This window comes from Primulina eburnea, chromosome 14 (genome assembly GCF_022965805.1).
Source record: "Primulina eburnea isolate SZY01 chromosome 14, ASM2296580v1, whole genome shotgun sequence".
Lineage (NCBI taxonomy): Eukaryota > Viridiplantae > Streptophyta > Magnoliopsida > Lamiales > Gesneriaceae > Primulina > Primulina eburnea.
This window is the reverse complement of record NC_133114.1, coordinates 17,001,901-17,073,989: the sequence shown is the minus strand read 5'-3', so window position 1 is coordinate 17,073,989 and position 72,089 is coordinate 17,001,901. Positions and strand designations below refer to the sequence as shown.

The 72,089-nt window shown below is 35.6% G+C and overlaps 2 protein-coding genes and 1 long non-coding RNA gene across 6 annotated transcripts; 2 read left to right on the top strand and 1 right to left on the bottom strand.

The window, feature by feature from the left end:
* Positions 1-13,007: 13,007 nt before the first annotated feature.
* Positions 13,008-16,214, bottom strand: LOC140812898 (histone-lysine N-methyltransferase ATXR4). The gene is made up of 7 exons (XM_073171278.1): positions 15,684-16,214; positions 15,269-15,324; positions 15,076-15,202; positions 14,439-14,508; positions 14,145-14,324; positions 13,605-13,676; positions 13,008-13,338 (listed from the first exon to the last, which is right to left on the bottom strand). Exons 1-7 carry the CDS (start codon positions 16,011-16,013, stop codon positions 13,220-13,222), a joined length of 954 nt encoding a protein of 317 aa, XP_073027379.1. The 5' UTR covers positions 16,014-16,214; the 3' UTR covers positions 13,008-13,219.
* Positions 16,215-19,439: 3,225 nt separating this feature from the next.
* On the top strand, positions 19,440-21,143 carry LOC140812789 (uncharacterized). Of its 2 annotated transcripts, none has more exons than XR_012113751.1 (2): positions 19,440-19,798; positions 20,797-21,143. It is a non-coding gene; the product is annotated as an uncharacterized lncRNA (long non-coding RNA). The 2 variants fall into 2 exon arrangements; XR_012113750.1 differs by having other exon boundaries at positions 20,483-21,143.
* A 15,425-nt stretch (positions 21,144-36,568) lies between these two features.
* LOC140811666 (putative L-ascorbate peroxidase 6) lies at positions 36,569-40,764 on the top strand. Of its 3 annotated transcripts, XM_073169698.1 has the most exons (10): positions 36,571-36,764; positions 36,828-36,924; positions 37,033-37,148; positions 37,822-37,892; positions 38,112-38,154; positions 38,244-38,340; positions 38,656-38,739; positions 39,416-39,537; positions 39,704-39,770; positions 40,545-40,764. In XM_073169698.1, exons 1-10 carry the CDS (start codon positions 36,635-36,637, stop codon positions 40,648-40,650), a joined length of 933 nt encoding a protein of 310 aa, XP_073025799.1. In that variant the 5' UTR covers positions 36,571-36,634; the 3' UTR covers positions 40,651-40,764. The 3 variants fall into 3 exon arrangements, with proteins under 3 accessions (XP_073025800.1, XP_073025799.1, XP_073025798.1); XM_073169699.1 differs by having other exon boundaries at positions 36,569-36,924; positions 39,416-39,554; XM_073169697.1 differs by having other exon boundaries at positions 36,572-36,924.
* The last annotated feature ends 31,325 nt before the right edge of the window (positions 40,765-72,089 follow it).

Genomic DNA, 72,089 nt, shown 5'->3' with positions numbered 1-72,089 from the left:
CTCGATGAGGAAGGGATCCACAACTTGTAATGTAGGGAAGAGGGTTGCGGCGCATGTCTGGGCATGGTTCAGGGGCAGTGATGGTCCAAGAGGGGTAGGCTAGGGTCTGTTGCGCCATGGGTAGGGTCTGGCCCAGTGAATGTTCGGGACTTGGGTGGCCGAGGGATTCTAGTAAGCTTTATGGTTCGAACATGGCTTGGAAAAGGGTAAGGGCTCAAACCATGGGTCCAAGGGGGTTGGTTCGTGGCTCACAGGGGTAGATTAGGCATGAAAAGCTTATATTTAAAGTTTGTGAAGAAAATATTAAGTTTCAAATTAATTCGGGTTTAAAACACTTTATGATTTAGCTATTAAGTTATTAGATCAAAAAGCTCGGGTTTACGTCAAAGAAAAATATTAGAAGTAAAATTTAAGCTTATATGATGGTTCGGGATAGGCACGAGTCGATAAAATTAAGAAAAAGTCAAAATCAAAAATTTTAGAGCCCATGGGTAAAATGGTCATTTTACGTCTCGGGTAGTTCGAAAGGTCTGGCAGTGTCCCGAAAAATCATAATACATGTTAAATGATATTTTAAAACGTTTATGATGAAAATATGATATTTTATGATATATGCAAATGATGCACGATTTTTCCCAAAAAAATGTTATTTAAGATTTTGAACGATAGGATATTTTATATATAAAAGGAAAGTAAAATATTTTGAAAGATGTAAATTGACTGTAACAAATATGATATTTTGTGATTGGGGATATCATGAGGAAAAAGGCCCTAGAGGGAGCCTATTTACGGGAGAAGGCCCCAGAGGGAGCCCGACGATCGTATTTCCATATTTGGCGACGGACCAGTGACAAAATTTGCTGACGCGCCCCGCCTCCATGTACAATGGTGAGTTAAGACTGATCAGTTGACCACATGATGATATGATTACAGCTAGTCACTTTCAAGGATCAAACTTCATCTAAAATTATATACGATGATGGAAAGATTTTCGATTTATGATTTATTTACGCTTCAAAATTTATGCTAGTTTATTTTAAATAAAAGTATGATTTTTATGCATATGCATGTATATGTATTATTTGTTATGTATATGTAATGCACATGGGCTGTTCCCGATTGAGCTTAAGTCCCCTCACGATTATCCCATTACCCATTACTCATAGAACTTCTCCAACCCAGGCACTGGAGCTTTTGCCTTCCCCAGTGCCTAGGCTGGATAAGTTCTATGAGTAATGGGTAATGAGATAACCGTGAGGGGACTTAAGCCCAATCGGGAACAGCCCATGTGCATTACAGTATATGTATTATTTGTCATGTATATGCATTTCACTGAGTTTGGATGTGAAACGTCCACTACTCGTTTTTCTTTTAAAAGTACTAGAACTTATATTCTTTTACACTAGATCTCGTCCGAATACATACACATATACTTAAAATATTTTTGACACAATTTTAAAAATAAACCAACCAACTATATTTGAAAATTAAAAGGAAAGAGTTTAAACCATCAAAATCGTCAAGTGTTTGCCAACCCTAATTTAGCGATATTTCAAAATAAAGCAAACTCTAACAACCTTTCAAAAACCACTCAAAAGCATAATAAAAATCGGAAAAATCTTTAACGTAAATCATAATCATAATGCGGAAAATCTAGCACTGGTCTTCAGGTTGCTGGTCTTCAGGTTGTGTGCACCTTCAGCCCAGCAAGATCAACCATCCAAACCTCCATCATCATCAATATCATGATTACCTACATCCATCAAACCTAATGAGTCTAATGACTTAGCAAACCATAATCTTGATAACAAGTAATACGTATAAACTTACATGCAACAGTGAAAATAATTTTACTTAAAATTACATTTCATAAACATGCATAAACTTAAACATTTTTCATATCATCATAAACATATTCATTTTCATCATATATATATATATATATACGTTTTCCTTCCGTTGAATTCAGATCGTTAATTCTGACTTTCGTATTAGCTGAAGGTCGATGGATCCATCTACGTATCACCACAGTACTAGACAGCGGGGATATCGGCGATACTCTCACCCGTCAACTGAGCCTTGGCCTTACATATCATCGTATCATCGTATTAGTCACAATTACTTCACTTCTTTCAACATTTTATAATTTCATCACTTTATAAAATTCATGCATCAATATATAATTTTTCCTTTAAATCAAGAATGCAACACATCTTTTAGCATTAACGTTATATCATAAAATTGCATAAACATTTAAAATAATCATTTTATCATATATTACAGCATTTCGGTCACTTCCATGATGTTTACTATTTTTCAGGTGTAAAATGACCGTTTTATCCCTAGATGTAAAATTTCTCGATTTTTATTTTCTCTTACTTTATTTGACACTAGACCATCCCAAATAATTATTTAAACTTACATCAAATTTCTTACATTTTTATTTAGCTTAAATTCATGGCTTTTTATTTATTTTTGTAATTATTAATTCATACCGTTCTCAAATTTTGAACATAGACTTTTTATTCATAAACTACCCTCGTGAACCATGATTCGACCCCCGTGAACCATGGTTTGAACTCTTATCCATTTAAAATCCTAAAACCGAACCCTAGCATGAACACTTGAGTCATCTCTCGATTTTATCGAGCCATGCTCGAGCCACCTTAAGCCAAGCCCTGACCAGACCTCCCTAGGACCCTACTGACCAGCCCTGACCCCTTGAACAGCCCCTAACCCGCTGCAATCCCCCTGCCCGTAAACAGAAGCTGCGCGAGTCCTTCCTAATGCGCCCATGACTCCTAACTCCACTAGGACTCCTCGCCCAGGCCACAACCCAAGCACTCACCCTTTGGACCAACCCTAGACCTCTCTGTGACCTAGCCTAGGCCAGCCCTGGCCAAGCCAATACCCTTCACGCACAACACTATCCTTGATAGCTTGGGAAGAGTCCCATCGTGCATGGGCTCTTCCCCTACTGTTGTGCTTGAGTCCTAGCGTGGCTAGGACTCTTCCTCACCCCCTGACCACGTCCAGCTCGGGCCCTGGTTTGAGCCGCACGCTGCCTTCCCCTTAACCGAGCCCTTCACAACAATACATGCAATAACTTGTTCCAGCTTTTTCTAGTTTCGTGTAGCCTCTAAACCGTGCTTCGTGTGGCCCTTAAACTTGTGTAAAAATGTTGCTCTATGATCCTACCACATGGTATCCCCTTCACGCAAACATATATCAAGTTTCGGATCATAAAATCATACCTTGTTCACATATTACTGCATAAAAATGAAAATATTCAATAAGAAATCATATTTTTCATGCAAAAAACAATCAAACACATATTAGGGTGTGTGATGAGAGAAGAAAGATTTATGGCGTGTCTTTGCATATTTTACGCACGAAAAATACGCTGAGATGCGAAGAACGACGACGAACGACCTTGGCTGGATTTTTTCCTCAAAACCCGATGCTTTTCCTTGATGAATTCACGTGTGTGCATGTGTTCTAGCTGATGAGAAAGAGTTTTGTGGTTTAGGGGAAGAGGGCGTGCATAAAAAAGGTTTGGGGTGGGGGTTATGGGCTTATTTATTTTAATAAAAAGGTGTAGAGGATGATTAGTATGTTATACTAGGCCCAATAAGCTTATTAGTGCATATTTAAAATATTTTGTTCAGGAAAGTTCGTGAAATTATTAGCGAGTTGTCAAAAGGTTCATATTTTCATTGAAAATTGAATACTGATAAAAATTACGTCTCGACGTATAAAATCACCTCAAAACTCCTTGTTTTCAAAAATATCATAAATCATCAACCTTATTTAAATAATTAAAAACAATTATTTAATTAAAATATTTTCCATTTTCAGTCATCGGTCTCCGTTTGTTGATGCGCATCTCGAATAACTTTTAAAAATACAATTTTATGCATTCAAGTAGAAAACTACTTCATAACCATTTAAACATATCAAACATAATTAATTTAAGCCATTGAAATCATTTAATTAGTTATTATCCATTTTCTCTAGACTCGCATGCAGTTGGATTACGTCGTTTTATTTTTGAACCTTACAGGATGGCTGCAGGTGAGGATGAGTTTGAGGGAGGCGCTAACGCTTGAGTACATCAAATTTGGAAACGCTCTCGAGGGACATTTATTTCCCACATTTACTTAGTATTTAAAAGTTTTACGTAAAGATTTTGAGGATTCTTTATTTAGATATTTTACAATTTATTTTGAATTCTAGTTTTGGTTACTTTGAAGTTTGATGTAGGATTTTTGGTGGCTGACGGTTTATGGATTTTTGTTCATTCAAGATTTTTAAATGTTGAGTTATTTTAAAATGAATATTTCGAATTTTATAATTTTTTTTTCTTAAAAAAAATCTAGTAGGATTTTAAAATTAAAAAGTAAGAGACGTTTCAGATGATATTTAAAGCCCTTCATTTTCTGTCTTTGTGGCTTATTTCCAATTATTATTGGAAGATTGTTTTCTTTACAACATAAAGGAGTATGTTTATTAATACCTCTTAATCATTTGTAATTTTTTTGTAATGCGGCCATATGAGATAATTATGTCAATTTTCCTTTGAGAAAAGAGGCCCTTCGTGCCAAAATATATAGATTACGAGGGATATATTTCTAATTAGCATTTTTCTCCAGGGACTTGACATTTTGGCCAAGAAAAGTTGTATTGCTATGTTTTTTTCTGCCCCTGAATTCCATTTATATTAGTGAATAACATAATGTACTAATCCACCAAACATATGACGTGTAATTCAAAATTATACAGAGTTTGAGTATATTTTTTCCCAAACAATTTTAATTGATCTCATTTATAAAAGTTTAATGAATCATTCTTTGTTGAGATCAAGTGTGCCTACTGCCATTCTCATATCCGATTTTCAATCATCTATGAGATCTTTTTTATTTGAAATACCGTACATCAAGGTCAAGCATAACCCCATAATAATGTATTGGCTCTAAAACAGAGTTCTCGTAATGTGTTTGGTGTATGGAAATTTGATTTCTCCTTGACCTTGTTCCCGCTTAGTGTGTTTGTCCACCAGATTGAAAATATGTTTGGGGTCCTCTCATATTTGTATTATGAGATCACATACTTCCCCTTGGTGGTTCTTGGGAAGATGAGCAAGTTATTGAGGGAGGTTCGCCCCCTTTTGTATTCATCTTCAAATCTACGACCTTGAGATTCACAAAAGACTCTACAAAGTCTTGAAGATCTTCTAAACCAATAATTTCTATAGTTCTCATCAGCTTAATTTCTTCGAGACAGTTTTAATCATATTGATCATTTTCTTCATCGATTAAAGGTTTTGAAATTAAGGGTTGAGTGCCGAAGGGATGGTGGTAACCATCCTTCGGAGATCATTTTGCTAGAACTTGGTCGTTGTTTTAGAGTTTGGATATCATTTAATGTTCCAATAAGTTCTTCTTATTTTTCAAGGATTTCCTCTATTTTATGTGGCATATAATATAGCTCATTGCTATAGTTTTGTACCATCTTTTGGATCTCTCTAAGATTTTCAGAGAATTTAGGGGAATTCTAGACTATTTATAGGAACTTATTGCTTTGAATTATAACTAGGGCTGGCAAAAAACCTGAAATTCCCGACCCTACTCGATTCCCATCCCATTCCCTTCCTGCAGAATTCCAGACCCGTTTATTTCCCGACCCGCAGGTTCGGGATTTTTCCCATCCCGATTTATTTCGGGAGAAGGGTAGGGTATATAATTTCCTCCCGACGGGATTCTCGTCCCGACCCGAAAAAAATATTATTAAATTTTATATTATTTTTAATAATTACCTATCCATAATTCCATATTACACAATACGTACATATGACTTATGAGAGAGGGAGAGTGAAACCCCAAATCTCAAATCTCTTAATCCTTCCCTAAACCCGTCAGTTTTCTGCGTCCCGACTCCAACCACCATTGCGTGCCGTCCGACCACCGGAGATCGAAGCGCAGTAGCAAACAACCTCGTTCCCCTAACCTTGCGCCTCCTTCCCTGCCTCAGATTGGAAGAACTAGCGCGAGTGAGAGCCCTGTTTCAGTCTTTTTCGTGCGCGAGTTTTTCCTCCGTTTTCGTGAGTATGTCTCTCGATTTCTTTGTTATTTAGTGGTTTGTTGTTGAGAAGTCGAAGCCCTAATGTTTTCCCTGTTATCCTTGTGATTTCCAGCCATTGTTTAAAACTTTTTTACTGTGGTGTTTTTAATTTGCTGATTAATATCCATACTTTTAATTATTTTTTGTTAAATGTGTAGAAATGAGTAGTAGATAGAACTTGTTCATGGGTTGGAAATACACATCATGTGGCTGCAGTTTTATTGATATTTTTGCTACTATATTAACTGGTTAAGCTAAATCAATAAATTGAAGTTGTGATAGTGAGAGGTCCAAGAATGGAAAGCAAGCCAAGCTTTGTTCAATCTTGACCATAGACTGAGCTAGGCATGCAGTCACAAATCTCAAGTAAAACACCTATTTTTATTTTATTTAAATTTAATTTATGGTTGACAAATTACTGCATTTTCCATTGAAAAGTAATTGCATACATAAGGAGAATATCCATGCCCCACTAGCATATTACAGACGTACAAGGTTTTCTTAGGTTTTTTGTTCTTATATAATATGCCTACATTCAGGTAACCAGAAATCACCAATCTTTTTTGGAAATTTTTGGGTGAATTGAATTTTATTTGTTCACATTTATGTTATTAGGCAGAGGATGTATGACACAGAAGCTTCTCCATTGTTTTTATTTTGAAAAAATAACTGAACTAAATCGAATTGAATTGGTATGTTTATCTTAATTTCTGTTGTGACAACTTACTATACATAAATTAAGGAGTTTGGAGACCACTTTATTTGTTGTTTTTAGTTAGTTTGTAAATGTCTTATAACAAAACATGTGTAATAGTTGAACATAAAAAATGAAGCTGGTCACATACATTGTTTGAGTAAAGCACATTTAAGTCTCATTTGGCTGCTCAAGGACAATGGAAGATTCATTGTATAGTAGGATACTTTGTATGCGTTACATGCATATATATGAAATTTTTTATGTTAACACAGTCGTCCATGAATAATGTTTTGACACCTCACATCTTTAGCCAAAAAAAACTTGAAGATAAGGTTGTCACATTTGTTGTTAAAGATGAAATGCCGTTTAGGGTTGTGGAAGGGGCGGGGTTTGTAGAGATGATGAAGGAAGCTCAACCTTGATTCAAGATTCCCAACCGAAAGAAAATTGCAGCTCTTGTATGGGATTTAGATTCAGCGGAGATGGCTAAGATAAAGAGTGTAATTGGTGATCAAAGGGTAAGTATAACTACTGATACTTGGACCTCGGTTCAGAATATCAACTATATGGTAATTACTGCTCATTTCTTGGACAATGATTGGAAGTTGCATAAGCGAATAATAAATTTTACCAAGATCACCTCTCACAAAGGAGATGACATTGGCAAAGTTTTAGAAACATGTTTAAGAGTCTGGGAGATAGATAAAGTTTTCACTATAACAGTTGATAATGCTGGCATGAACGATAAAGCGGTAGAGTACATGAGAAAGAGGCTAAAGGAAATGGGCACTCTATGATTTGATGGTAAGTACTTGCATTTGAGATATTGTTGTCATATTATAAATTTGATTGTCAAGAGTGGGTTGAAGTTTCTTAATGAGTCAGTTGAGTCCATTAGAAACTGTATGAAGTATATTCACTCTTCCGGGGCACGGTTGGACCAATTTAGGGAGTGTGCTATCCTATTGAAGATGGATAAAATGTCGACTGTTCCAATGGATGTGCCTACTAGGTGGAATTCCACCTATACAATGCTTTCTGTTGCATACAAGTTTAAGAAAGTTTTTGATAGGATGACAGAGAATGCACAATTTGTTGAATACTTTGAAGAGGTAGAAGGTTTAGAGGAAAAAAAAAGAGTGGGACCTACTACAAAAAAAATTGGGAGAAGGTACAAGTCTTTGTGAATTTTCTCAAGAGGTTTCATGATACTACATTGCAACTTAGTGCTACCAAGAAAACTACATCACCCTTGATTTGGGAGGAAATAGTTGCAATGAGGACAATCATTGATGAGACAATACTCGACACTACAGATCCTTCATTGCAAGAAGTTGCTAAGAGAATGGAGAGTAAGTTCAAGAAGTATTGGGGTGATCTTGAGAAGGTGAACAAGCTTGTTTTCCTAGGTCACATTCTAGATCCTCGTTATAAACTTCAAATGATTGGGATCCATTTGGGAGATATGAAATTGGATGCTACTAAAATACAATCCTTTGTCGATAGGTTAAAGAATTGTCTAATGGAGTTGTATAATGCATACAAAGGTATTCTCCTTCAGATCATATTAACATGATTGATGATGGTGATGTAGACAAAGATTTGATAGAAATGTATAAGAATGATCCTGTTAAATTGAACTATCATCTTAAAATGGCTCAAGTAAGAAAAACTCAAAAGCAAACAGAAATAAGCAACGAAGTGGACAAGTATTTATCGGATCTTTTGTGAAATGGAGCTCAAGCTTCGATATTTTGGAGTTGTGGAAAGGGAATACAACAGCATTTCCAATCTTTTCTAAGATTGCCAAGGATATTTTTTCAATCCCTTCATCTACTGTTGCTAGCGAGAATGCTTTTAGCCTTGAGAGGAGGGTTGTGGATCCATTTAGGGCATCGTTGCATCCCAAAATGGTGGAGGCACTAGTGTGTACTAGTGATTGGCTTAGAGGTGAAGAAATTAACTTATACAAGGAGCCAACAGAAGATGAATTCAACTTTTATAAGGATTGTGAAGAGGTTGTCACAAGTAAGTCAATATTTAACTTGTTTAGTAATTTTTATGAGTACTTTGCTTCTTTGTCTATCATTATTTTCTGCATCAAAAGATAAATTGACTTTTACAAAATAAGTTATTTTTAACATATGTGCATCTATTTATTTTAGTCATTGACATTCATGGAGAGGAATATGGCTCAATAAGTTGGAGTTGGGTAAGTTGGTAGCTTGGTATCTATTTATAGTTTTGTGTAATTGTTGTATTTCTAGCTATCCCTTAGTTGGTTCATCTTACTTTAGCTTTTTAAATTGTAAATTTTAATCTTGTTATATATTGTGAATTTGTGATTATAGTATATTTGTTTTTTTTTGTAGGCACGTTCATGCCCACAACAAAGTAATGCATCTTCTTCAAGTGTAAACTCCAAAGACCCCATGGTAGAAAAATAAATAGTTGACGTGGTGATTTAATGTGACATTGGCTTGATATGTGAAATTTTTATTTTGGATTTGTTTTGATTAACCAAGAATTTATTTAAGCTCCTATGTGAATGTCAGCTTCTTTGTCACTTTGTTTCAATTTAATATCTAATATCTATTCTGAAATTTCAATTTCATTGTCATTTTCTCCATTTAAACCGATTTTTCCACTGCTTAACCACAGCAAAAATCGACAGCGATCAGTTTTGTAAGTTGAGTGTAGCGGTTGTCTTTATTATTCGGTATTGTTTAATGTCTTTCCTATTGATTATTGCGGTGAATTTTGTGTATTATGTGATATATATTTTTATCGTTGATACAACTGTGGCTTAGCTGATTCCTCTGTTTGGGATTATGTTTTAAATAAGCTCGGAGACGTGTAGTTAAGTTAAGTTATCCATCGAGATCGTGTCCAAAGTTAAGTTATAGGGATGTCTGTTCCTCGATATGAATCAATATTTGTTAGATGCTGAAACTTGTGCTTACTTTATGATGCTGAGAGTCTTTACGTGCAAAAGATAAGAATATGAAATGGAATATCTGAATTTAATATGATTTGTGGCGAGTACGTGTTTGTTAAAATATTTCAATATTTTGTTTTTTCTCTAAACATTTACAAATGTTCACTTGGTGTAACTCGGACCAAAGACAGAGCCTCTGGACGCTAATGGCTAAGAGATCAATGGGCATTTCCTTGAAATATTGATAATGCAAAAACTGATTTAAGCAACCATTCAGTAATGACTTTGAAGTCATTATCCCTTAACTATTCATTTCAGGTCTTGATTGATGAAATAAATATGTCGCCTTGATCAACACAAGTGTACTTGCTATTTTGTTGTGTTGCAGCATTTATTTTTCTATATTTGAGTATTTGACCATTGAATTATAGATCTCGAGAGATTTCAAAAAAACATATTCGGGATATCACATCTCTACCCTACGGGGTTGGGAAAAAAAATATTCCCAATTTTTATCGGGACGGGGATTGGGTATGATAGTTACGGGACGGGTCCCTACCCGATCCCACCCCTAATTACTCTGATGTGTTTCTCTTTGCAGCTGATGTCTAACCTTGGTTAGTCCTTCTTGTAAATATTCCAAAGTATTGGAATATGTAAGGGCCAAAATCTTGATTCTGTTAATATGAGATTTTAATTATATTAACATGAGATTATTGAAGTTGAATTAATGTGATTATGGTCGGGCCATTACGAGATCAAATTGGGCCAAGCATATGATTTACATAACTTGGGGACAGAGAGTCTGGCGCCCGAGCGGTAGTTTTTGACTTCCCGAGCGCCAGTGTTCATCAAGTAATTGTCGCGGGCAGAAGAGTTGGCGCCCGGGCGGTAGTTTTTGACCGCCCGAGCGCCAAGGATGCATTGGAAATGTTTGGACAGAGAGGGCCGCGCCCGAGCGGTAAATTACCACCGCCCGAGCGCTGCTTTCAAGTTGTGAAATGTAAGACATGTAGCATTGCCATGCAGGGGACGTATATATATATATATGATAATACTTCATAATTGACAGAATAGAGATCGAGAAAAGCTTTGGGAAAAGAAGTGGAAAATCCTTACGCCTTTTGTGAGAAATCCGTCCGTTGGATTTTAAATCCGACTTCGGTACTGTGTTCATAGCAACGCAGGCTACTACAAGACGTAATTTTTATTACGTTTTGACATGTTTTGAAATTATGATGTTGTTGGAATTGAATACACGTCATATATGTTGTTCTTGACATGTTAGACAGCGTAGAATCGAAGTCAGATTAAGAAACGGACTGATTATGGAATTGTTATGAATTTCAGAATGAAATTGACTAGAATTGATATCAGATTTGTACGGTGGTTGATTGTAAATGTTTGGAATAGATATAGACTGATATAGTATTATCAGTATCACCAGATGTACTGTTGTACTGTCAGAATTTGATAAAACAGAGACGTTGTGATTTGATTAGAATATTGATACAGAATATTGATATTGTCATTGCCAGATTAAACAGTGACAGACTTTGAATCGAGACTTCGATTGTATCAGAGCGACAGCAAGAAAGGTATAAATAAATGTTGATTCGGGATTGCACAACTCAAGTTAGGTTTGACTTGAGTTTCCCAAAATCACATACTTTATTTATTGCATTGATATTTACAGATTATCAGATTGATATGTTAATCTATTGACTTAGAGCAGAGTCGGAGTTTGAGTCTAGGGCAGAACAGCCTAGCTAGGACAGAAACGCCGAGTCTTGGACAGAACTGCTAAGACCCTAGACTTGTGGTATATCAATGAGCTTAGATGTAGATCGACGTCTATTGTAGACACTCGATATAGCATGCCCAAGACTAAGTCTTTGTCAGAACTGCTCAGACCCTAGACTTACGGTGTATCGATGAGCTTAGATGTAGATCGACGTCTATTGTAGACACTCGATACAGCATACCAAAGTCTAACTTAGATCGGGATCCCTAGATTAGAAATAGGATCAGATCAGATCACGAATCATTGATTCATGTAGTCAGATTAGATACATGTGTTGATGTTTGTTTATGCTTTTATATATGTTTTATATGATTGCATGTTTACATTGTTTATACTGGGATATTTGTATCTCACCGGAGTTATCCGGCTGTTGTCTTGTCTGTATGTGTGCATGACAACAGGTGGGACAGGTACAGGGTCACAGAGGTGAAGAAAGATCGAGTTAGAGTGGAGACTACGGACTTGAACTAGAGATAGGGTTTAAACACTTGATAGTAGATGTTGAACCTGAGTATGTATGATTATATATTTTATCAGATTTATAATTTTATACTGATATGTATAGGAGTTTGATTCCATTACCTTCCGCATTTTTAAAAAAAAAAATTTAGACCCTGTTTACTATAATGGATTAATTAGTCCCAATTTTGATTAAAAAGATGATTAGCGTCCGGGTCCCCACAGAATAACTCGAGTAAATATTTAATCTTGAAAATATGTTTTGATCCATAATTTTTGAGAAAATCTCCTCCAAAAATATTTAATTACACAATAATAATAATAATATTGTATGTTTGAAATAATTTTACCTCAACTCTGATATCATTTTTGGCTCATTTATAACATCAAACATATTTTTTCATCACTTTGTCAGAATTGAGAAGTTCAAACAAGTTTTTTAGGTCATAGGGAGTAAATCCTGAATCAAAACTTGAATTGGAGATTTTTTTCCTAATTTAATATTTCAAAAATATACTTACGATCCAATTTAAATATCACATTTCATTTTCTTGTATTGTTTTATTGCTATTTCTATTTATATTTATTCAGTCATAATTATGCTGCATTTAAAAAGAACAAAAGAGTGTTTAAAATAGGATTGTTCATCAGTCAGTTCGATTTTAGATTTTTTATTTCGATTTTTCAGTTTTAAAAATATATAATCCGATATCCGAACCATTTTATTTCGATTCGATTTTCTACCAAAACAATTCGATTATTTTGGTAGATTATTTCGGTTTGGGTACAAATACTTAAATTTATAATATAAATATTTTATAAAATATAATATTTTTTTTTACCAATTTCTTATTAAAACATTTAAATATAAATTCTAAATAAATTAAATAAACAACAATCAACTAAAAATTATTCAAAATGAATATTCATTCACTAATTAGCATATAAAAATATATAATATAAATAAAATTATTAATTTATGAAACGACTTTTTCGGTCAGTTCGGTTTTCACATATATGATCCGAAACTGAACCAAATAAACTTCGATTTTAACAATTACATCTGACTTACGAATTCGACTTTCGGTTCCGTGTTCAGTTTGTTTTTTTGGTTTTATCTGAAAGTTGAACATCATTAGTTTAAAGTGCAAACGATACAACTGAACAAACATGTCTTTTTGTTTCAACTAGGTATCGTAGTTCAGTCTTTTGACATACATCTAAGACACTTGCACCGAAAACCAAATCCTTCAAGCAGGAAAGTTTGCCGGGCCTCGTAATCCATGCTTGCGTCCATATAGCAAATTCGCAACTCTTCTCCTGCAACGCCACACATAAACTATAACCTTATTCATATATTACCAAATAAAATCTCACAACTTCAGTATACCACACTTGTTTCCCTGGATGCCGACCTATACTATTTATAATGAAAGTTTTTAAGACAACACATAACAAGTATTTATTATAATACGAAAACTCCGGGGGTTCGTTAGAATAATCTCCTAAATTTTATACAAGTTACAATAAAATTTCAAAACAAATGAAGTAGTAATTATACTACTAGCTGAGATAAAATAAGACACCTGCTTGGATTTCACGGAGAGCCTTTAGTTTAGCATCCACATTTTCTACCCATAAAATATTTACATTGGGATCTGCACAAAAAGAGAGGATATTGGAGAGGACAAGGAGAAAACTGAGCGATGGACAAGGATGCATTTGCACTTGTTTTTTTCTTCCCACAACACGTTCCACACCTTGTATCATGCACACTAATTTAATATCAAACCTTATTCCTATTGTGGTATAATGTCCCTTATTGGCAATTACTACCAGACGCTATCAAGTTAAAAAGGACATACAACTGACTGATGTCCAGTAAAAGCTCCTGAAGTGAGATGCTTCCCACAAGCGGTTAGTTTAATAAAATGCTAACAAGATGTACCAAACCACCACTCTGGTTCACAAGTAACTTATTAGCGGTGAATCAAGACACTATAACATGATCCATAAATCTGTTAATGAGAGATAGCTGTCCATTTTCCTAGAAGGCATGAGCAAGGGATTCCCCTGGCTAATAAGGAAAAATCAAGCACTAAGCTTGCTAGAACAAGAGATCTTACCACAATCATGATTGTATAGGGATAGAAGCATATAAACAGCATTTCCAACAGCAGCTTCTGCTTCAACTGATGCTGCTGCTGATGAAAGAAGATCATCATATGATCCTCCAGGATATTCGATACGAAAAGCATTTATGCGAATCCGTGACAAAACACCAGTATACCATTCTTCAGTAAGAACTAGCAAGTAAAAAAAAAACAATCTTTTACCTAGTGAATTTAGCAGATGATGTGGGGGAGGGGAAGTACTTTTATATATTCAAACGCTAATGAACTTATACTGAACAAGGATACACGACAGTAGCTCCCTTTCAATATTTATGTCCTCGAAAGTACTTCTTAGCAGGCAAAGCTCCCTCTTCATCTAATAATCAATAAAAGAAACAGAAAAAAAAAAAAGCAACTTCACATGATAGTTTGAACATTGAAATAAAACTCAAAATCAGGAAAATACTCTTACAGATGACAAAAATTGCGAAAATGTGATTCTTTTACATTTTAGAGAGGAGATAGAAGGCACTGACAGGTATTTGCTCATATGTCATAAATCTTACTTGTTAGTGCCCTGCCCCCTACAGAATTTTAGCTAGCAAGTGAAGGAAATTATTAAAAATTCAAAGACATCAATTTACGATCCTCACTCATACACGGGCCACAGTCGACCTCATCATTGAAAAAATTTATATGCAAAAAGTAAATTATAATCCTGATTACTTAGAGCAGGCAAAGTTATCTAATACTGTTTCAATTACAAATGTAATTCCTTATCCATTTCTTCTCAAATTCAAAGCCAGATCCAATTCCTAATTTCATTCTTGACAGATGCCAATCAAAAACATTTTAATGATGTGGAAATTTTACATCTTGATTGCATTGCTCCTGTATTCATAACAAGTTCAAAACTCAAACAGAACCGGGAATGCTTGCTTACTAGTGAAATTTTTTGGACTGATAAAGCCTCTGGTTGAAGTATGTCAAGAACTTGGGGAGAAAAAGCTCCAGATATAACCTTACTAGCCAACCGTTTGACGAGGAGAGGATATTTTAGACCCTGCATTCTTCAGAAAGAATAGTGAGAATCTAGCATCAATACAATTATCAAGGGGTATAATGTATTTCCATACCGGCAGTATTCATGGAATCTGGACCAATCTGCCTTCTTCTCTACCTCATAGAAATTCTAATGCCAGATAAAAAAAATTCAGTGATGAGCAATAAAAGATGATGTAAACACCGTCAAACGACGAGGAAGGACAATCCAGCAAAACTAAAAAAAAAATTGTAGAAGTAGAGTGAGGTTGATTTGCAGCCAATAAAAGGGCCATTCTACACATAAAAACATTTCAGTGTCAACAAAATTCTCAGAAATTCAATGCCTTTGGCATATTTTCTGTTTCACTTAATGTTTCTATCTCGTTCACCCCCTTTGGAGCTCAAATAGCTTAGTATTTCCCAGATGGTTTGCATCTCTTGGAGAGTCCAGCCAGATCTCTAGCCTACAACAGAGATTACACGAACGCACCAAACTGCTTCACTTACATAGGATTGTTTTTCACATTGATTGCTGCAAAATCTCAGAGATTCCGAATCGGCGTTTTGTTTCGAAAGCTTTCTGAGGCAGAAATCGCAGACATCGTAAAGCGAATTGAGGGAGGGGTGAGAAACAATGGGTTGGGCAGTGTGGATGAGTTCACCGGCGTAGATTCTCCGAGTGGCAAACACGCCTCGACCTGCAGACTCGGTATTTCCGATGACAATCGGAGGCGGCGATCTTGAGGTGGAGAAGGAGGAGAGGAACGACAACGTTTTTTCTCCCTGAAATTTTCGGAAATCGAAAGCCAAGCGGCTGCAACGTTCAATAGGTGACATTTTCAATTGAATTGAACGAGTTCTTCGTCTTCCCCCAACAACCTTCTTCTTCTTCTTCTTCTTCTTTTCTTCTTCTTCAGTTATTCTTCCAAAATTACACGTGGAATTTACGACGTTGGTGGATTTGAAATATGAACGTGCATCAACTATGGTGTGAGGAACCGAGGCTCGAATTAAATATGACGAGTACTATCTTGATTTGAATATCAAAAATTTAAATTTTTTGACTTCAGTTTGTTTTGAAACGAAGTTTAAGTTCATTTTTAACTTGAATGTTCGAAACTATTTGCTAGTTGTTCAAACTATTACTCGGATATTAAAATTTGATTATGAAGATTCGAAATCTCAAAACGTCTTAAAAACTCGAAATATATATATATTTAATTCATTAATAAAATATGAGTCAAATGAATTTTTAGGATCAAAGTTGTAAGCTCCGCTATGACTTATTGAATCGAATATTTAATTCCATCAAGATGAAATCTATTGTTGCGTTAAAAAAAATTGGTAATTACGCCCAATTGTAGTTTCTTGATCGGAACAGACAATCAAATTCAGACACATAAATTTCATTTCTTGAGAAAAAAACTTTTACTTCGTGAAGAATTTCGTCCTACCCACATTCTCTATGTTATTGAAGGATAGTTTTGGTAGAATTGAGAAATGTAATAGCAGTCAAAATGTTTTGAGATTTTTTTTTTGAAGAATTTGACAAATAGTATATGTTGTTCTCATAATTTCATCTATTAAGTGCAAAATGAACACAAATTCAAAGCTTGCCTTGTTTATGTAAATCTCTCGAACTTCAGCCTTAGTTCTTCCATTTGGATAATGATCTCTAATAACTTCAAAAACTTTTCAAGTTACAGTGTACATATCTATCAAGCTTTTTACTGAATTATAGTGAAAACTCCAACAAGTAGCTACTGCTTGTTGCAAATTACCAACATGATTGGTCTCAATTCTAGAATCACATTCTCCGATTGACAACACATGCTCAATTTCATTTTTTGTACAGTTTGTAACTCTGCAATGTGCCCAAATGAGAAAATAATTCACAAATAACATTAAAATCCTTAGCTGCAGAAACCAAATAACATTAACATCCTTATCTGTGCTTGGTAAGCACGGATGCTCCACGTGGGCGACTGTGCGTCGTAAGCATGGATGCTCCACGTGGGCAAGTATTCGCGTTTATGAAACACGGATGCTACAATCCACGTGGATATAACCCCTCCACCCGTAGTTTACCTCTTTCACTATCCTCTCCTTCTTCCTTCTTCCTTCTTCCTTACTCTTTCACTCTTTATTTCTATGTAGCGTTTGAAAATTCTCTCTTCCTCACCAGACAACCGTCAACTGTCTTGAGTTCGTTTCTTACCTTATAACGAATTTTAGAAGATCGACAACTTATTTCAGAATGACAGATAATCGAGGTTTAGAAGATCCCAACGTTCTCTATTTACAAGCGACACATATGACATCTACAGTTTCTTCCGTAACCATTAATGATATTGTCAAAGTGATGAGGTCAGAAAATTTGATTTGGAAGTTATACAATGATAATTACATACACAATCCGGTACTTGCATACTTGAATCATATGGGTTTTTATGGAGTTTTAGCATGTGACTCACAAGTTTTTGATAATCATTTGATTACTGCTCTTTTTGAACGTTGGCGACGCGAGACACACACGTTTCATTTTACATGTGGTGAAGCAACTGTCACGTTACAAGATGTTTCAATCATTTGGATCTAACAATTGATGGTGAAGCAGTCACTAGAATAGATGTGTCACATACGGTTGAGGAATGACAACACATATGTTTGGATTCGTTGGGATTTGTGTCATCATCAAAACATTTGAAATGTGGTCATTTGTCTATGACTGCACTTCACGACCATTGTATGTCTAACCTTGTTAATGATGTTATTTTAGAAGTAGATGTTGTGAAATATACCCTTTTATGTAGCGTTAATGATTATTGGAGAAATATTGTTCCCTGACTATCAAGGAGGGTCTGCTAGACTCATGTTTTTGCAACTGCTATGGGATATTGATAATGTAAAGTCTTATAGTTGGGGTAGTGCAGTTTTAGCATTTTATACATGAGTTTGTAACGCAACACATATAGAGAAGACTACAATGGCTGGACCTTTATATATCATGCATGTATAAATAATGTAATGTGATTATTTAACACAATTGTTTTGTTACTTTTGTTTAACTAATTTTATTATTATAAGTAAATATGGACATGGAGCAGGATTAAATATGTTAATCCCGACCGAGATAGGTTAAAATTAGTTGTACATCTCATTGATCCAGATGCTGTTATTTCAGTTTCTCCATATGGTGCACGGTAATATTTAAAATTTATTGTGGTAATATCATGTATATCTCTTATAATTTTTTGATATGTAATTGTATTTGTTAAAATGTTGGTGGAAAATTAGATTTAGTTATACACATTTGCCCACACATGCTGTAAGAATTATAAGAGATTCTCTAGATCGCATGAATAATAATGATGTATTATTGAATGTTTAGTATTTTATTCTGATTAAATGAATATTAAATTTTTTTATGATTAAATGAATGTTAAATTTTAACATTTATATATTTTACAGTTATAATTGGATCCATTACCAGAAGAATGACATAGATGTAAAGACGATTATTGATTCATACGACAACAAAATATGGCGATGTGTTTGTCCCCTTATTTTCTTTGACATCGTGGAGATGCATCGTCCTAATCGAGTGATGCAACAATTCAAAAGACGACAATCAATTCTAGGGTCTGCTCTTGACAACGATGGTCTTCATAATATCACGAAAACAGGTCATCGAAACACAAATTGGAGAGAATATCATAAAAATTGAATTGAGTTGTGGAATAGTAGGTTGAGATATGTTGCTAAAGGGAGACGACAAGAGCGATCAATGCAAACTGAAAAATATTAATTTCAGTGGTATAATCGAATAAATGTAGGCACCATATCACATACAGTTAATACCGTTGGTTTTCAACCATATCCGTACAATACTTTTGCCGGACAATTTAATGTCCTACAAAATTTCAGTACACCTTCTCCTTTTTCGCATCAGTCATCATTCGGGTGGGGAAATGATATGGTCAAACAACCAAGTGGGTTTTCCACTATTGTTCCGTCAACTGAGTTGAATACTGCAGGACCCTCTACTACTTGGTTTCAGACTTGGTACAACCCAACGTCTACATCACAAGGAGCTATTGTGAGGAATAGCCATTAGTAGGGGAGAATGAGCCCAACCCATTTGTTTCCAAAGCCCAGCCCATTTATTAAGTAAGTTTTAAAAAAAAGGTAAAGAAATGATAATTATCAAATTCCTTTCTCTCTCCCCGTATGCTGTATCCGCCGAGCTCCTTTCTCCTTATTCAATTTCAAAATTTTAGTCATCGATTGTGGCCGCTCAGTTTGTCCAAAAATTAAAATAAATATATATTCGGAAAGCCCGTGACGAGAGCTATCCACTGATACCACTTTTGCTAGGAAAGATCGCGTCGTCCGAAAACCCATCGGAAACCCGCCGTGAAATCTTCGTCGTACGTCGCCGGAGTTCGAAAATTTATTGAAGGCTTTTGTTCTCTGGGTCGTAAGCTTCATTTTGGTATATATATTGAGGTATAATTCAGATTTTAGGGTTTCGAATTTTGGGCATTTTAATTCAATTGAGTTCCAATAATTAATATATATTAGATTATTGATTGTAGGTGCTATATCGGAGCCGATTGAAGGTATTAAGCTAATTTTTGAAATTTATTTAGATAATATTTCGAATTTACCCTATTAATTTTGGATTTTATGATTTGTGAAATGTTAAATCGTTATTGGGATGTGTTTATAGCATTAGAAATAAAAAATGAACATTTTGGAAATTCCTAGTAAATATCGAAAAATTTCAGATTCGATATGATCGAATTTTCGAAATTTCAAGTTGTCCGGTATTGATAGATTTAAGTTAAATAAAACACTATATTTGACTTTGCGATGAGTTTTAGAAATATTAAAGCCTAAATTATGGATTTTTGAAATTTAGGCTAAATTAGTGAATATTGGAAAAATAAATGGAACTTGATATGGAATGTATTATTTGCAACAGGATCGGATTCTGCGAGAAATATTTAAGATATTTTGTGGTAAATTAAGGATTCAGTTGAGATACATATGAACTGTTTTATTATGACGTCTATAGGGATGTGGAATGACGTTAAGTACTTTGTAATTAGTTGTGGCGTGCTTTATGTGCTTCTGTGAATACATGATTGTATCCATGTATTTATTTGAGTTGATACATATCATTTCGAGCCTTGACTCCGTTGATTGCTAGCATTACTGATCTGTTGAGCTGTTGCGTCATCTATAGAGCGAGTGATAGGATTAGACCACTCCTGACATCTCATCGATGGAATGAGTGATAGGATTAGCACACTCCTGATGACTGCTCGAGGACTGACCGGGTCGCTACCGGACCCTCAATGCTACGTGTATGGATGAGTGGCGGCATGATATTACGTTGCTGCATTCCTGGCACGGGTGGCCACTGTTCCTGTTGCTGATGTGTTTTATTAGACTCCGTTTTGGTATCCGTTATTTCATTGTTACCGACACGCATTGCATTTTACTTGATTTTATTTCACGTCAGTTATAACTATCATAATTTTACTGGTTCGTCGTACTGGGGCCTGACCCCTCTTTTCTATTTATGTTGTGTTTGTTTTTTATGTAATAGCAGATTATCCAGGAGGTATTGACGCGTCTGGTGGAGCGTCAGGTAGCGGTGCCCAGTAGTTGGATTGTTGTTGCGAGTTCCCAGATATTATATCATTGAGTCATACTTTTGCCAGGGAATGCCCTGTGTAGCTTGTACTGTTATTTTATGATGTTTTGGATTGCTAGTTGTGTGATTGAGCCTTGTCGGCTATGTATGCATTAGTCCTGGCCAGTGCGGCTATAGGTTTGTGAATTGCTGTTATGACTTTATTTCGAGTATATAAATGTTGTTTGTGTTGATTGGAAATTTTTGTGATGTCCTACTTACGGGGAGGTCATGCCGAAATTTCTATTGGCCCAAAAGAAAAATTTTAATCGCTTTCGCTGTTTACATTAACGACTCCTGGTTGTTTGGTCATTAAACGTTAATCAGGAGCCTATGCCCCCACAGTCAACCTGGTTTTTTCAGTGATTCGGGGATCGCTGACTTACATTCGTTGGGTCACCAGGATTATCAGAATCCATATTGGACAAACATACAAAGTTTCACAAATCTGCTTAATGTTGGTCCTCAACAGTTTGTCCATGATATGGGACCATAGAGGAATGTTATTTCACCTATTACTTTTTCAAGTTACTCAAATGAGGAAAATCTTGAAGATGTTGGATTGCGTAGAGGGACGAGAAGATACAATCCACCCGCTTGTGGAACCAGGAGTCATTTGTACCATTGTAATCTTGATGATGATTCTTCTAATTGATTGGAACTATATCATTTTTATTGATGTACTATTTGCATTGTTGCATCGTTTAAATTGTATTATTTCGACAAGTTGTTTTAATAGATTGAGATAAAGTACAATATGTTTTGTTAGACAACAAAAATTTTATGGCCAGTAAATTTTCGTCGAATAAAAACAAAGAAACACAACTAAACCAAATCAGAATTCAATCAACAACCATGTCAAATCATCATATCCACAAAAAAACGTCATGTTTGAATATGTTTAAAGATTTACACATCGTAACACAAGAAATTAAAGAAGCGAAAGATAAAATGACAAATCAGAAGTGGCGTCTCTGTCCCTAGATTTGTCGTTCTTCGTCTTTGTGCTCGATCTTTGCACTCCCGATCTTTGGCTCGTGCGTGTATCTTGTTCACACTCCAAACTAGACTCTACTGTGCAAGGAATAACTAATTATGTAATGTGTCAAAAGTAATAAAACAGGAAAAGCATGGGATTACGTACATCATACAGCGAGAATCAGAACTTGCTGTCCTCTCCTGACAGCTCAACCTCCTCCTCATACTCAACAACATCCTCGATGGGTCAGTGTGAAAATGATGGGGGTGGAAATGGCACGTCGGAGGCACTAGTCGCAGGGAAGCGCTGCGCAAGCACACAATTAAAATCATGCATGTAATCCATGTGCTCGTGTGTGATCCGCCACTGTCTCCTCATAATGCGCTCTACGTCATCGAGACGCTGGTGTGTGGTTTGTCCCCTCTCTTCACGTGCCTGTCGTGCGTGTGGTGGCTATGGGGCGGTCTGTGGCTGTCCTCCACTCCCTGAAGCCTCGCTCGGACCACTCTCAATATGCCTGTTTTTTATCCCTCGGGAGCTTCCCAACAAGTAAGATATCGTCTTTTTTGTGCAAGACTGGCTCACTATCATCCCATGTCACCCAAGCTAGGCGGCAGAGCTGCGTGATGGTTGAAGAATGAGGCATGCTAATTGTGGATGTGCCCCGTGTAGCCTGCAAAATCGAAGTCATGATCGCCCGGCCTGCATCCACTTTGTTGCCGGTGATGATGCAATAAAACAATGCTGCTTTTGTATTCGTCGCATCGTAAACATGCCCATATGGCATCAACCGCGAGGCAACAAAATGATACCAGTTATATGATTATTGAGTTTCCAAACCATGCCCGGCTCACAAAGTGCGGTGATTATCGTATCCTAGGGATATGCCTCTCTCATAAATCTTGTGTACTAGTCGGTGTCATAGTCAGGCATCGAGTACAATGAGTTAATAGTTCTACTGTCAAAAGGAACCATCTGCCCCCTGATTTTCGCGTGATAGTCCTCATGCCTAACGCATAATTTTCAACGGCAACTGCATCCCAAAACCATCGTCTATCAAAACCAGCATCAGACGACTCACCATCCCCAGACTGAACTTGCTTACTTTTCTTCCTCGGAGGCATGCTTCAACTCAAATAATAATCCTCGTTCGAAAGCACTTGTCCCTAACAACAACGAATTCAAACAATGACAATTCCAATAATATTGCGCCCACAATATCAACACAATCAATCAAACAGTAGTTCCCCTACAATGCTCCAATCCAACAATTCCAACAACAACCTCACTCAAGAAATATATCGAACACGTTATATGCACAAACTCAAGAACTTTATTCATTAAAATTTGAACATGGAATTGAAGATTCATAACACCAAGAAAAATTACCTTTTGATAGGGCCGAAATTTTATTGCACTTCGCCCGAGGTCGAATTGTCTAAGTGGAACGATTTTTGGTGGTGGAGAATGAAAGAGGCACTGGTTTTTGTGCAGGGTGAATGTGTTTGTGAAGTGTTTTTTTTTCCTTTTATAAACGTATTAGCGCCACTGCACTTGCTTCTCGGGATACTAGCACTGTGGCGCTAGTCTTGCGCAAGGCCGGCACTGCGGAGCTTAAAACATAGTGCCGTGGTGCTAGTCTTGCGAAAGGCTGGCGCTGCAATGCTTAAAACATAGCGCCACGGCGCTAGTCTTGCGCGAAGCTGGCACTGCGGCGCTTACTGCATGGTGTCTAGGCGCTGAGTCAGCCGGAATTTTGTCCATTTTTTTCTTTTAACTATAAGCAGTTTCCTTATAAGGCGTGATAACACTTTAACAAAATACTTCATCTGCACAAAACTTAAAAATATATAGAACAAAAATTTGTGTTGCTTCTCAAAAGCGCAAATTTTTACATCGTTGTACTCGACATTCTTTTTTTCTTGTTGCTTATGGTGATTTAGGTACACCTTGCTCGTTTTTGTCTCTCTCTAACTACCGGCATGTCCATCTCATTTCTCAATCGAGTTGTTCTGTCTCTCCAACTCTTCTTCTTTCACGTCCAACCGGGTTGTGGTGCAATTCGAACGTTGGAGGATCCCAGTATCGCTCATCTGCAAGAGGTTTAAATCTATCAACACCCTCGTACGTTGCTAAGTACTCGGATATACTATACTATGGCTACACAAGTGTCGTCAGATTTAACGAGTGCCACATAGCAGTGCAAATAGCATGAGAACATGGGATGCCAAAAATCGTCCGTTACCACATGAACAATCACTCGTTGATAACTTGACCACCTGCATATGTTGTTCACGACTTGGTCTTCTTATAGTAGCAACCGAAACAGTTTGCTCACTTAGATCATATTTGGCAACATGATGTTCACTAGATTTTCTTGCCCATTTCTCATACTTTCGACATGCATAATCTGAACACAGCTGATTTTCCTGAACCATACGACCACCTCTTGTCACACGTTCAATGAAATATTGTACGCACCTCAGAAGTGTCAAGTTTACTATCGCAGATATAGGAAGTCTACAAGCACCCTTCAACACACTATTTAAACACTCCGACATATTGGTTGTCATCATCCCACGATGCCAACCACTGTTATGAGCCAAACTCCATTTTTCTTTCGTAATTCCGACCAAATATCTGTGTGGCAAAATGATTTTTTGCTTGATGCCTTCATTGTAATGTTACTTCAAACTTACAAATTTGATTTTGTTTGCCTGTCTCTCAACATAAATCTTTCAAATGCACATATTTGAATTTATCATTAAAATTTGAACACACATGTCTCAAACAAAAACAATGCACAACATAAGGAGGTTGAAAATAAGGTAGATCTTCAGTTGATCGAACAATTCCCTTATGCCTATCAGAAATTCGGCACACACCATTTTCACTACAAACAACATGTCGTCCTAGATTCTCCAAGAACCATTTCCAAGAATCTGATATTTCTTTATCCACAATAGCAAATGCTAGCGGTAGAACTTGATTGGTAGCATCCAGAGTAACATCGATCAACATTTTGTGCTTGTATTTGGTATATAAGTGTATACCAACCATCTATACTAATTATTTTTCGATAATTCCGAAACCCATCAATACACGGTAAAATTATAACAAAACATCCATTAGTTTAATTAGGTGTGTACAAAGTAGTAAACAGATGTTAGTGATGTGACAGTTAGATAGGAAAATTGCACGTGACAATTAATTCCCCTAGCCTCCTACATGTGAACAAGCATAGAATTTAATAAAAATGTCCAAAATAAATTCACATGCATGATTATCTTTATATTGCATGATAAACATAATAATATTTCCTTTACACTGCATGTCCAAAATAAATTCATGATATGCTTGCAAATGAGATTTCTGTTAGAGTAGGTGCCCGTCGAGCCAAGTGTTGGCCGAGTGTTCACAATGAAACTCTATGAATAAGCAATCTTTATTTTAATAATATTTGAAATTATTATTTTGGCAAATCTTTATCTGTATACCCATGCTAGCTGCATAGATAAAGCCCTTGAATATACAAATAGTAGAAAGAATATGAGATGCTCATATGATGAGTATCATGAAACTCATATTTGTAATACTGTATATTCTAAACGGTTCCTAGTCGATTCAGCCGCCACTAAGAAGGATATAGGCCGCTCGAGTTAGAGACTAGTATCTGCGATGTGAGTACCATGTTTCATTGGTAGGGGACATTGTGATGTCCGAACATGCAGATAGGTGCTCCTTGTAGAGTGCACTGAACAACCCTCCATAAAAGGACTTTCCAAGTGGTTCTCACTTATCGAGTGGAAAAGTCCTGGTTTATGGTTGTACAGAATTAGTCCTTATGACCCGGGACAACATTGAGACTCTATGTGCTAGAATTACACTTTGACTTGTTTACCGACTCTCATGGGGTCATCAGGTGGCAAGGTTGGGTGTTCTGTCGAAACACATAGGAGTCGATGCATTGTAGTCGGGGATTCACCGCTTACCTTCGGGTATGGATATCCTATGTGTTATCATGTGTATGTAGATCGAAATCTCTGGCCAGAGTATGGTTGTAATTATGAAAGGTGTTTCATAGATTGCACCATCGATGCAACTACGACATGACACATAGTATCGATTCATTGACAACTCTCGATAAACCAATGGTTGTCGAATCGATCGGGATATATGAGTTGAAGGGACCGTACTGTACGCTAACCATAATTGAATGGTTCTTGCAGGCACTATCATGTGATACCTAGGGAATCACGTAAGCGATGCTGCTAGGCGTTTAACGTGATTGGTTGGGTACTATCAGACTTGAGTTCTGACGTTCTTACTATCAAGGAGTTGATAAGTAAGAATGGAGCAATTGGGGTATGCTCGAATAAGGACATGTTTAGTCCGAATCACATGGAGATGTGAACCCACGGCTAGTTGTATCAATGAACCATTGAGGGCCACATAAGTACTAGCTTTGTAAATCCCGATGAGAAGTGAAAATAGTTCAATGTGTTGAACGGCTTATAAAGGAGTTTATAAGCGTAAGTAAAATTAGAAGTTTGACTTCTATAAAGGAGAAAATAGTTCAAAGTGTTGAACGGCTTATAAATGTGTTTATAAGTGTAAAGAAAAATAGAAGTATGACTTCTATGAGAGAAATATAAATTTTAATTTATGGAAGTGTTCCTAAATTAAAATTTGGCCAAGTGACTAATGTTTTTGAAAATTGTGATTTTCATAAACATTATTATGGACTAAATTAAATTAATTCAAGTGTTGAATTAATTAAACACTAGTGGGCCTAGTAGAGCCCAAATAATTAAATTAATTCAAGTGTTGGATTAATTAAATAATATTGAGTCTAGTAGAGCTCAATTAAAATAATTATTTAACTAGTGGGACTTGAGTAAATTCAAGTAATATTTAATTTGTCTCAAATATGTTTGAGATAATTAAATTTAGTCTATGGTTTTTTATTTGATAGAAAACTATATTATATGAATGCATGGGAGGTGAAGAGTTGGGGAATACTTTTGAATAAAATATTGGTTGGCATGCAACTTTTTGTATCAACTTTTTGCAACCCCAAGACTTGATTCTCCTCCCTCATTCTATACTCCATATGGCCGAAACTCTCCTCCCCATTCTCTCCCAAGATTTTTCTCCATTTTGTTCTTCAAATTGTTGAAGAATAAAATACTTCTCTTTGATAAATCTTCTTGTTTTTCTAGTGCAAAACAAGAAGGGATTTACCTAGTTAGTGGTGGGCTTGATTTTGAAGGAAAGAACTCAAAGAAAAGGAGGAGCTTGTAGATTTCTTCATGCCATTCAAGAGCTAAGGTGTTTACACCTTAGTTGGAGCCATAAAATCAATCCTTGTGATTGATAGGTAATTTTCTCAACACCCTATGCTTGAAAGTTGAGATTTTTGTATATGTTTGCACAACTAGTACATGGTGTTCAATTTTGAAAAATTTTATACCAAAAATTTCGGTTTTCATGTTTTGAAAACAATTTTGTGCTTCCGTTGCGATTTTGAACATCGTATATCGATCCCTTTCAAGTGGTATCAAGAGCTAAGGTTACTAGTTTTTGTGCAACATATACAAGATATTATATTGAGGGCGATTTCTAACCGTTTGAGATGAAAATTTGCAACAAAACCGAGGCCTTCTTGTGGGGAATTTCGGGCAGCATGTTGCTGCCCGTTTCGGGCAGCTCGGGCTGCCCGAGGGCTTCCGATTTCGGGCAGCAAGGGCAGCCCGAGGGGCTGCCCGAACAGCCCCTAAAGTTTAATAAAAAAAAAAATTTTTGCATGTTGGCCGGAATGTTGGCCGGAATCCGGCGACGGAACTCCGGCGACGGCGATGACGACTAGGGTTTCCAAAAGTGTTTTGGAATATCAAAGTGTCATGGGCCTTGAGTTGTTGGGCCATTAGATGGTCAACATATTTGTGAATTTTAAATGGGCCAAAATGTTTTTGGTGAAAAATAAGTTTTTGGGCCCTTAAGTTTAAAATTACAAAAGTTGCAAATTTTTCTCATAAAATAAATAATTGAAGTTGGACTTTAATTATTTATAGTAAATTGTGATTTATAAGAAATTCGGTTATAAATAAATTAATTGGAAAGTAGACAAAGGTGTTTGTATACTTTGTTAATTTAGTTTATAATCGTGGCGGTTAGTGATTGGATCAAGATATATAATATTGGATCAATTAATTATAGTGATAATTAATTGATGGTGTATGATATGTGATATTATGCATGAAGGATGATCAAAAGCCCAAGCCCAATTTGCTAGGTGTATGCTAGGATATTTTGTGTTGAATGATTGTAATAATTATCAATTTATCAAGTGGGCTTGGTTTATGGCCCGTTCCCACCCCATGAGATGTATCCCTATGTGCCATGGATATTTATTTGTAAATATTAGTATAGTGGATGATCAAGATTGGAAGATGGTGGCCATGATGATTATGAAGATCGAAGACATGTAAATATTGGAAGCTTATGTAAATGTTGCATTTGCATCCCGTGCATTTACCCTAGGATTGGACCTAGGTCCGTGTTTAGCTCACACGGACCATTAGTTTTGGGGCGATTGATCATCCTTGTATTGTTTTCTATTTATGATATATGCATGATATGTTATAAATAATGAGTATGTGCGTTATTATTATTATAATAACAAAGTTGCATGAATCCGGCAAACATACGATCAAACATGGCGAGCTTTTAAAATAAAATTAATGATGAGACCTTTCAAAATTAAAAAACCCTCATTTTGAATAAGATTCAAAATTAATATCAAGCCCGAAAAGGGGAATTATAAATTTGTTTATAATTTCCTTGTCTTCCATCGACAATGGGTGCATGATGAACGCTACCCGTACTCGGGGCTCGGCTCATATTATTGGGGAGCCTCAGAGTGCCGGAAAGCTGTGACATCCATTGACATGGTGATGTGAACTACGTGGAACTCCCATGATTTCGGCTCATATTATTGAGGGAACTCATGGCGACCGTCCATTAAGGTTCAACATCGATGGGTAAGGCTTGACACGTGAAGATGAACGACGTCATATTATTGGGTCCTAATCAAACGTGAGACAAAAGTTTACGTTAAGGGTTGCATTGTGATGCAATTGGAAACTACCTTTTAGGAATTGTGATTGGCTGATATTATTCGGGATCATAATTCGCTAATTGGACCTTACGTACCTACTGAGGAAAGGAGTTTCCCGTTTTCACTAGAGGGTAGTGAAAAATGTCAAAACAGTGGGAGTAAATATTTATAAAGTTAAAGTCCATACTTTATATCTTACCAAATATTTTAAATAGTCATCAACATTTATCTGTTTTTACTTTTCAGTACAAATCGACAATGTCTTCGATGCGCAATTCGATATCTATAATACTCGACAAACACATATTAACTGGACCTAATTACCTCACTTGGCTAAGAAATTTGAAAATAGTCTTAAATTCGGAAAGGGTAACATATACACTAACTCAGTCGCCCCCTGTTGAGGCTCCGACTGACTGCAATCCTGAGGAATTGCAGGCTTACAAGGAATGGTGTGACCATGACTTGATAGCCAGGTGTTATATGCTGACTTCTATGAACGATGAGCTACAGAGGCGTTTTGAGGGTGCAAAGAGTGCTGCTGACATTCATTTGCATCTCAAAGAGCTCTTTGGAGAGCAAACGCGTCCTCTTAGGCATGCTACCGTCAAGGAGCTGATCACTTTGCGCATGCGAGAGGGGACCTCGGTCCATGAGCATGGCCTAAAGGTGATCGGGCTCGTGGACAAGCTCGTTGGCATGGATCTGATCCTGCCTTCGGAGTTGACCACCGACATGTTGCTGTTATCGCTGCCTAGCTCATTTGATCCTTTTGTGGTGAACTTCAACATGAACAAGATGGAACCGACCCTTGAGGAGTTGGTGAACATGCTTGTTACGTTTGAATCCACCATCAAGAAAGAGAAGTTGGTTCTTTATGTGGGTTCTTCATCTGGTACGAAGATTGATCCACATGGGAAGGGAAAGAAGAGTTCTTTCCAACGTCCCGAGAAGAACGTGCCCTTGTTGAGGCAATCTCCGAACCCTGTTGAGGCAGCCAGACCAGTTAAGGCTGACAAGACTAATGATGTATGTCATCACTGCAAGAAGCCTGGACATTGGAGGCGTAATTGCAAAGAATATCTTGCCCAGAAGTGTTCTGGAAACGGTATGTTCTAAATTTAAGTAAACATTTTAATTAACTCTACTTCTTGGGTATTAGATACCGGTTGTGACTCACATCTCTGTAATGGGTTACAGGTGATGGGAAGAAGTGGGAAGCTTAAGGAAGGTGTGACCTTCTTGAGGATGGGCAATGGAGCAAGAGTTGCTGCCAAGACCTTAAGAGATGTTTACTTATTGTTGAACAATAGTTTTAAGTTAATTAAGAGATGTTTGTTTGTACCTTTTTGATGAAAAAACATTATTTCCATTTCTATTGTAATAAAGATGGATATTCTTGTTTATTTAGCAAAGGTGTTTGCAACATTTACAAGAATGAATGTTTAATTGGTACTTGAGAACTTGAAAACGATCTCTATAACTTAAAATTAAAAGATATTCCATTAAATGTCCATTCAAAGGCAGACACCATATGAGATATGGATGGGTAAGCCTCCCAAATATTCTTATCTTAGAATATGGGGAGCCCTGCTTATGTGAAGCAGGTAAGTGGGAGATAAATTGGATTGTTGATCCATTTTATGTTACTTTGTGGGATATCCAAGGAATTAAGTTGGATATCATTTCTATCATCCCCAAGAAACAAAAGTGTTTGTTTCTAGGAATGCAACCTTTTTGGAAAGGGATTTTCTATTGGATAGAAAAAGGCAGATGATAGAACTCGAAGGAGTTCGAGAGAAACCCACAATTATAGAACCCACACCCGATGAGCCAAGAGAGGAGATACAAGCTCCTAGCAGATAAGAGAAAGTCTCGAGACCACCTATGAGGTATGGTCAGCTTCTTGAAGAAGGCCATGATGAGCCTAACCATGGATGTGATCCATGGACCTTCAAGGAAGCGTTATCTGATGCCAATTCATCCAAGTGACTTGAAGAAATGGAATCTGAGTTGAATTCCATGCATTCGAACCAAGTGTAGGATCTTGTGGATCCACCTGTGGGAACTGTTCCTACAGGGACTTGGGGAGGATAGGAAGGTGTTGACCTTCAAGGCGCGATTGGTGGCAAAAGGATGTACTCAAAGACAAGGAGTTGACTTTGAGGAAACCTTTTCCCAATCGCAATGTTCAAGTCCATAAGGATTTTATTAGCCATAGCTGCATAGTATGACTATGAGATATGGCAGATGGATGTCAAGACAAACTTTCTTAAATGGGGATTTTAAGAAAGTTATTTACATGTCTAAACCTGAAGGGTTTACATCTATCGGAAGTGAGCATATGGTATGCAAACTTCAGAGATCTATTTATGATCTAAAGCAGGCATCTAGGAGTTGGAACCTCAGATTCGACAGTACAATCAAATAGTTTGATTTACTAAGAATCATGAGGGACCCTATGTGTATAAGAAGGTCAGTGGGAGTGATGTGACATTCCTGGTGTTATATGTTGATAACATTCTACTCATTGGGAATGATGTAGGAATGTTGCAATCAACAAAGATATGGTTAGCAAGTAAGTTCTCGATGAAGGACTTGGGTGAAGCATCTTTTGTATTGGGATACAGATCTATTGAGATAGATCGAAAAGATGGCTTGGTCTCACCCAGTCCACATACATTGATACCATCGTGAAGCAGTTCTCGATGGATGAGTCCATGAGAGGACATCTACCAGTGTGTCATGGCGTGTCCCTATCCAAGTCTGTCTCCCAAGACAGATGCAGAGATAGTGGCGATGACACGCATTTCGTATGCTTCGGAAATTGGTAATATCATGTATGGGATGATATCTACACGTCCTGACGTGGCGTTTGCACTATATGTAGTGAAATGATATCATTCGAACCCTGGTCTTCCACACCTGAAAGCTGTGAAAGACATCCTCAAGTAGTTGAGAAGGACCAATAAAGTGTTCTTGGTCTATGGGGTGGAGAACTAAAATTGGAAGGCTATACCGACTCTAGCTTCCAAAGCGATATCGATAACTCGAAGTCAACCTCTAGTTTCGTATTCATGCTCAACGGTGCTGCTGTCTCTTGGAAGAGTTCCAAGCAAGACAATATTACGGATTCCAGCACAGAGGCCGAATACATTGCTGCATCAGATGCAGCAAGAGAGGCTGTTTGGATAAGGAATTTCGTCCAAGAGTTGGACGTCATTCCTAATGGAATTGCTCCTATCCCGGTGTTGTGTGACAACACGGGAGCTATAGCTCAAGCAAAGGAGCCTAGGTCTCATCAGAAATCCAAACAAGTATTGAAAAGGTACCACATCCTCGGAGAGATTGTGGAAAGAAGAGTAGTGTCTTTTGACACAGTCGGCTCCGCAGATAATGTTGTTGATCCACTAGCTAAGCCTTTACCTGGACCATTATTCGACAAGCATCGCGAATCAATGGGTTTTAAGCATATGGGTAGTTGGCTCTAGTGCAAGTGGGAGATTGTTAGAGTAGGTGCCCGTCGAGCCAAGTGTTGGCCGAGTGTTCACAATGAAACTCTATGAATAAGCAATCTTTATTTTAATAATATTTGAAATTATTATTTTGGCAAATCTTTATCTGTATACCCATGCTAGCTGCATAGATAAAGCCCTTGAATATACAAATAGTAGAAAGAATATGAGATGCTCATATGATGAGTATCATGAAACTCATATTTGTAATACTGTATATTCTAAACGGTTCCTAGTCGATTCAGCCGCCACTAAGAAGGATATAGGCCGCTCGAGTTAGAGACTAGTATCTGCGATGTGAGTACCATGTTTCATTGGTAGGGGACATTGTGATGTCCGAACATGCAGATAGGTGCTCCTTGTAGAGTGCACTGAACAACCCTCCATAAAAGGACTTTCCAAGTGGTTCTCACTTATCGAGTGGAAAAGTCCTGGTTTATGGTTGTACAGAATTAGTCCTTATGACCCGGGACAACATTGAGACTCTATGTGCTAGAATTACACTTTGACTTGTTTACCGACTCTCATGGGGTCATCAGGTGGCAAGGTTGGGTGTTCTGTCGAAACACATAGGAGTCGATGCATTGTAGTCGGGGATTCACCGCTTACCTTCGGGTATGGATATCCTATGTGTTATCATGTGTATGTAGATCGAAATCTCTGGCCAGAGTATGGTTGTAATTATGAAAGGTGTTTCATAGATTGCACCATCGATGCAACTACGACATGACACATAGTATCGATTCATTGACAACTCTCGATAAACCAATGGTTGTCGAATCGATCGGGATATATGAGTTGAAGGGACCGTACTGTACGCTAACCATAATTGAATGGTTCTTGCAGGCACTATCATGTGATACCTAGGGAATCACGTAAGCGATGCTGCTAGGCGTTTAACGTGATTGGTTGGGTACTATCAGACTTGAGTTCTGACGTTCTTACTATCAAGGAGTTGATAAGTAAGAATGGAGCAATTGGGGTATGCTCGAATAAGGACATGTTTAGTCCGAATCACATGGAGATGTGAACCCACGGCTAGTTGTATCAATGAACCATTGAGGGCCACACAAGTACTAGCTTTGTAAATCCCGATGAGAAGTGAAAATAGTTCAATGTGTTGAACGGCTTATAAAGGAGTTTATAAGCGTAAGTAAAATTAGAAGTTTGACTTCTATAAAGGAGAAAATAGTTCAAAGTGTTGAACGGCTTATAAATGTGTTTATAAGTGTAAAGAAAAATAGAAGTATGACTTCTATGAGAGAAATATAAATTTTAATTTATGGAAGTGTTCCTAAATTAAAATTTGGCCAAGTGACTAATGTTTTTGAAAATTGTGATTTTCATAAACATTATTATGGACTAAATTAAATTAATTCAAGTGTTGAATTAATTAAACACTAGTGGGCCTAGTAGAGCCCAAATAATTAAATTAATTCAAGTGTTGGATTAATTAAATAATATTGAGTCTAGTAGAGCTCAATTAAAATAATTATTTAACTAGTGGGACTTGAGTAAATTCAAGTAATATTTAATTTGTCTCAAATATGTTTGAGATAATTAAATTTAGTCTATGGTTTTTTATTTGATAGAAAACTATATTATATGAATGCATGGGAGGTGAAGAGTTGGGGAATACTTTTGAATAAAATATTGGTTGGCATGCAACTTTTTGTATCAACTTTTTGCAACCCCAAGACTTGATTCTCCTCCCTCATTCTATACTCCATATGGCCGAAACTCTCCTCCCCATTCTCTCCCAAGATTTTTCTCCATTTTGTTCTTCAAATTGTTGAAGAATAAAATACTTCTCTTTGATAAATCTTCTTGTTTTTCTAGTGCAAAACAAGAAGGGATTTACCTAGTTAGTGGTGGGCTTGATTTTGAAGGAAAGAACTCAAAGAAAAGGAGGAGCTTGTAGATTTCTTCATGCCATTCAAGAGCTAAGGTGTTTACACCTTAGTTGGAGCCATAAAATCAATCCTTGTGATTGATAGGTAATTTTCTCAACACCCTATGCTTGAAAGTTGAGATTTTTGTATATGTTTGCACAACTAGTACATGGTGTTCAATTTTGAAAAATTTTATACCAAAAATTTCGGTTTTCATGTTTTGAAAACAATTTTGTGCTTCCGTTGCGATTTTGAACATCGTATATCGATCCCTTTCAATTTCAATGGATGAGATCTATTGAAATCTCATCCAAAAGACACCGTTTCTTTTGCATATTTCAAAGGATAACCACAAATATTATAAATACGTCTATATTTTTTTGTAAAGCATATAGAACACAACTAAAATGATCTTATAATTAAGAATGATGGATGAAAGTTCAAGAAATAACTACATTGTTGATGAAGATAAGTTCTTATGTCATATTTATTTTGATATTTCGCAGGATCCTATAATAGGTATAAACTAATCGAGAGGTCAACTTTGATATCGGATTGCAGAGAAGTACAACAAAGAAAGAAGAAGTGATTTACATCCACGTCCTCAAAGATCAATTGAGCACATTGGAAGCATACTCACTTCTGTTGCACATTTGAGAAGATGCATTTGACAAATTGAAAATCTCAATTCAAGTGATGCATCGGAACAAGAAATTGTGAGTTATTATTATTTTTTAAAAATTACAAGTCTTTAATAACCAAAATTTTGTAATTAAATTTTTATACTTTCATGTAGATGAATAGCGCAAAAGTATTGTATGCGCAAGAGAGTAAAAATAAAAAAGTATTTTCATTCTATCATGTGTGGAATATTGTTAAGGATTGTGAAAAAATTTCAGGAGACAATTCCTTCAATCAAGAAATCTAGAATGCGTACTACTAATCTTGATACATCACAATATGATACTCCAGTTGAAGAATCCACCCAATCAGGTTCACCTATATTCTCTATGTTTCTAATAAATTTAAGTGACGAAAATGTCAGTGACAGCTCTGAAAGACCAATCGGAGTGAAAAGAGCCAAATTAAAGAAGAAAAGAGACTAAGACATTTCTCAAATTCAACGTACAATGGAAGAGAAACATCGCGAGCTTTTGAATGTTTTGAAGCAAAGAGATGTCGAAAGACAACAAAACTATGATCTTCAAACATTAGACTTGAATAAGAAGATAAAAAAGAGAAGATATAATTTTATACAAGGATTTAAGCAAAATTACAGCTCCAAATCTGCTTGATTACACTAGAACTTAACAAAAAAAAATTTGCGAAAAAAACTTGAAGCTGACGTCGAGATAATGACAACTTTGGATCTTATTTCAAAAATATTGGAAGATCGGTGTCCGATTTACCTAATGACTAAAATCTATTTTTATGATTTGTTGTTTGTTAATGTTGTTTTGTGATATTTGTTTTTTATTTTCCGTAATTTGTGTTCTTTTTAATGCATTAACAATTTAATTTGGCTTTTTATTTAATTTTTTTGTAGTAATTTAATTTAAAATTAAAATATTGAATTTTTATAATTAATACTTCAAAATTTATTAAAAATTAAATTTATTATTTAATTAAAATATTTTAAAAATAAATTAAACTAAAAAATTTAAAAATGAAAAAAAAATAAAAAAGGAAAAATTTGGGGCCCAACCATTGGAGCAACTCTTATTGTGGAGTTGAGTTGGAGTTTTTTTATTGCACCATATTGGTATCCTTAGGGCATCCGCATCCGTTCGATTTAATCTATGTTAATAACTATTCATCTCATCAAAAATTATGTGGTCCACGAGCCACATATTCATTACATTAACACTTTCCCATTATTAACTCACACTCACATTCATTTAATATCAACTTTCATTATATATGGGTCCCACTGTCCACTTACTCATTTTTATTTATATTTAATTATTTCAATATCTGTCTAATATTTTTAAAATTTTACAACAAATATTACTAAAATAAATAGTATTATTATTTTAAAAATAACTTAATTCCAATATTCATTAAAATATTATTAAGAAATAAAAAATAATTTAATTTCAATACTCATTAATAACATCCATTAATACATTAATGTGGGTGTCTAATATTCTCTTTCTATAATTTTGTTGAAAAATGCAAAATCCCAAGCATGGACAAATAAAAAAAAAAGCTAATATAATACGAATTTATTCTCAACCAACAGCTGAAGATGATGAGCACCGCCGCAACCGTGGATCTGTCGCTGCTCCGCTCTGCATCAGTTCCTCCTCAATTCTCGCCGGGGGTCAAAGTCGGAGGGAAAAAGCTAGACGTAGCCTGCACCGCTACTTCTCCTTCAGGCACGAGTTCGCATTCGCTCATATCTCACACGTTCTCTATTGATCTTGACCGTACTGTTTTAGATGGACGCGTTTCCTGCACCTTCGGAAGGCGAGAGCTTTTGTTCACTGCAACTACCTCGTTTCTCTTACCTGCGGCCAATGTTTCTGCCGCTGAAGAGTAAGTCCGGAAGCCGATCCTTTATGAGTTCAGTATTATTTTAGCAAGAATACAACTCACGTTTATTTGTTTTTGTATCCTGATTGACCTCACAGTTTTTGTTTTCAGTGTAAATTTCCACTTGCAGGAAGAGATCAACAAGGTACTATCCAAGGGCAATGCAGCTGGTTTACTTCGTTTAGTCTTTCACGATGCTGGAACTTTTGACAAGGATGAGAACACGGGTAGTGTTTGAGAGGCTTTATGTTCCTATCGATTTTATTTGATGGATAGAGTATATGTTCTTCGTTTACTCATGAAAACTTTTGAAGTTGTATTTGGTCCCAGTCTCTCATACCCAAATACTTGTAAATGCTGTTGAAATATTGGTGTATTGTGGTCAGAAATGGAGAACCTAGAGCTTGTAGCTAGTCATAGTTAAGTCGTTTGAGATCTGGTAATTAATTAATAGAAAAAGCTGGTTGTGATTATTAAATTACTCTGTCAGAGAAGGCTATGATTCCACTGGTTATGGAACTCATCTCCCTCGAAATCTCAGGCCAATTTGTCTGTCTCCTAACTCATTTACGTTATGTTAAATCCATAGGAAATAAACACCTTTAGTACATCCTACTGGTGGGAGTGTTGCAGCAAAATTGTATTGAAAAACATTATGGGTTTGTACCATAGGGGAATAAACCAATATCCTCTTGTGAGACTGCTTTCTGTATAAAAAAAAAGAGGTCCAATTATTCTGATTATAGGTCATGCGAGTGTAAATCATTCTTTCACGGGCCTAATCACAAAATAACATTTGTGTGGTCTTTGAAAAATTACTATTTTGGTATCCTTTTGTCCCATTCTTCTGATCTGCATCTGTTAACAAATTTTACTGGCAGCTAACCAATTTTATTTCAGGTGGAATGAATGGATCTATAATTTATGAACTAGACAGACCTGAAAATATAGGTCTTAAGAGGTCATTGAAGGTGAACATCTCTCCTTTCTATTTTATTTTTCCCTTTCTTTTACTAAACATTCTCCTTGTATGCATGCTTATCAGGACTTGCTGTTGTATGGTTTATCACTATACTTTTACTTGTTTATTAAGTTTGAGATACTTTTGTGTTTGACTTGTGCATCCAGCCTGGTTTAGCTTTTATCAGCATCTAATTTTCTGACACATAAGTGGATACTTGGTTGTCTAGATTCTGGAGAAAGCTAAAGCTGAAGTGGATTCAGTAAAACCAGGTTTTTTTAGACATGGCTATGAGATTTATTAGCTTTAGCAGCCACCACGTGGACACCTTACAACCCCTCAATTCTCGGTGTACTTTTAGTATCATGGGCGGATTTGATAGCTGCAGCTGGAGCATATGCTGTTTTAATATGTGGAGGTCCAAAAATCAATGTTGAGCTGGGAAGAGTAGATGCCATGTAAATTGCTCCTCTCTTTTTTACACTTAGATGAAGTCATCTAACTCTTTGCTGCTGAGGAATTTGGCTGGGTTGCCAATCAATAGCTAACCACATGCAATGTAGAACAGCTATAGTTTAAATTGCATAAAAAATTTCCAGTCCAAGATAAAGTTGGCATTGAATATTAAATTGAAATCCAATCTTATGATGAGACAATTTTTATATGAGTGCCCTTGATTTGGGATATTTGGTATCATTTAGAGGCATCTGGGTATTCTAATTGGTGTGTACCACACCATTTTTGTAACTGAAAAGTTTTAATTTGCCTGATAGGGTTCCTGATCCTGAAGGGAAGCTTCCCGAAGAAACACAGGGTGTTGCTTCCATGAAGCAGAGCTTTATGAGAAAAGGCTTCTCGTGAGAGTTAATTTTTGACTTTATAGTTTTTCTTTACCCGCTCGCACTTATTTCTTTACCATGTTTCGAGTAGGCGTGCAAACCATATTTTCGAAAATTTTTATGCATTTTGCATTCATTTATATCGCTTTGTTGTAATTTTGTACCATTATACTTTTGAAATTTGACATCCAATTCCATTGTTAATTTACGCCCTTACGTTTTCAAAAGTCTATATGCAAAATATCGTCTTGTCTGTGAAATTTGTGGTGGACATTTTGCCCATCATGTCGATCAATTTCTTGCTCTGTACCAGTTGATTAGACTTTTCAAGGGTATTGTTTTGACTATGATTTTGGATCTCGAATTGTAAGTTTCTCTTTGTCTGTACAACACCTTGAATTCTCTGGAATTGTAAGTTTCTCGTTGAACTTTGTCTGTACAACACCTTGGATTCTCTGGTATCTGCTAAAAACTCTGTTTTTCCTTGTTGTGTTAGAGAAATTGTTGGATTAACGAATGAGAAAGAAGGCATCATACAAGTTATTCCGTATTATGTTAAGTAGTGGTCTTGATTCTCAAGTATGAATCAAATTATGATGCTTGTACATGCTTACAACTTATATTTACATTTTTCACATATTGATTTCTTGGTCATGCTGTCATGTGGAAGTTATCTGTGTGTTTTTATTGATAGAACCCGGGAACTTGTTGCTTTGTCTGGAGCTCATACCCTAGGAAACAAAGGTTTTGGAAATCCAACAGTGTTTGACAATTCTTACTATAAAATTCTTCTGGGAAAGCCATGGTCATCATCAGGTTACTATAAACCTCGAGTACCTACCAACTTTAGCATGATGTGATTCTCTCTGTTTTTCATCAAAGTACTAGTGTACTACACACCCCTAACTCATATGAAGCTCAATAATGATTAATTTCATGGATGTAACTCGTTCCCAAATTAGCGTGTTTCTCATTCGTGCAGATGGGATGTCTAGCATGATTGGCCTACCCTCAGACCGTGCACTTGTTCAGGATGACGAATGTATGAGGTATGCATGCCACATTGATTAAGTTTGTTTTGGTCTTTTCTGTTGGGATTTATTACTGTGGTCATTTTAATAAATGAGAATGGGAGAAATTGGGTTAATAAAGAAAACCGGCTTAGTATATTTTTATCATGGGTAAGTTTGTTTTATACGGGTTCACCTAATATGACCCCAAAAGAGAATCTGAAGCCGCCCATCATAAAATACATGTATCCTAGAAGAATTAAGGTTGATAACATGGGGTAAAGATGTGATCGTCGGGGTGAGGGGTAGGGACCTGCGTTGGGGTGAGGGGAATTGGCTGTTTAGTCTCAATAGGGACAACTCATGGCTTAATTTAGTAAGGATCTAGCATCAATAGCTTTGACAAAATCTGCGTATGAGAGAGATGATGCCATGGTTTTAGCCATTCAACATTGGAGGCCATACTTACATCCAATATCTGGGTATGACACCATTTGAGGCTGCCTATAGGAGGGAGCTGCGTATTTGGTAGCTGAGGTGGTTGAATGCTCAGAGAAATACATTACTCGCGGGTGACACAAACTAGTTTCTCTTATAGTTGTCATTTATGTGCTTTGTGATCATATTGGCACCCTTCAACTTAATAGTGAGTCGAATATTCAATGGTCCACGGTGGTGTTACTTGCTCTACGTTGTCTCAGGCATTACGAGCTAGAATCTAGTTATTTATATTTGTAAACAAAATAGTTAAAAGAATTCTGTATGCAATATACATTGGAGTTTGATCCAATTTTTTCCCCTGTTTGGCAACAGATGGATCGCCAAGTATGCCGATGACCAGAGCTTATTTTTTGAAGATTTTAAGAATGTCTACATCAAGCTTGTGAACAGTGGTGCAAAGTGGAAAAGGTCAATGTGAATCGTGAGAAAAAGCAATCATATGCTGTTGCAGACGCTATGGATCTTTTTTTTTTTGGTCTTATTTCTGAAATAATAACAATTGTCCTGTTTGAGGTGGTATTGTTTTTTTTTTTTTTTAAATAAAAACTTGCATTAACATAAATTTCGCAAATCCAAATATACAAGATCAGAGAACTATTTAGGAAAACCACTACACAACCATTTCAAACTAAATGAAGACAAAAGAACTTCACGATCAAGCCTATAAACACAGACGCCATTCGTCGATCATGGCATGTGTCGTAAGAAGATGAAATAGGAGACGCAAGAAGTTCGTGGACCTCCGAAATTAAAGCACCAAAAGGATCATGATTTTCTACAAGATGTGTCATTGCTCCAACTGCTTGTAAAGAATCCGAGAAGATACAAATATTTTTGAAGTCATATCGCACACAAAAATCCAAACCAAAATGAATCGCAGCCAGCTCTATGCCTTTCACCGACCTCGAATGTACGATGAAATCAACCCTTGCACCTAAAACACCCCCGGAAGTCACGCACCGCTGCCCCAACACTTGATTGATTTCTTCCCCTATCGAAAACCGTATCCACATCCAAACACAAACGATTAAAACCAAGGGGATCCACCCTTTAACAGATGAACTCGCAACTGGAGTGTACAAACCAGTAACAAAATAATTCAACACCGGAGGTTTCAAACAAATACTCGTTGAATAAATAAGCTTTGTCAAAATTATCTAGTACACAGATAGTCCAATCAATATTAATATTTATCTCATGGCAAGACTTAATATGCATTCTCTTACAAACTTCATGCCAAGTTGGGTTATCGTAGTGTCACGCTGCAGTGTTTATGAGGCATTAGCTGTGCTTCTACCCAAATTTGTGAAACTGATAACTAATAAATGGTGGTGGTTCATTTCTATATGCAATAATTGCTGATTTGGCATAGGTAGCAGATATTTCTCAGTATGTTGCTTGTTCTATTGCAGCATTATTTATTTTATTTTCTGTCAGTCCTTATTGCTACTGTAGAAATATGTGGGAGAAATAATTTGTGTATGTTGCTTAATGAATCTGTACATCTTTTTGTAGTTACAAAAGGTATATCACGATTCTACAAACAAGGGATAGAAAATATTATCAGACCAAACTTGGAAATTTATATTATGATCCTATCAAAAAAAAAAAAACTTATTGATATCAAGCTAATGAGGGTAATGCTGCGGATTGGATTATCGACACGGGAGCTAATGATCATTCGACTATAATTCATCAATGTTGCAAGCTGCTATATCCTTGTGTGGTTCTTTTTTATCTCACGGCCAAATGGTAGAGGAATTCATGTGCATAAGATAGGTTCTGTCCCCATGTCAAACACCACAAGGGGTGTTTTGTTTTGTTTGATTTTTTTTTTTATTTGTTAAAAATCATATTTATTTGAAAAAGTAAAATGAATATTTTATTTATTAATTTATTTTTCTTTTTGATAATATGTGATATTAATAACATATAAAGTTTTGTTTTTCTAGACTAATAAGATTTGTTAGAATATTGATATTTATTATTACTTTTGTTCAAATTCTTCGCAAGCGCAATCAGTTTGATCTCCTTCAAACTACAGTCGTCAAATTCGACTTTTAGAATTTGATTATCTCACTGGGAAAATAGAATCTAATAATTGTGTGACTTTCAATGATTTAGAGATATAGCTAGCCATGAGTTTACAACTTCATGTGATTTAGAGTAATATTTATTTTATTCGGGCTTATCCTAATTAGCCTCTCCATATTCATCAACCCCTTGATTAAGAATATCGGAACTGAAATCTAATTACATCCATCGGATCATGTAAGAGCGTCTAGTAACATTGCCCCATGATCTCTAGGTATCACTGATAGCGCCTGCACCCTATGTTATGGTTAGCGTACAATATAATCCCTTCAACTCATATATCCCGATTGAATATGCAACCAATGGTATATCGAGAGTTGCAAATGAATTCGATAATGATGCAACCGAGGAAACACCTTTCCGAAATTCACATGTCTTACTATGCCAGAGATTCCATATACTATTAATTCATCATTACACATAGGATATCTTCACTCAAAGGTGAATGATGAATCTCCAACTACAATGCATTGGCTCCTACGTAATTTGAAACTACACCTAACGTCGTTAGCTGATGACCCTCAATGGAGTCGGTAAACAGATCAAACGTTATCCCGGTTCAATAAACTAATGATGTACAACCATAATCGCGAACTATTCCACTCAATAAGTGATAATCACTTTGAAGTTCGAAGGAGGGTTGTTCAGTGCATCATCAAATGATCACTCATTTGTATGAATGAACATCTCTATACTCTTACCGATAAAACACGACGTTTACATAACATACGCTGATCTCAAGCGACATTTATCTTTAGTTAGGCAGCTGATTCGACTAAGCATTTGTTTAGTATATATAATACACTTTCTAATGAGTTTTATGATTTTATGTTGCGAGGTAGACCTCATGGTACCTATTGTATATTCAATGGCTTGATTTATGCAGTTTGCATGAGTATACAAATAAAGTAATTATAATAATTGGATAAAACATGAAATATTATTAAAATAAATATTATTTTTATATAAGAATCTATAAAGCTAAAGTCATAAGTTAGCTTGCTGGACAGTTATTCTAAGATATATAAACAATAAAGTACAATGTAATAGTTAAAAAAGACAGGAAATAAATATAAATAAAGAGCATGCAGCCTCATGTTTTCAAAATGGTGAAGTAGATGAGTGCGTGTGAGCAATTCGTGTTCTTTCCATCATGCAAGGTGTAAGGCCCGAGATGTTATCAGTTTTTGTGAGACCTCGAAAATAAAATAGTATTGAGGCAATTTTGTAATTAAGTGGAAAAATAATTGATTTAAATTTGATGGCAATTTCGTAATTATTGATGGCAATTTCGTAATTATTGAGGACCAAATTGCAAATAGTGAAAGCTTCAGGGACTAAAGTGCAATTACTTGGAGTGAGTGGGACACTTGTCATGCATTGATATATATAATCTCATTTCCCCATTCAGAATCCTTAGCAAGAACGAGAATTCTGCCAGAGAAATTCTCTCGTGTCCTCCAAGCCTAGAAATTTGATTTTTTAAGTATCGGCGATCTGATTTTTAATCCGAACACAGTTCTGAGATCCTCTCGTCGACAGCTACAATATGACGTAAGTTTTATTAATTTTTGATATGAGTTGAAAAATATGATTTTGGAGAAATTATTATTTGATCATTTATTATGTGTTCTGGGAATACTACACATCGTAGAATCGAAGTCATATCGAAGAATAGATTGATTATGGAATTGTTATGAATTTTTAGGGTATATTGATTTATACCGGACAGATTTGAATTGTGGCTGGATTTTAGATCATATTGGATATTGGTTATGGGTTGTAACTGTTATCTGATGATGTTGTATTGACAGGGATAATGAGATTGTATCGTTATACCGTTGATTTTGAATTAAATCCAGATTGATCAGATTGTTATTGATTTGAAAGGTATATTGACATGAAATTATTGATATTGTCATTACCAGATTGAAGGATTGACAGAGTGTGGATTACAGACCGAACTACAAACGAAAGGTATAAGTCAATGTGGTATTGGGAGATCGACTTGAGTCGGTTTAGACTTGAGTTTCCCTAAATCACATACTTTATTTTATTGCATTGATATTTGCATGTATTTGATTGATATACTTATTCTCTGGATATATAGATAGCAGGTATCAGATTACTTGTTCTCTTGATATATAGACAGCAGGTATTAGTCGAGTAATCTTGTAACAAAAGTGCCTGATAGTGGCGGGATCGCCACGGGCACATTGCACGATGTTACATGATAGTGTATTGGTGATAGAGCCAAAGTCTGTCACCGGAGGATTGGCTATCGATGTGGATAGAATTTGGGTTTCTTCTATTACTGTTGATCGATATCGTATCGGTGTGGATAGAATTGGAGCTTCTTCTATTATTGGTGATCGATATTATATCGGTGTGGATAGAATTAGAGTTTTTTCTATTACTGGTGATCGATACCATATCGGTGTGGATAATATCAGACCTTTTTCTATTTCTGGTGATCGATACCCTATCGATGTGGATAGAATTGGTATTTCTTCTATTACTGTTGATCGATATGGAATGCCAACTTCTGGAAACTGGGATCCCTAGACTAGGATTGAGTCTAGTCTAAATGGTGTAGCTACAAGTATTGTCAACAGTTTGATATTAGTTATGTTTCAGATTTTGATACATATTGCTGTTACCTGTTACATGCTTTATATTTGTTTATATGATTGCATGTTTCGTTGATTTATACTGGGATTATATTCTCACCGGAATTATCCGGCTGTTGTCTTGTCTGTATGTGTACATGACAACATGTGGGACATGTTCAGAGTTGAGGAGATGAAGAGAGATCGTGATTAGAGTGGCGGCTCCGGACTTGGATTAGAGATAGGGTTGGACACTTGATATTAGCGGTTAAACCTTAGTTGAATATATGTATGTGATACAAGATTTGTACTTTTATATATATACTGAGATGTATATATATGTTTTTTGTCACTACGTTTCGCAATCCTTTTAAAAAAAAAAAAAAAAATTTAGACCCTGTTTTATAATTGATTAATTAGTCCCAATGATGATTAAGAACTTGATTAGCGTCCGGATCCCCACAACAGGTGTGTATTATGTACAGATGAACGAAGTGTTAATGATTTTTTTATTTGTTAAATATTATATTTACTTTGAAAGGTTCTTGTTAATTATTAAAATATATAATTTTATATAAAAAAATTACATTTCTGGTCCATTAAAAATGATTTTACAATTTTGGTCATGTAATAGTTTGCATGTTCTTTCGTTTTTGCTCAGTTTTTTAATTTTACATTTGCATTTTTTTTATTCATTTGGTCCATAATTTTTTTTTTACCGAAGTCCATCGTGTATGCAATAAATTGATTTATGTGACGGACATGAATGTCGATATAGATTTTTAGTAGAAAACTTGTATATGTGTCATAATTTCTATAGGAGGTGTATTCAATGTAGGAGATTTATTAACTTTTAATGACTTTTATAGATTGTAAAAATCTAAGGGGGGGGGGGGGGGGGGGGGTGTATTCAACTTGGGAAATTTATTGACTTTTAATGACTTTTGTAGATTTTAAAAATCTAGAGGTATTCAATCAAGACTTTTGCATACTCTATAGAAGTCTTGTGGTATTCAAAATCGACTTTCATGGAGTTTTAAAAAGTCAAGTGGTATTCAATATTGAATTTTATAAATTCTATAAAAGTCTATAGGTATTCAAATTTTCCATGGACTTTTAATAACTCAATGAAATTCATTGACATACAAACATTAAAGCCTAAGGTACAACTAAAAATTGTAAAAAATTGTATTTGGTTCACCCCAAAGATTTGAATGGATTTTTAAAACTTCTAACTCATACACAAGCTATATATTTTTCTCTATGTCGCTTCACATCACATCTCTTCCTATCTTCTCTCCTCTCACCTATTTCTATCATTCTCTCAAATTTTCGAAGTGTATCTCTAGCTATATATATTTTCATCTTTCCTTTTTAAATTTTTCATTTTTTGGCTGATTATTCATTTAATAATTTTTTATTTTAATATCACGAGAAATTTTGAATTATAGAATTGATTTTGTGATTTTTCATTTATGATTTATACAAATTAATGTAATATTCAATAATAATAAAATATGATCAAAAAATGTTGCTTAATTTTTAATAATTAAATAGTCTGGTAACAACCATGATTTTTTAAATTCATTTTAGTATTTTCAATTAATATGTAAGCTATAATATTTTTATACAAAATTATATTCACACAATAATAAATAATATTATTTTCACATGTATATTATCAATTTAAAAAGAAGGTTACATGTTAATCAATTGATGTATTTTAAAAAATTTACAAACATGCATATAAACCCACATATATACACTTGTAAGGATTAAACGATTTAACTTTTAAATAAGTATATTTATTTATTAATATAAATATTGAAAATAATTTCAAACTGAATATATTATATATGTCAATTAATTATTGGTTCAAAGAAATCAATAAAAAAAATCACATGTTATAGTTAAGTACAAAATTTATAAAATTTTATAATAAAAAAAAATCCACAAAAGTCTATAAAAATCTTGCAAAAAAGTCTGCATAAATCCACATAAATCTGTTTATAAATCTGTGAGATTCTATAAATTAAAAGTCAATAAAAATTTATCAAATCCATAAAAGTCTATTATTTAAAAAAGTCATTAAAAGTCATCAAAACTCTGAATTGAATACACCCCACTAGATGTATTCAATTAAGATTTTTACATACTCTATAGAAGACTAGTGGTATTCAAAATAGACTTTCATAGAGTTTTAAAAAGTTAAGTGGTATTCAACATTGACTTTTAAAAACTCTATAGGTATTCAAATTTTCAATAAACTTTTACTAATTTCATGAAATTAATTTACATACAAACATTAAAGCCTAAGGTACAACTATAAATTGTCAAAAATTGTATTTGGTTCAACCCAAAGATTTGGATGGATTTTTAAAACTTCTAACTCTTACACAAGCTATTTATTTCTCTCTATGTCGCTTCACATCACATCTCTTCTTATCTTCTCTCATCTCATCTATCACTCTTTCGAATTTTCGAAGTGCAACTTTATATATATTTTCATTTTTCTTTTTCAAAATTTTCATTTTTGGCTAATTTTTCATTTAATAATTTTTTATTTTAACATTATAGGAAATTTTGAATTCTAAAATTGATTTACTCATTTTTAATTTATGATTTATACAAATTAATGTAATATTCAATAATATGATCCAAAAAAATGTCGATTACTTCTTAATAATTGAATAGCTACGCAACAACCATGATTTTTTAAATTTTTTTTTATCATTTTCAATTAATATTATGATATTTTTATACAAAATTATAACCACACAATGCTAAATAATATTCTTTTCGCATATATATTTTCAATTCTAAAACAAGGTTATAGATGAATCAATTGATGTATTTTAAAAAAAATTACAAACATGCGTGCATACCTACATATATACATATGCAAGTATTAAACGAACTTTTAAATAAGTAAATTTATTTATTAATATAAATATTGAAAAATTATTTCAAACTGAATATGTTATATATGTCAACTAATTATTGGTTCAAAGAAATTTTTTAAAAATAATATATTATAATTAAGTACAAAATTTATAAAATCCTATGAAATTTTTTTCACAAAAGTCTATAAAAATCTAGCAAAATTTTTTACATTAATCCACATAAATCTGTTTATACATATACGAGAATCTGTATAAGTCAATAAAAATATATCAAATCTATAAAAGTCTATCATTTGAAAAAGTCATTAAATCATCAAAACTCTGGATTGAATACACTTCACTTAGACTATTATTTGGAAGGATACACAACGGACTTCAATTTTTAAAAATACCAAAAATAGAAAAAAAGATGAAAGTTATATAACTAAAAATTCAAAATCCCTGTTAACATATGCAAATGTAAAAAACATCCAAGTAAAATGATCAAAACTACAAATTGAGCGTTAACATGATAAAAATGAAAAAAAAAATCAATATTAAAAAGACCGAAAGTAGAAAAAATGCAAATTATAGGACCAAAAATGTATTTTCCTCATGTGTTGTGTGTTTGTTTAGTATTTTTTGTGTGCTATTTTTATATATTTAAAAAGGGTATTTTTATTTGTTTTGATAATTTGTGATAATATGTAATTTTTTTAATTAGAGGCAATTCTTTTATATTTTTTTATTTCACGCTCTTTATACCACGGATATGATATGTTTAGTCCTAAAAAGGGGAAAAAAGATACGTGTATTGCTTTTATTAATGTTCTTTAAATAAGTTACAAAATCAATCATTTACTAAAGTTTTAAATAATTTTTTCATTACAAAATTTACACACACACAGACAGAAGCGAGAATCATATAATTATTATCTCGGTCTCTTTCGTATGACCACTAATCCCAATAATACCCAAAACTCTAATTCAAAGTATGTTTTTTTTTTTGAAATTCAAAGTATGTTAACATCAAACAGTTTGCTTGAACATGTCCATGGTGACTCGAGCCAAATAATTAGCTCGGAGACTGACCCAGCAAGAGCCGTCGTGGGTCCGTCGCAAGAAGCAACATGGAATTAACCACCTCAACTTTTTAAACATGGGCTTGTTCTGGAGCTTCGTGTGCTGCTTCACATCTTCATCTTCGCGTGTTTCAGACTCAAATATATAATTCTTCACAAACGTAATCTGTTTGATCTCCTTCAAACTATAGTTGTCAAATTCGACTTCTAGAATTTGACTATCTCAATGGGAAAATAAAATCTAATACTTGTGCGACTTTCAATGGTTTAGAGATACAGCTAGCCATGAGTTCACAACTTCATGTGATTTAGAATAATATTTATTTTTATTCGGCCTTACCATTATTAGCTTCATCCTATTCATCAACACCTTGATCAAGAATATCGGAACTGAAATCTGATTGCATCCATCGGATCATGGTAAGAGCGTCTAGTAGCATTGCCCCATGATCCCTAAGTATCACTGATAGCGCTTGCACCCTAAGTTATGGTTAGCGTACAATATAATCCCTTCAACTCATATATCTCGATTGAATATGCAACCAATGATATATCGAGAGTTGCAAATGAATTCGATAATGATGTAATATATCTTTGAGTAATAACAACGACATAGTATATGCAACTGAGGAAACACCTTTCCGAAATGCACATGTCTTACTATGTCAGAGATTTCTTGCACTATTAATTCATCATATCACATAGGATATCTTAACCCAAAGGCGAACGATGAATCTCCAACTACAATGCATTGGCTCCTACGTAATTTGAAACTACACCTAACGTCGTTAGCTGATGACCCTCAATGGAGTCGGTAAACGGATCAAACGTTATCCCGGTTCAAAAAACTAATGATGTACAACCTTAATCGCGAACTATTCCACTCAATAAGTGATAATCACTTTGAAAGTCTGAAGGAGGGTTGTTCAGTGCATCATCAAATGATAACTCATTTGTATGAATGGACATATATATACTCTTACCAATAAAACATGACGTTTAAATCACAGATGCTAGTATCAAGCTCAGGTGACCTTTATCCTTTTTTAGGCGACTGATTCGACTAGGCATTTGTTTAGAATATATGATATACTTCCTAATAAGTTTTATGATTTTATGTTGCGAGGTAGACCTCATGACACCTATTCCATATTTAATGGCTTTATCTAAGCAGTTTGCTAGTGTAAACAAATAAAGTAATTATCATAATTGGATAAACTATGAAATATTATTAAAATAAAATTGTTTTTATATAAGAGTCAATAAAACTCAAGTCACAAGTTGGTTTGCTGGACAACTAATTTAAAATATATAAAAAATAAAGTACATTGTAATATTTAAAAAGGACATGAAATAAATATAAATAAATAGCATGCAACCCCATGTTTTCGAGATGGTGAAGTAGATGAACGTGTGAGCAATTGTTATGTTGCCAACACATTCTTGTGTAAGCTCGTTGTACAGATTTGCTTATTGCGATTTATCTTGTTTCATGTTCTTTCCATTATGCAAGTTGTGTGTATTATGTACAGATGAACGAACTGTGAATGATTTTTTTTATTTGTTAAATATTATATCTACTTTGAAAGGTTCTTGTTAATGATTAAAATATATAATTTTATACAAAAATTTACATTTCTGGTCATTTAAAAATGATTTTACAATTTTTTTCATGTAACAGTTTGCATGTTCTTTCGTTTTTTATCCGGTTAAGGGTGAATTTGTATTTTTAATCTTAAACTTGCATTTTTTTTATTCATTTGGTCCTTTTTTTTTTTTTTTACCGAAGTCCGTCGTGTATGCAATAAATTACTTATGTGGCGGACATAAATGTCGATATAGATTTTTAGAAGGAAACTTGTATATGTGCCATGATTGTTTTAGACTATTATTTGGAAGGATACACACCGGAGTTCAGTTTTTAAAAATATCAAAATAGAATAAATGAAGATAAAAAGATGAAATTTATATGACTAAAAATTCAAAAGCAGTGTTAACATGAGCAAATGGAAAAAAAAGTTACATGATCAAAACAATAAATTCACCATTAACATGATAAAAATGAAAAAAAAATCAATATTAAAAGGACCAAAAGTAGAAAAAATGCAAATTATAGGACCAAAAATGTATTTTGCTGATGTGTTGTGTGTTTGTTTAGTATTTTTGTGTGCTATTTTTATATATTTAAAAAGGATATTTTAATTTGTTTTGATAATTTGTGATAATATGTAAATTTTTTTAATTAGAGGCAATTCTTTTAGATATATTTTTTTATTTCACGCTCTTTATACCACGGATATGATATGCTTAGTCCTAAAAAGGGAAAAAAAAGAAAAGATACGCGTATTTCTTTTATTAATGTTCTTTAAATAAATTACAAAATCAATCATTTACTAAAGTTTTAAATATTTTTTTCATTACAAAATTCACACACACACACACACAGAGGCGATAATCATATAATTATTATATATATCGGTCTCTTTCGTATGACCACTAATCCAATAATACCCAAAACTCTAATTCAAAATATGTTAACATCAAACAGTTTGATTGAACATTTCCATGGTGACTCGAGCCAAATACATTAATTAGCTCGGAGATTGACCCAGCAAGAGCCGTCGTGGGTCCGTCGCAAGAAGCAACACGGAATTAACCATCTGTATATGTATATGTACATGGTGCGTGACTGTGTGTACACATATGAACGACCCTTTTTCAATTCTTTAATTTATTAATGTGAACATTTTAATACAAACTAATATAAAGTTCATTTGCATATATATATATATATATATATATATATATATATATATATATATATATATATATATATATTATATGTATATTTGTTTGCACCAAAAATAAAATTAAACCTAATATTTGAAAAATTCATGCCCTAAAAAAGTAATTGACCGACAACTGAACAAGAAAATCCCAATAGTTATTTTTGAATTGACCTAAGAGTTTTGCATACTAGATCGATGACAGAAGATCATGAGAAGATCGTGGGTCATGAGAAGAGCGGAAACCTCTCGGAATTTGGAGGAAAAGATCGAATGGCACATATATATATTTGTTTCACAGCGTCATTTTCATCATATTATTTTATTTTTGTGCATATTAGTTTAGTATTAGAATTAACGATCGAATTTAGAATTGACTTTTGCTTGATTTTTAAAAATTATATTTTTACGCTTTTTATACAAATTCATCCTTCTATCACCTGACACGCCGACAACTCAAAATATCGTTCAAACCAACATCTTTATTTAAAGTTATGCGTTTGTCTTATAATTAAACCCACACGGATTCAATTTTTTGTCAATTATGAATTAACGAAAAAAAAAGTAATATTAGGGTGGTGCTCGCTTCTTTCTAGAATGCAATGTTAGTGAAACAAATTATATTCTATAAACAAAAATAAACATTAAAAATTATATAGCTAGAGTGAATTAAATCGTCTAATTATGATTACAATTTGAAAGAGTACTAATATAGTCGTGCCATAAACTTAATAACTTATATGAAGAACTAGAATAATTTGAATTTACATAATATTTTATGTGACACCTCGACCAAATTTAATAAAATAGCAGCGGAATTTAAAATTTTTCTTTCAATGGAAGGAAGTTTCAAATACATTTCTATAAAATCTTTACATCAAAAGTAAATACATGATCATTCAAATGATATAACAAAAATACAAAATATCATTCCTATGATCATGTCCAAAATGCCATCCAAAAATCATCATCCTTCCAACTTGGTATGCATATGACCCCGGTCTCACAATCAACGTTCCGGTCCATCGCTTTTATCTGCATCACATGAAATAACTGAAATGAGTATAAAACTCAGCAAGTGGAACTCTTACATAGCAATATACATAGCATACTCTGTAAAACATGGCTTTAAAAAACATTAAATACCATCAACTCTAAATCATGAATAACATAGCAATAATATAACCATAAGATGGTATTTCTCTTTTCTCTGGTATGGATTGATATCTATATAGTATCTCTGTCTCTGCACCTATATCCCATCGATATAAATCGACAACTCTGAGGGATATAAGCCTATGGTCGTTGATCAACTAATTGCATGCAATCTTTGACTATGTATCTATCAATCCATAAATCAATTTGAATTCTCTCTTTGGCATTTAAACAAACACTTTGTAAACTCTTTTCTCTTGTATTCCCTTTTTCAATAATTGAGACATAAAATGCCTCCAATATATATAACAAGTGTATAAATACATAAACATGAATCAAATGAAGGGAATAACACATTAAAACCATTGAAATACCATACATATATTATCATGTGAGCACAAGAATGAAATTTCACTTACTACCACTTGAAACCTTGGTTCTAAACTCTTGGTTGAAATCCTACAACAATAAACCATAAATCACACCAACAATAACCCAATAACCAAGAACTCATGTCAATTAATCCATAAAACCAACAATATCAACAAACCCATATCACATATCCTCCAAAACCAAGAATAAACAACACCAAAAGCTTACCTTAGCTTCCTAGCACCAAGTAGAACCTTGATCTCTCAACAGTTAACCACCAAGATGCAAGAATCAAAGGTAGGAAATGAAAGAAATGAGGGAAACCCTAGTCTCTAAGGAGAGAATACCGAAAAAGAGGAGAAAGGAATGAGGGAAATGAACCAAACATCCAATTATATCACTTAAAAATCCGAAACAAGTTTCTGCTGTGCGCGACCGCTGGTGCGCTCTTATCCTTACCGCGGGTGCGGTGAGCTCTCGGCATCCCAACAAATTCTGAAAAATCACGACCGCGGGTGCGGTCCTAACACCACCGCGGGTGCGCTGCTTACACCGCGGGTGTGGTACACTTAACACCACGGGTGCGGTGTGGGTACGGGAAAAACACCAAAATCCAAGAATTACGACCGCGGGTGTGCTGCTGCAAGGACCGCGGGTGCGGTGATGTCATGGCCAAAACAAACTCTTAAGCAACTAAAATCGAACCGAAACGCTGATACAAAACAACCACCATCAACTAATAACAACAATGCCACAAAACAATAATAACCAACCACACTATAACCCATAAACACAACTCTTAACATCTAAATCAAATAACCCAATAAACATACGAAACTTAAACCGTACTGTACACCAGGCTCGGCTATTACAATCTCCCCTCCTTAAGGGAATTTCGTCCTCAAAATTGACGTCACTGCACGAACAACTCATGATACTTCTCTCTCATCTCATCCTCCGGTTCCCACGTGGCCTCTTCGATCAAATGATTCCTCCAAAGGACTTTAACGATTCCGATCTCTTTGTTCCTCAATACTCTAACTCTGCGATCCAGAATCTGGACCGGAATCTCTTGATAAGTCAAATTCGGCGTCAAATCCAATGGCTCGTGGCGAAGAACATGGGAAGGATTCGCAATATACTTCCTGAGCATTGACACATGAAAAACATTGTGAACTCTATCAAGATCTGGCGGCAAGGGTAACCTGTAAGCTCGATCACCAACTCTGTCCAAAATCTCAAAAGGGCCAATAAATCTCGGACTCAACTTGCCCTTCTTGCCTAACCGCATCACCTCCTTAAGAGGTGCAATCTTCAAGAACACATGGTCGCCAACCTCAAACTGCAACGGTCTGCGACGCACATCTGCATAGCTCTTCTGTCTCGACTGCGCTGTCTTCATCCTCTTTCGAATAACAGCAACAACATCAGCCGTCTGTTAGACCAACTCTGGACCCAACATCTTCCTCTCGCCAACCTCATCCCAATACAAAGGAGACCTACACTTCCTGCCATAAAGTGCTTCATACGGTGCCATGCCAATCGTCGCTTGGTAGCTATTGTTGAACGTGAACTCAACCAAAGGCAACTTGGAATCCCAGCTACCAGGATAATCGATAGTACAAGCTCTGAGCATATCCTCTAGAATCTGAAAAACTCTCTCTGATTGACCGTCGCTCTGGGGGTGATATGCTGTATTAAATGCTAACCGTGAACCCATAGCTCTGTGCAAACTCTTCCAAAACTCTGAAGTAAATCTAGGGTCACGATCAGACACGATCGACACAGGAACACCATGAAATCTAACAATCTCTGCTATGTACTCCTCGGCATACTGGTTCATGGAGTACGTTGTCTTGACTGGAAGAAAGTGCGCTGACTTGGTCAACCGATCAACAATAACCCAAATGGAATTAAAACCCTTCTGCGTCCTGGGAAGACCAGTCACGAAGTCCATCGTAATATGCTCCCATTTCCACTGAGGAATCGGCAATGACAACAATGTCCCAGCAGGTCTTTGGTGCTCAATCTTCACCTGCTGACAAGTTAGGCACTGAGAAATAAACATGGCGATATCTTTCTTCATACCTGGCCACTAATAAAGTCGACGAAGATCCTGATACATCTTGGTGCTGCCTGGATGTATCGATATCGCGCGGTATGTGCCTCTGTCAAAATGTCTCGCTGAATATCTTCACCAACAGGAACACAAATACGGCCTCTGAAAGTCACCAAACCATCTCCATTCAATTCAAACTCTGAGTTACCTCTCTCCTCAGCTCTAGCTCTCATCTCTGCCAACTGAACATCAATGGCCTGTTCTCTACGGATCCTGTCCGTCAAAGTAGCCCGAATAACCAACGCTGAAAAACGAGCAATGGTCCCCGGAACCACCAAAGCTATCTCCTCTCTCTGCAAGTCTAACAACAATGGCTGCTGAATCATCGAACTCAAAGAAGAACTCGACTTACGGCTCAAAGCATCTGCTACAACATTCGCTTTCCCTGGGTGGTAACTAATCGTCACATCATAGTCTTTGACAAGCTCTAACCACTTCCTCTGTCGCATATTGAGCTCTTTCTGAGAGAACAAATATTTCAAATTCTTATGGTCCGTGAAAATTTCACATATTTCGCCATACAAATAATGTCTCCAAATCTTCAGAGCGAAAACCACAGCCGCCAGCTCCAAATCGTGCGTAGGATAATTCTTCTCGTAATCCTTCAACTGGCGAGAAGCATAGGTTATGACCTTACCACGCTGCATCAACACTGCACCAAGACCCTTCTTCGATGCATCGGTATACACAACAAAATCCTCTGAACCACTGGGCAGTGAAAGAACAGGAGCTGTCGTCAACTTCTCCTTCAACTCTTGGAATGAACTTTGGCAATCATTGGACCACTCAAACTTCACAGTCTTCCTCGTAAAATTGGTTAACGGCAGGGCAATCTTGGAAAAATCTGAAATGAAACGACGATAATAACCCGCCAAACCAAGAAAACTGCGTACCTCTGATACAGTGGTAGGAATAGGCCACTTCTGAATTGCCTCAATCTTCGCTGGATCAACAGCTATGCCATCATTCGAAACAACATGGCCTAAGAAAGAAATCTGCTCCAACCAGAACTCACACTTCTTCAACTTAGCAAACAGTCTCCTCTCTCTCAACAACTGAAGAACCACTCTAAGATGCTCTGCATGAAGCTCTCTGGTCTTGGAATAAATCAAGATGTCGTCGATGAAAACAATGACGAAGCTATCCAAATACGGCTTGAACACACGGTTCATCAGGCATGAAGACTGAAGGAGCATTGGTCAGACCAAAAGACATCACAAGAAATTCATAATGATCGTACCTGGTCCGGAACGCCGTCTTAGGGATATCAGACTCCCTAACCCTCAACTGATAATAGCCAGATCGCAGATCAATCTTCGAGAACACGGTAGCCCCTTGCAGCTGATCAAACAAATCATCTATCCGAGGCAACGGATATTTGTTCTTAATCGTCACTTTGTTAAGCTCCCTATTATCAATGCAAAGCCGCAACGACCCATCTTTCTTCTTGACAAAAAGAACCGGAGCTCCCCAAGGCGAAGAACTCGGTCGAATAAAACCTTTATCTAAAAGATCTTGCAACTGCGCCTTCAACTCCTTCATCTCGGTAGGGGCCATTCTATACGGAGCCTTAGAAATAGGAACCGTACCTGGAACCAAATCAATCACAAACTCCACATCTCTGTCCGGCGGCAAACCCGTTACATCATCCTCAAACACATCAGAGAACTCTCTCACCACATCAATATCATCAATATTCAACTTAACCATTTTATCCACATCAACAACTGAAGCCAAAAACCCATCACAACCTCTACACAACAACTTCTCAGCCTCAAGACAAGAAATAAAAGGAAGGACCAGCGAAGTACCTGCACTGGCGAGCATACCTTCCCTATTGCCATCATCTGCAAAAGTCACCGTCTTAGCAACGCAATCAATCACTGCACGATAGGTCGATAGGCAATCCATGCCAAGAATAATATCAAATGCAACCATTGGAATGACAATCAAATCAACATAAACCACTCGCTCATAGATTTGAACAGAGCACGCATACACGATAGATGTCGGGCACAACACATCCCCCGAAGGTAAAACAACATTGAATTGGAGGGGAAGAACAGAAGGAACTATACCCAAATATCTCAAAAACAATTCAGACATAAAAGAATGAGTAGCACCTGTATCAATCAATGTCGTAGCTACTCTGCCTGAAATTAAAATAGTGCTAGAGATCACAGAAGAATCATGGTTTATACCTTCCTTCGTCATGGTAAAGATACGACCCTGAACCTTCTCCTTACTTGCTCCTCTTGGACAGTCTTTGGAAATATGACCTGCAGTGCCACAACGATAACAAGTATGAGTGCCGAATCTGCACTCTCCCCGATGATGCCTGCTGCACTTGGGACACAAAGGTTTCTCGGGATCAAATGGAACTGTCGGTGGTTTAGGACTCGGCTCTATCTTGCCTTTCCCCTTGAAACGATCTTTGCCTCTTTGGTTCGAGCCCTGACCCCTCTGAGCAATGGCCTGCTGTCTCGCTTGCCTCTCTCTAGCAATGTCTTTCTCGTCCTGGTCGGCCAACAAAGCCTTAGACACGATCTCCTTGAAAGTCACGGCCTTCGACATGTTGATATCTCTTCTGATCTCCGCTCTAAGGCCTCGAATGAAATGAGCACCTTTGTCTTTGTCGTTGGAAGCAATGTATGGGACAAACAGACAGCCCTCCTCGAACTTGAGAATATACTCATCAACGTTCATGCCTCCCTGACGAAGCTCCAAGAACTCGGTCACCTTCCTAGCTCGAAGTGCGTCTGGGAAGTACTTGTCATAGAAAAGCTCAGTGAACTCTGACCACTTCAAAGCCGGTAGATCAACACTAACCTTGGTCGCATTCCACCAAATACGTGCAGCCTTGACCAGCATGAACACTGCACAACTGATTCGGTCCTTGTCCTCGTAGTTGAGATGATCAAAGATAGCCTCGAGTGCCTTGATCCACTCTACGGCCACCAACGGATCAGTGCTTCCTGCAAACTCAGGCGGATCCATCCTCTTGAAAGCAGAAAAGATCTCATCGGTACCAACAGCTTGGGCAACTTGACCTCTACCTTGACCAGCTCCTTGCAACCGAAGCAACTGCTAGATCTGCTCACTATGGACTTTAGCCTGCTCTTTCAACAACTTGCCGAACTCATCGACAACTCTAGAGGAAGAACTATCCTCACCCTCTACGGCTTTCCTCTTAGGAGGCATACTCTACAATGTGCTCACAAAATACAAATCAATAGATAACAATGAATAGATGTAGAAGAAGACATACCTCGGACAGTTGAAAGTAGACGAAGTCATATGCATTTGTCAGAAGAACGGTGCTCTGATACCACTAAATGTGACACCTCGACCCAATTTAATAATATAGCAGCGGAATTTAAAATTTTTCTTTCAATGGAAGGAAGTTTCAAATACATTTCTATAAAATCTTTACATCAAAAGTAAATACATGATCATTCAAATGATATAACAAAAATACAAAATATCATTCCTATGATCATGTCCAAAATGCCATCCAAAAATCATCATCCTTCCAACTTGGTATGCATATGACCCCGGTCTCACAATCAACGTTCCGGTCCATCGCTTTTATCTGCATCACATGAAATAACTGAAATGAGTATAAAACTCAGCAAGTGGAACTCTTACATAGCAATGTACATAGCATACTCTGTAAAACATGGCTTTAAAAAACATTAAATACCATCAACTCTGAATCATGAATAACATAGCAATAATATAACAATAAGATGGTATTTCTCTTTTCTCTGGTATGGATTGATATCTATATAGTATCTCTGTCTCTGCACCTATATCCCATCAATATAAATCGACAACTCTGAGGGATATAAGCCTATGGTCGTTGATAAACTAATTGCATGCAATCTCTGACTATGTATCTATCAATCCATAAATCAATTTGAATTCTCTCTTTGGCATTTAAACAAACACTTTGTAAACTCTTTTCTCTTGTATTCCCTTTTTCAATAATTGAGACATAAAATGCCTCCAATATATATAACAAGTGTATCAATACATAAACATGAATCAAATGAAGGGAATAACACATTAAAACCATTGAAATACCATACATATATTATCATGTGAGCACAAGAATGAAATTCCACTTACTACCACTTGAAACCTTGGTTCTAAACTCTTGGTTGAAATCCTACAACAATAAACCATAAATCACACCAACAATAACCCAATAACCAAGAACCCATGCCAATTAATCCATAAAACCAACAATATCAAGAAACCCATATCACATCTCCTCCAAAACCAAGAATAAACAACACCAAAAGCTTACCTTAGCTTCCTAGCACCAAGTAGAACCTTGATCTCTCAACAATTAACCACCAAGATGCAAGAATCAAAGGTAGGAAATGAAAGAAATGAGGGAAACCCTAGTCTCTAAGGAGAGAATACCGAAAAAGAGGAGAAAGGAATGAGGGAATGAACCAAACATCCAATTATATCACTTAAAAATCCGAAACACGTTTCTGCTGTGCGCGACCGCGGGTGCGCTCTTATCCTTACCGCGGGTGCGGTGAGCTCTCGGCATCCCAACAAATTCTGAAAAATCACGACCGCGGGTGCGGTCCTAACACCACCGCGGGTGCGCTGCTTACACCGTGGGTGCGGTACACTTAACACCGCGGGTGCGGTGTGGCTACGGGAAAAACACCAAAATCCAAGAATTACGACCGCGGGTGCGCTGCTGCAAGGACCGCGGGTGCGGTGATGTCACGGCCAAAACAAACTCTTAAGCAACTAAAATCGAACCGAAACGCTGATACAAAACAACCACCATCAACTAATAACAACAATGCCACAAAAAAATAATAACCAACCACACTATAACCCATAAACACAACTCTTAACATCTAAATCAAATAACCCAATAAACATACGAAACTTAAACCGTACCGTACACCAGGCTCGGCTATTACATTTTATGCTATATGGTTAAAGATTTTTTAGTTACATTTGTGTGGACAGTATTTTCTAGAATAAAATATTGTTGCTTTTCGAGATGACTGCATTCGTATGAGCAACAAATTTAATTTCTTTTTGGTTTTGTATGAACGATGATCGAAAATTGTTACATACACATGTCAATTTTAAATTAAAATCATTGCACTAAAAATAAATTTAACCATAAATCAAATTAGATTCAAGCCCAGAAATTTAATAAGAGGAAGAAAATCATAAAAACCTCCATATGAAAAAATCGGAAAACGTCCAAGCAAAGAGATCGTTGGAAGAAATCATGATTGGTGGCAGAAGTGGAAGAAATCGTGGATAGTGAAAAAATGGCGAGTTGTAGAACCATCCCAAAAGTCTGAAGAAAAAGAAAGAATCGGCATAAACTTGGACACAACTCTTGCAAACTCTGAGCAAAAATTATATAGCTTCAGTTGAAGCAAATTCACTTTTCATTTTAGATTGTAGATATTATCTACAAATTCATTCCAGTTTCCAGCGTTTTCAGCAGCTTTAATATATCGTTATGCTTTCTAAATTCCTATAGATTATGGTAGATATAAATATTATGTTGGGAGTTTATGTCTTGAATTTTCATAATATATTACACCACAAGCTTTTCATATATATATGAATTTATATATTTAATTATATGTTATATATTTTTATTGATTTTTTTGAACTAATAATTATTTTACGTAAATAAAATCTTTAGATATATATATATTATGGAAAAACTATTCAAAGATGAGCCGCCGTGGCAAGAATTAATAAGGCGCAACATGGAACCATCCCAACCCTTAACGTGTCATGCAAAATCCAACCAATCACAACCGTTTCCTTGCTCACCAAACATAACCTATAAGATTAATCACTTCCCATTATTTCACTATAAATACCTATTCTAGCTAAGACCCATTCATTCTTCATCCGGGAAAATTTAAAAAAAGAAAATCAATTGAACATTATAGTAATTTCCCCTCCCGAAAATCCGACCTCGATCATGGGTTTGTTCTCGAGCTTGGTATTATGCTTCGCATCTCCAACTTCACGAGTCACTGATTCGAACACGAAGAACTCTAGTTCGTCGTGTCACAAGAAGAATGGGTGTGACAAGAAATCGGCCAAAGCTCCAATCCCGCTTTCGTACTTCCCATTGAACTCGCAAATCTCACGTTTATGATCGTGGTTCCACCGTCAACGTAATTATATTGTTGAAGTTACGGCCAGGATAGTGTGTTATTTATGGCAAGGAGTTATACCCTAGGCTAGTGTGTGTACAAACGTATTAATTGATGCGATGTAGCAAGTGTGTTGCATGTTCTATATATATATATATATATATATATATATATATATATAGGACATTTTTGGGGAAAAATAGAGGTCTGTGAAGCCTTCCAAAGTGTTCCTTCCATTATGCATGGTGTGTGTCCCGTGTTCATATGAACAAAGTGTAATGTACCCTTTTTCAATTCTTTATTCACATAATCTTTGGAATTTAAGTTGAATTTCATTTTCTGATCATATGCTTATCAATTGCACGCATGACATAAACCCAACGGATTCTATTTTCGCCAATTAACAATAAGAAATCGTAATCATAGTGGTACTTAAGAAAATGCAATGTTTAGTAAAACAAATAGTTTATTTACCATAATAATTAACCGGTAATTATTAAAGCTAGAATGAAATAAATCAAGTGGTACGTCATTAATTAATACCATTTGAAAGAGTAAGCTAATCGTGCTATAAACTAGTAAAACAAATGAATCTTCAACAAACGGGGAAAGTGTCTTCGGAGAAATTAAAGTGTCCATGAATTCTTCTCCTCTGGAATTGAAGGGAGAAGAATTAAAGGAGAAGAGAAGTTCTTATAGATAATATTTGTCAATTGAATGAAGACAATACAGATCTATTTCCTCTTTTTATACTCTACAACCGTATCCCTAGCTAGCCTCTAAATTCAGTTATTTAGTTTTTGAACCTTTCGATCGGTTATAGAACTTTGATGATAAATTATTTATGACTGTTATAACTTCCTTAAACGAAAGTATTTCATGAAATATATATTTTGGTCTCAATACTGACTTCATTTACCATTGACTCGACCGACCTTCTGGTAATTTATGGTAATATCATACATTTATTATAAGTTGCAAATTGCAATATACATTCAACCACCAGAAAATGAGTGCCCAGAGAACCGTACGTAGATAAGTAGTAATTAATATTATAGTCAAACTCGGAGGCTGACCTAGCAAGCCAATACCCCACCCATGACGCAGTCCAACCAATTTCAATCATTTCCTTGCTTGTCAAATAAAGATGTAGTATATACACGTGTATATAATCTAGCTAGAGAATCATAATTTTGTGGTTAATTAGTAAATAAAGTCAAAATCAAACAAGAGAAGTCCAACTAGCCAAGTCCACATGCACGGACCACACATACCCTTGCACGTTTGAAACATTTCGACTGGTGTAACGAGTGAGGATCGGATTGGATGAGATATAAATATCCAGTAATCTAGTGATAGTCGTCTAGGAGTCACATTTGCATATTTTATTCTGTTAGTTTTGCTTTAATTTATGCATGAATTTGTGTTATTCTACGTTTTCTTCAAGTTTTGTGTCTATTTATCCCTACAATGACTACTCATGGGTGTCAGTTGAATTGTAGGTGAAAAAACACGAAAATTAATGAAGATCAATGAAGAGGGATATAAATGATCGTGCTAGGTTGGTTATTCTCGTCCGCTCCAACACGAAAGCATGAAAAATAAAAAGATAAAACATAATATCTCGCGTTATGAAGGTAATTTATTATTGTCCCAGCGCGCCCGAAGAAAATTTAATGTGCGCCGATAGAACATGTCAGGCTAGGGCTGTAATTTCCAACCGCCCCGGTGTGACTCAATATGAAAATAATTGGCTGATGATTTCTTTCTCATTTTTTGGATCCTTGACTGCAACTATACATTATAAAAGCCCTAATACGCAAAAAAAAAAAAAAAAAAAAAAGAAAGAATCAGATTGGAGGCAAAAAGCAGCCGCAAGCAAGGTTTTAAAGAAAAAGAAGAGGGATAAGCAAAAGAATTCGACCGACGAACAAGAACTTTGCGCAGCGTTTTTCTCTTTCTCTTTTCTTTTAGTTAGTATTTAGATTATCATACTCCAAACAATTATGCTTTAATTTATAATTGAATATTAAATTTTGTTTTTAAGCATACTTGATTATGTTATTGATTTTTGTTACAACTTTGTAGCATGATCAACTTCGAATGAATTTTATGTGTTATAATAGAAATCGAGTGAATATTTTATAACATGATATGATAAAATAATTCATGGATCTACAACTTGTATAAACATATGAGGTTGGATTCATGTTCATAGCAATAGTCTAATAGGTTGAAAGCTAGATGATTCTACGTTTCGTTAAGGTAATTACAATCGTTGAATAACACAAGGATACTTAGTTATTGTATTTTTTTAGTTAATTCACTGTATCTCAACAAAGTATATTCATAGATTAGGGAATCTTGTCAAAAGCATGAGTTAAGATTTGAAATTCAATAATTAGATAAGATTCAGGGTAGGTGAACCAAGATCCTAACAATTTTTTTATTTATTCTATTTAAGTTATTTATATTGTGTTTGTTGAATTATTTTATTTTACTTACAATTTAGTTTAATAACTTTAATTTTTTTGTTTTAATTAACAAAAAAATTGTGGTTGAAGTAAATTTGTCTAATCAATCTCTATGAGAACGATAGTCGTGCTTTGTACACTATATTATAACTTGACTCGTACACTTGCTATATTATTCTAACATAAAAATATTTATTTTATTGAGGGTTTTATATTGCTATAAAAGATCGATCAAGTTTTTGGCGTCATTACCGGGGATTGAAATTGAAAATTTTTAATTTTTGTTACTTTCTTTAGTTAAATTAATTTTTATTTTATCTATTTATTTATTTATTATAATTCATTCTTTCGTGATCTACAGATTTATATTATATTTTTGCAAGAATTTTTCTAGTGCAATACTTTAAGATGGTCCATCGAAAAGTTTTATTCAACAACACGGAGAGTCATTCTACTAGCATGAGACATATTTAATAATGTAGCAAACACATCTAGGTATCATGATTGTTTTTGTAGAACCCGTAACTTAGACTACGTATAAGCAATTCATAATTATAGTATTTAAATTAAAATGATTTTATTGCATGAGTATTTAAATTTAATTATTTTTCGTAGCAGTTTAAATTTTTAGCATTTCAGTTAATTCAGTGAGGCCGGACTTGAGTTGGAGTTTTGAGATAAAATTTAAGATTCAGAAAACATTTCCAGAATTTATTTTAGCTAGTAAGTAAGTTAATTTAAGTTAAAAGAAGGTTTAAGGAATTATTTAAGCAACTTGAGGTGAGTAGGAAATAAGTTCATTTAAATTTCCATAATTAAGGGGTTAATGCACTAAATTATTTAAAGATAGGCAAGGCTTTAAAGGTCTAAAAATTTACCAAATAAACAACATTTTCCCCTTCATTTTATTGCTAATTTTCGGCCCTTAGATGATTAAGCAACATTTCTATGCCAACTCACCCTTTGACCCATTCCTTGTCACTCCTTAACATGATAATCTTATCAACCTTAAGTAATTAATTAATAACCAACATCCTAGCCTTGTATACATGTAGGAATCGGCCATCTTCACCCAACAAACACCCCAACAAATCATATTTGATATCAAACCAAAATTCAAATTTCAAATAGGAGACTTGGTCTTGCATGTTTCCCCTTATATTGCAACCTTTCCCTCACTCCCCTAACCACCATTTCTCCCCTCTCTCCACCGAAATCTGAGAGCCATTTCAGAGTAGGAAATCGTGAGTTTCATAGCTAGAAACAAGAGGGAAAAATCGAGTAGAAGCAAGGTAGCAAAAGTGCTCCATCTCCTCCGCGCCGAGTCGTCTTATTCATTCGTTTTTTTTTCAAAACGAATCAGGCATGCATATGTTTTTCCTTGACTCTTCAATCAAGTCCTACTATCATTATTTTTTACATTACATGATCATCATTTCCATGCAAAAACCGAATCATACCAAGGAATTTTCAGAAAAATAAAAGATACAGATCTCGGCCTTCATGATGCTCTTCACGGGTTCACTTGTTTTGATGGTTTCAGGTATTGGTTCGATTCCAGGCTCCCTAGGCTACTACTAGGCATGTACTAGGACATGTTAGGGACACATTTGTCCATTGGTTTGAGTCCCATGCTAGCCGAAATCAAGGAATGACAGCAACACCCCATTTTGGCCACTAGAGTTTTCGAAAGTTTCTGTTTTGCTGTCAACAAGGGAATGGATCTGATCTTGGCTGCCATGAGGGCTATAGCTATGGTTAGAACATCTCTTTAGCCATATCTAAGACGTGACTAAGTCGCCCTTTTGGAGGCTTGGTCCATGGTGAATCGGTTTTTAATTAAAAACGCAAGAACATCCCCATCATCCCTTCGGCTTCTCATTTTGACAGCATGTGTTGTTTCGATTTTGTGGAATGGTGTGAATCTTGGTTGGCCTATGGCCTTAGCCACGGTTCATACCATACCCCTAGATGTCTAGATCGTTCCATGGTCAATCAAATGGCCACTGGAACGACACGAGACAGCAAACGAAGCACAACACCACACACGCATGCAAGGGTGTTCTCGGTTGGAACTTTCGGGTTACTTCTAGAATGGTGCGAATGGTGGCTGGCCTAGGGCCCTTAGCCATGGTTCAAATCCTTGGGGTGTTGTTAAGAGCCTCTAGTCGGTGGTTCAAGCCCCAATGGCCGGTAGTCTCGAAAACGACGTAAGGAAACGCAAGCATGCTGCTGTATTTTGTGGACAGCAAGTGATGCGTTGGTTCAGTGGCTCGTTCGAGTTCTCGGTTGGCTTTTAGCCTATGGCCTTGGACTGGACAGTGCCTCATTGAGTTATGAAGGTCATGTTTTTGGCCGTTTGTGATTCAGATCATTTTTGAGGTCGTACGAGAATTTACGGTGCGATGTGCCAAATTGACTCTCGAAAGAGCGTTTCATGTTTTGGCCTCCATTCACCTAGATTTTGGCCCTCAATATTTTAGGAGCATTATTTCATCATTCTAGGCGTATTTTAATCATGACTAATTGATGGTTCGGTGTTGGTTCGGGTTGGCACGGAGACATGATTAAATACGAAGTCGTTAGGCGCAATTGTTTCAGTTTTCGGATTTAATTGCATAGTTTGGTCAAGTAAAAGCTATTGCATATTTTCATGGCATATTTAGGTTGCAGTGAGCCTGGGAGCGATCGAATCCAATTAGTAAAATTATTACAGGATATTTAATCATGTTAATTAATTATATTACGTGCAAAAATATTCATTTTGAAATTTATGCGGTATTGCTTGTGGTCACTTTACTATCAGTACTTCACCCGGTCGCCTAGTTACCGGTCATTTCAGTTGTACCACCCAGTATACTGTGGCATTAGTCTGATCAGACAAACATTATTAAACCCGGTCGCCAGTTACCGGTCCGATTGCCAGTTACCGGTCAGCTCAGTTCAGTTCAGTTCGAGGACCACTTGCGTAGATCATAATCTCACCAGAAAATTATTACAAGTTATTTCATGACAGGGCTCCAAGGAGCAACCATTTTCATTTATGATTTCCCAGTTCAGTGATGCACGTATTATAATTAATCATGACACGACATTTTTACGATATGCCTCATGACATGATATTTTCACTTGCATGCAATTTTACTATTTATTTACTTGTTATTTACGATATATGCATGTTGAGTCTTTAGACTCACTAGACTTGATTGTTGTAGGTGCTGATGATGTCGGGATCGAGGGCGGGGACCAGTGAGCCAGCTCGAGTCGGCAGTAGTAGGACCGAGGATCCTCAGTTCAGCATTTATTATTATTTGATTGCTCAAAAATTTTAATTATCGTTGGATAAACTTTTAGTGTTATTTTGAAAATGTTAATTTCTACCGCTGCCATTTTGAACATCAAACTTTATTTATCAGTTAATTTATGAATGAGGCAATTTTAATTATTTAAAAAGAAAAATTTTAAATTTTCCGCAAATTTTCAAACACGGATTTCTAGGCCTCTACAGTTTTATTTTCTTACGGATTGGATACAATGACACGAAGATGAGTAATCAATGAAGATCTTGAAAATGGTAATACCATACTTCGTCTAGATGATGATGGGATGATAAATGTTTTCAATAATATCGCGGACTTCGACTACCATTAATATTGGGATCCTTCGGTACAGAGTTGGAGCTACCAGTACACTCCAAAATTTGTTACCCTTATTTTATGAAGCAACAGTTCGATTATCAAGATGGGGGTGAAGATAGTTCGGAATCGATCATGGATCAACTCGAGGTTAAGATGGACAAATGTGTGGAATTGATAGGGGAAGCTATAGAAAATCGGCCTTGGTCAGAGGAAGTTTCAGAAGAAGTATCATATAAAGATGAGCCACAAATGAAGTTGGGGGATGAAGAAGTACCCTATCGATTTAAGCTCATCAATAATACTATCAGAATCACATCAACACGATCTTTCTCGTCCCCCAACACCTACCAAAAGATTTAGTTAATCTTGATCCAACACCGCTGTTCACTTCCCATGGCTACCATAGTTTAATGATTGTTGTTGAGGAGACGAGCGCACGATGTGTCCATCTAGCTAAGCTTGAGGGCACATAGAACCAAGACCTATACATGGTGTCACATGACACTTACTTTGGGCGTCAATTGCTATTGAATGAGTGTTTATGAGGGTCAAGCTGACGACTAAAACCAAGTCTCTACTTGGAAGGCAACCCAAGAATTTTACTTTATATTCTTTTTTCTATTTTTTAGGTCTTGGATTGAGTTTCTTGTTTCTTTGTGAATTGACCTTTGTTTAATCTCTTAGCTTTTATGCAAGGTGTGCACATTGGAGGAAATATCAAATTGGTGGCCTAAGAAATTCATCACAGAAGAAGAAGTTTGATTTTATTCTGAAATCCTCAAGCCCACTACTTTATAATTAACCAGGGGAGTTATTTTCTTATTTTTCTACATTCAATGTTCTTATATTTAGTTGTTTGTGTTTAATTGATTTGTATCTTTGTGTCATCTAGTGCATTGGAGACAATACATGACTTTAGTATGAGGTGGAAGTAGTCCTTTTACTTTATTTTTTTATTTCGTGTTAGTATAAAAAAAATTAGATCGCATCTAATTATTTATTAGCTGTGTAAAAAATTAATTTGAAAAGATATTTTGGTGATCTTTGGCCGATGATATATATGAATTGATGATTTACGTACCCACTAATCTTGTTTTTTTCGTTAGTTTAAGTGGTCTAAACCACATTAGAAGATTCATCCTTACAATCGATCCTCATAATCGTAACCTCATAAGAAGAAACCAAAAGAAAAAAAATACTCATAACATAAGGAAAAACATTTATGAATCTAAAGTGCACTAGTGAAAATATTTTTTTGCAAAAAGAAACTTAAAAAAAGAGATGTAAGTGAGGGAGAGTCGAATAAAGTAATGTAATTCAATTCCTAGGCTAAAAAAACGGTATCAGATGCAAAATCTGATAGTGCATAACGTCATTTGATCATTGTACTCTCTTCCTTATGATTATTCTATATTTTCTTGGGTAGCATTCATTTAAGCTGCCATGCGTACCTGAAAAGTCCTGTTGATCTATGTTTGCTTGTAAAGGCCCGTATCTCGTATTCATAATTTTGCGGAATTATTAAAAAATTTCTAAATAAATAATTATCTTGTCTCATTTAATTAAAATAAACATGTAAATAATTTTAACTTTAAAATAACATCGGAAGCAAATATAGTTTTCAACCAACAATTTAAAAATAATTCAACGTAAACATCAACTTAAAAATAATCCAACGTATTAAAACTGAGTAAATTGAATAATAAAATGTGCATAAATTAAATCATGAGGTCCTCGAGTTTACTACTGCTGTCCCAAGATCGCTCACTGGTCTCCGCCCGCGGTCTCGACCTCGACGATGTCTACAACAATCAAGTCTAGTGAGTCTAAAGACTCAACATGTATATATCGTGAATAACAAGTAAATATATCATAAAATCGCATGCATCATAAAAATAAAGTATCGTAAAGCATACGGTGAAAATCGTATCATGAATAATTATAACTACGTGCATATCTGAAAATTTATACGTAAAAGCTTTGCTCAATAGAGCTCTGTCATAACATATCATAATTTTTCTGGTAGAGATAATGTTTCTAAGCTAGTGGCCCATAACATAGCGTAAGCGCCTGATCAGACTAAACCACAGTATACTGGGCGGTAGAGATCAATCACAGCCCTTGGACTGGATGTCCGTACCCATACATAATCATAACCGGTCGTAAGTCACCGGGCGGAGAGGTCCTCGGTTGCGCCTACCGACTTCCAAACCCATAAGCATAAGGTGGCCACAAGACATATAGCATATATCTCAAAAATAAACATTTTATATTTTTATGCACGTAATATAATTATAATCTTATTTTTACCGGATGAGTTGGATCGCTCCCAGGCTTGCTGCGACTCACTACTAATATGTGACACATGCAATAAATCTTAATTTGACAAAATTTTAGCAATAGAACCAAAAACAAGACGATTCGGACCAACAACTTGATTTTTAACCATGGCTTCGTACCAACCCGAACCAACATTAAACCGACGTTTGACCATGATTAAAAATACCCCAAAAATACTGAAAAATATGCATAATAACTGTAACACACGAAAATAGGTGAAAGGAATCCAAAAACACATAACACTCTTTCGAGAGTCATTTTGGCACCTTTCGCCGTAAATTCTCGTACGCCCTCTAAACTCGACCAATTCACGAACGGCCAAAAACATGACTTTCCTAACTCATTGAGGTACTGTCCAGTCCAAGGCCATGGGCTAAAAGCCAACCAAGAACTCAAACAAGCATCAAAACCGAATATGAAAGTTGCTGTCAAAAAAAATCCAGCAGTGGCAACTTGTGTGTTTGTGGTGTAAACTCTGAAATCTATCAACCAATGGCTTGAACCACCATCCAAGGACTCTTACCAACATCCTAAGGCATGTCTTGGACCATGGCTAAGGGCTAGAAGCCAACCACAACCCAAGCAACCGCCTAGAACAACCACAGCATACCAACCGAAAGCATCACTTGCTGTGTAATGAGTTGTATTGAACCATTTTACTGTCTTGTCTCGTTCCAAGGGCCATTTTATCGACCATGGCTCGATCTAGACATAATGGAGTGTTGTAGGAACCATGGCTATGGGCTAGAAGCCAACCATAATCCATACAACACAACCAAAACCGAAACCATACTCGTACAAAAAATCAGAATTTTAAAACCGATGAGCACTTGTCATGTTTATGTAAAAATCTGAGGGATCTATGAAAAAAACTTTGAAAAGATGATTTGGTCACTTCCTAAACATGATAAGGAAGGGTTCTAACCGTGGCTACAGCCCCTAGGACAGCAAGGATTCGAACACTCCTTAAACAACTCAACGACAGAAAAATTGTGAACCAAAATTTTGTACTCATTAAAATGTTGCTGTCATATCTTTATTCCTGAGAGTATGGATGTAAACCAATGAACCAATAACACCCTAAGACACTCTAATTCATGCCTAGTAGCAGCCATGTGTGCCTGGAACCGAACGTCATACTGAAACCAACAGAAAACACAACAACCGTGAAGCAACAATGCACATGAGCCGAGAATGAACTGTACAGAATTTTTGCTTGGAAACTTGCTGTCAAATTCGATTTATTGCTTGGATCATGCATAGATAATATTTAAAAATATCTATAGGACTTGATTGAAGAGCAAAGAAACAACATATACATGCCTGTAATTTGTTTTGACACAAAAACAAATCAAAACGACGCGACGGAGTCGAAGTTGGAACTTCTTTTCTTTCCTACTTTTCTTCTGCTGTTCCTTTGATTTCAGCTGCTGTTTTTCTGATGTTTTTCGAAGGTGAGGGTGTAGTTGATGTTAGGGATGAAGGTGTATGATATAGGAGGTGTTAAATGGGTATTGAAGTGCCTTTAGTTGAGAGTTACAAGTGATGAAGTTGGATGGAATTTGAAATACATTTTCATTCCCATTTTCTGCCGATCCTTGCTCTTATTTTTGCTGCTAATTTACGATTTCAGTAATTTGTTGTTTCTGATATTTTTGAGTATATAGGATGTAGGAGTGTTATGTAAGGAAGATGATGGTTACAAGAGGTGTTAAAGATGCCATAAAATGCATTGAAGTGGGAGGTTACAAGTGAAAGTTTTGAATGGTTTTGAATTGTTTCTCATCCTTGGCTGCAGCTTTTCTTATTCTTATTGTTGCTGCACGTTTCAAGCTAATTTCCTAGGCTAGTGGTTGAGGAGGAATGAGCTGGATAATAGAATTTGAATTTACTAATAATTAGTGAATTAAAGTGGGAGAATGAATACTCCATGAAGTGCAATTAGAAATGGTTTGAATTGAGAGTTACCAAACCTTTGAAATTTTTTAAAAATGTTGGACCAAAATTATTACTAATTTGCATGGTATATTTTTATTTAAACCTTGCATTTTTAATTGTTTAAGGATTTAATACCCATTATATATTTTAGTGAATTAACACATTCATTTAGACTAACTCTTGCATGGCATTACATGG

Excerpts from the sequence above, each read along its gene's own strand:
- LOC140812898 (XM_073171278.1), bottom strand. The coding sequence starts at position 16,013 with ATGTCACCTATTGAACGTTGCAGCCGCTTGGCTTTCGATTTCCGAAAA. Across the intron at positions 14,325-14,438 it reads TGAAAGGGAGCTACTGTCGT|TTCTTACTGAAGAATGGTAT; the intron begins GTATCCTTGTTC and ends TTTACTTGCTAG. Across the intron at positions 13,339-13,604 it reads TCTCCGTGAAATCCAAGCAG|GAGAAGAGTTGCGAATTTGC; the intron begins GTGTCTTATTTT and ends GTGGCGTTGCAG.
- LOC140811666 (XM_073169697.1), top strand. The coding sequence starts at position 36,635 with ATGATGAGCACCGCCGCAACCGTGGATCTGTCGCTGCTCCGCTCTGCA. Across the intron at positions 37,149-37,821 it reads TGACAAGGATGAGAACACGG|GTGGAATGAATGGATCTATA; the intron begins GTAGTGTTTGAG and ends ATTTTATTTCAG. Across the intron at positions 38,740-39,415 it reads TTTATGAGAAAAGGCTTCTC|AACCCGGGAACTTGTTGCTT; the intron begins GTGAGAGTTAAT and ends TTTTATTGATAG.